The sequence below is a fragment of the Onychomys torridus genome, chromosome 16, assembly GCF_903995425.1.
Source record: "Onychomys torridus chromosome 16, mOncTor1.1, whole genome shotgun sequence".
Taxonomy (NCBI): domain Eukaryota; kingdom Metazoa; phylum Chordata; class Mammalia; order Rodentia; family Cricetidae; genus Onychomys; species Onychomys torridus.
The window spans coordinates 24501905-24559181 of NC_050458.1; the positions used below are offsets into that span (position 1 = coordinate 24501905).

At 42.2% G+C, this 57277-nt stretch overlaps 1 protein-coding gene across 1 annotated transcript; it reads left to right on the forward strand.

The window, feature by feature from the left end:
* Nucleotides 1-2382: 2382 nt before the first annotated feature.
* Nucleotides 2383-48870, forward strand: Fam91a1 (family with sequence similarity 91 member A1). The gene is made up of 24 exons (XM_036208201.1): nt 2383-3026; nt 10532-10616; nt 12633-12784; nt 14383-14440; nt 15599-15666; nt 16159-16272; nt 17598-17688; nt 18060-18122; nt 22082-22188; nt 22272-22310; nt 22731-22843; nt 23454-23569; nt 24794-24906; nt 25190-25276; nt 26965-27097; nt 31399-31547; nt 32596-32730; nt 32918-33031; nt 37536-37608; nt 38407-38556; nt 40480-40584; nt 41092-41215; nt 44944-45013; nt 47002-48870. The coding sequence occupies exons 1-24, from the start codon at nt 2955-2957 to the stop codon at nt 47185-47187; spliced, it is 2517 nt and encodes an 838-aa protein (XP_036064094.1). The 5' UTR covers nt 2383-2954; the 3' UTR covers nt 47188-48870.
* Nucleotides 48871-57277: the final 8407 nt, after the last annotated feature.

Here is a 57277-nt window from a genome sequence, read left to right on the forward strand (position 1 = left end):
CAGTGCTGTCCAGGGAACCCATTTAGTAGCTGGTTTTGTTTGTTTGTTGTTTTTTCATTCCTGATGCCTAGGGAGCTCGAGTCACGGAACCAAATGATAGTTAAATGACGCTGGTTGGTGGCGCTGGCTCCCGGCGGGAAGGTCAGTCACGACAGAACCCAGTGGTAGTTTCAGAGCTTTATTAGGAGGGAAAGGGGGGGCAGAAAGAGGAAAGCCTGGCCTGGTCAGGTAGGGAAATGGGGAGCGGAAGAGAGAGAGAGCACAGAGAGAGAGTGGGGGTCTGCCTCCAGCTTTTTAAGGCGGGTACATAGCCGCCTGCGCCAGCTGATGATGTAAGACGTCAGACCCGAGCTGCGAGTGCACAGCATCCTAACATTGTTGTCTTGTTGCTGGCGTTTCCACACAGCAGTCGCTGGGCCTGATGGGCTAGTTTAGGAACGACCAGAATTGCTTTGTTTCCCAGGCACCTTGAGGGAAATGGAGGCAGTGCAGTCCCTCCGCCAGCTTCCTGTGTTTTCACAAACTGGACTGTTGCTACTCCTGAAGGAACTGCTGTTTGGCTTCTTCCTGTCCACACAGCTCTGACCTACTGTTGCTTCGAATTTCTGCTTTTGGGGGGCTACATACTGACAGCCTTTATTATAAGTCACTGTGGTAAGGCTGATCTGATTTATCGGGCATCCATTCACCATAACTAGCTTCTGCGGAGTCCAAGTCAGATTCAATATTATTTGAAAAACAAAAAAAGAAAAACTTAATAGGTTCACACCAGCTTTAACTGTCATCAGCAGTGGAAATAAAGGTTTGTAGGGATTTTAAAACAAAGATTTTTTTTTTCTTCCCCGAGACAGGGTTTCTCTGTGTAGTTTTGGTGCCTGTCCTGGATCTCGCTCTATAGACCAGGCTAGCCTCGAACTCACAGAGATCTGCCTGCCTCTGCCTCCCGAGTGCTGGGATTTAAGGCATGCGCCACTGCCGCCGCCGCCGCCGCCGCCGCCGCCGCCGCCGCCGCCGCCGCCGCCGCCGCCGCCGCCACCACCACCACCACCACCACCACCACCACCACCACCACCACCACCACCACCCGGCAATGTCTTTAATTTTCTTGTTACTTTTATTGTACTAGATAAAAAGATTTTGAAGAATGCTGTTTGGCCCATATGTAGAATCATGTAAAATGTGGAGGGGAATTTATGTTAGTGACTTGAAGTGAACTTTCCTAAGCTAGAGAAAGAGGCAGAATACTTCCATGAAGGCTGTCCCTGGGAAATTCAAAGGGTGGTTCTATCAAACAGCCTTGGGCTGGACCTGGAGAGATGGCTCAGCAGCTAAGATCACTTGCTGTTTTTGTGAAGGACTTGGGTTTAGTTTCCAGCACCCAGGTGGAGGCTCACAGCTGTCTGCAACCCAGTTCTGACAGAACTGATACCCTCTTCTGGCCCCCGAAGGCACACAGGTGGTGCACATACATACACGCAGACAAAACACTCTTATACATAAATAATAAATATTAACTCCCCGCCCGCTTGGGCTCTGTTATAATGAGCAATCTTGTGAACTAGTCATATAAGCCGGCCAAGCCTGGCTTCATCCTTCTAATACGGCTAACTGCTGTGACAATCTTTCACAGCATGGTGAGAGCTGACAATCTATTAGAGGCTAAGGAGTTGATACATAGTAGGTTGTACTTTTGTATACCGTTCCATTGTTGGAGTTCAGTAAATTTAAGCTTTGTCGAGGAGACCAATACACTGATGTAAGAGCGGTGTGTAGCACAACAGTTTCAATTAATTGGACATAATGAGTATGCCTCAGACTTGTCAGCTGCTGAGGTATGGATTAAGTGTCTTACATGTTCTCAGTTCGTATATGCAGTGTATAACGAAACATGACTTAAAAACATTGCTTTATCGGTAGCGAACTTCTGCCTTCCCGGGTTCTCCCATTGTGCAGTAAGCCTGTATTTAAGACCTCCTCCCTCCTTCAACAAACGGCATTCGGCATTAAAACAAACAAACAAACAAAAAACCATTGCTTTAAAATGAAAAACAAAAACAAGACACAGAAACACCGAACTCGCGTCTTGGTGTTGCCAGTAATCAATGCGCTTGCTCAGGAAGCACAGCACACTCGGGAAGAAACCATTCCCAAAGACTTCAGGAGAGCGGAAGGGGGTAACACCCGAGTTCCGTCTTTAAAAAGCGAACGAAGCTAGTTCAAGTTTCTGCTCCCCCCTCCCACCGCCACGTCTTAAGAATTTGGATCTTGGAAGGAGTCCAACGTTCTCCATCCCCAGGATACCAGCCATGCATGGAAGGGATGACGCCGCTAGCGGCTCCCGCCCAGTGGGTGGGTCGACGCCCCGTCACACTCGGTGACCCTGCCCTGCTCGGCGGGGCGGCCAGAGTCGTCCTTCCACTAGCCGCGCTTTTGCTCCGGCAACCGACCGCCGTGCCTTTAGCCGCCTGCCCAGAGCCACCGGGAACTCACATTTGGGGAAACTGAGTCACACAGCGTCAGCGGTGCAGATCGCTGCGGCTTTGCAGGGCGAGCGCCCCGGATCAGGAGCAGCAGGCGAGGACTCCCGGGGTCTCCGGGCCCCGCCTTCCTCCCGCCGCTCAACCGCGTGCAGTGGGCGGGGCGGGCCCAGCGGGAGGAGCTTCACCCCCTACACTCGCTGGCGGGCGGAAGTGACGTCAGCGCAGAGCCATTTCCGGCAGGCCGAAACTAGGAAGAAACTTGGTGCGGCGGAGGGACGGGTCGTAGTCGCTGCCACCTTGCCCCGTGGCCGGCGCCGGGCGGAGCTGTGGAGGCCTGGCCATGGGGCGGCGCCGGGCTGGCGCGGCCTAGGCGTGCGGCCTCCCGCGGGCTCCGCTGACGGGCCGGGCGCGTGCGGGCGGGAAGCGGCTGGCGGCGTGGCAGCCGCGGCCACGGCTGGCCTGGGCTCCGGCATCATGAACATCGACGTCGAGTTCCACATCCGACACAACTACCCCTGGAGCAAGTTGCCTGCTAACGTGAGACAGGTACGGCTCCGCCCCGCCCCGCCCCGCCGTCGCTTGCCCTGAGCACAGTCCGAGCTCCGTCGCCGAGAAGGATGGAGTGATGTTCCCCCCAGACTCTCCCGATTACCTCGGCCCGCAGGCGCTATAAGCCAGGGGCCTGCACTCCGGAGAGCTAAAGTAAAGCCCCCGGGCTCTAAAATGGAAGGGTGGTGGGAGAACATTGCATACAATACGGGGCGGGGGGCAGTTCAAACTCCTCTGGAGTGTATGTGGGAGGAAGGTGGCCCATTTACAGTTGGATGTGTGACTGAAAGCATTTCAATTGGACCGTGGAAGATGAGGAACGAAGACCCTCCTCTCCCAGGGCGAGGGAAGAACACGTCTCCACAGAGCAGTGAACAGTCACCAAAGTTTGCAGATGTGTGTGTGTGTGTGTGTGTGTGTGTGTGTGTGTGTGTGTGTGTCTTGATGCATCTGGAAGTGTTTGTTGAATGTGTGAGGGTGGTAACTGGTAAGGCCGACAGGGTAGTCAGGATCTGATTTGGAAGGGTATGTGTGCTTTGTGTGGTCGGACTTTGTCCTATAGACAGACCGGCTTTATAAGGATGTGTCAAGAGGATCATGACCTGAGAGTTTTAAAAATCTGATGCTTATGATGAATGGCAGATGTACTCAGTTGTTTAACAGGTATTTATCGGGCACCTACTGGATGTTATACCTGGTTTGGGGTACAGATAGTTTGCATCAGTCAGACAAAGAGCATGCCTCCACGGAGTGTGTATTTTAGCAAAACCAGACAGTAAAAGGACAGTAAACGACAGGTGGCTGGAAGTCTTAAAAAGGTAGAGGTATGTGTACTACATGTAAGGCACTTTCCTGGGCCGCTGTTTCTCTTTCAGTTCATTGATTTCTGTTTTCTCTTGGTGATGGGCAGCAAGTGTAATTTTGCAAAGTATGGAATAGTGGTGGTAATGGTTTTATGATTATTTTGGTGAGTCCCAGTTCTAGGGAATGAGCTAATGGGTTCTGGTGAGCCATCACATGGCAAAGAACATACTTTTCTTTTTTCTTTCTTTTTCTTTTTCTTTTTTTTTAGATTAATAAATTTATTTATTTTTCTATTATCAGCTTGATACAGTATAAATTCTTATCTTAATAGTGTAATGTTTCATTGAGGGTTGCTCAGTAATTGAGTAAAACCAAATCTTATTATAAGCTACAGTCATCCTAGGGTCCTCCATGCCATATATATAGCCTTATGGTTCTGTGGGTTGCAGTCTGATTGTTCTTTACTTTATATCTAGAATCCACTTATGAGAGAGTATATACCATGTTTGTCCTTCTGGGTTTGGGTTACCTCACTCAGGATGATTTTTTTCTAGTTCCATCCATTTGCCTGAAAATTTCATGCTGTCATTGTTTTTCTCTGCTGAGTAGTACTCCATTGTGTAGATGTACCACATTTTCTTAATCCATTCTTCAGTTGACGGGCATCTAGGTTGTTTCCAGGTTCTGGCTATTACAAATAATGCTGCTATGAACATAGTTGAGCATGTATGTTTGTGGTATGATTGAGCATTTCTTGGGTATATGCCCAAGAGTGGTATGGCTGGGTCTTGAGGTAGTTCGATTCCCAATTTTCTGAGGAACCGCCATACTGACTTCCACAGTGGTTGTACAAGTTTGCATTCCCACCAACAGTGGAGGAGTGTTCCCTTTGCTCCGCATCCTCTCCAACATTGACTGTCATTAGTGTTTTTGATCATGGCCGTTCTGACGGGTGTAAGGTGGTATCTCAGAGTCGTTTTGATTTGCATTTCTCTGATGATTAAGGATGTTGAGCATTTCTTTAAATGTCTTTCAGCCATTTGTGATTCTTGTTTTGTGAATTCTCTGTTTAGCTCTTTAGCCCATTTTTTTAAATTGGATTGTTCAGTATTTTGATGTCTAGTTTCTTGAGTTCTTTATATACTTTGGAGATCAGTCCTCTGTCAGATGTGAGGTTGGTGAAGGACTTTTCCCATTCTGTAGGCTGTCTTTTTGTCTTATTGACCATGTCTTTTGCCCTACAAAAGCTCAGTTTCAAGAGGTGCCATTTATTAATTGTTGTGCTCAGTGTCTGTGCTGCTGGTATTATATTTAGGAAGTGATCTCCTGTGCCAATGTGTTCAAGAGTATTTCCTACTTTCTCTTCTCTTAAGTTTAGTGTAACTGGATTTGTGTTGAGGTCTTTGATCCACTTGGACTTGAGTTTTGTGCATGGTGACAGATATGGATCTATATGTAATCTTTTACATATTGACATCCAGTTATGCCAGCACCATTTGTTGAAGATACTCTTTTTTCCATTGTATAGTTTTGGCTTCTTTGTCAAAAATCAGGTGTTCATATGTGCGTGGATTAATGTCAGGGTCTTCAATTCGATTCCATTGGTCCATATGTCTGTTTTTATACCAGTACCAGGCTGTTTTTATTACTATAGCTCTATAGTATAGCTTGAGGTCAGGAATGGTGATGCCTCCAGAGGTTGCTTTATCATACAGGATTCTTTTAGCTATCCTGGGTCTTTTGTTTTTCCATATGAAGTTGAGTGTTTTTCTTTCCAAGTCTGTGAAGAATTGTTTTGGGATTCTGATGGGGATTGCATTGAATCTGTAGATTGCTTTTGGTTAAGATTGCCATTTTTACTATGTTAATCCTACCTATCCATGAGCATGGTATATCCTTCTATTTTCTGATATCTTCTTCAATTTCTTTCTTTAGAGATTTAAAGTTCTTATCAAAAAGGTCCTTTACTTGTTTAGTTAGTGTTATCCCAAGGTATTTTATATTATTTGTGGCTATTATAAAGGGTGATGTTTCTCTGATTTCTTTCTCAGTCCTTTTATCATTTGTGTATAGGAGGGCTACTGATTTTTTTTTTTTTTTTTTGAGTTGATCTTGTATCCTGCCACTTTACTGAAGGAGTTTATCAGCTGTAGGAGTTCCCTGGTAGAATTTTTGGGGTCACTTATGTATACTATCATATCATCTGCAAATAGTGAAAGTTTGACTTCTTCCTTTCCAATGTGTATCCCTTTGATCTCCTTTTGTTGTCTTATTGCTCTAGCTAGAACTTCTAGTACTATATTGAATAAATATGGGGAGTGTGGACAAAGGACATACTTTTAAGATACCAGAGCCCTAGATAATGGCAAGGTTTCAGGGACAAAGGTCTCTAGGATGCCAAAGAGTCAGGTTCTGAAACTTGAAAAGAGAAGTCTAAACCTTTAGGAACAAGTTCCTCTTAAGTTGAATGAGAGTTTGGCAGATAGTTTTCTTCTTTAGACAAATGTGTTCTGAGACATATCTGAAGACAGCTAGCATAAATAGTCCTTTATTTCCCTTTTAAACAGTTAGAGTATATCCATTAAATAATTGATTATAATTAGTATTGGCAAAAGCATCCTCCAACTTAATTGTGATTAGTAAATGTTGTTATATATAGGTCAGAGCTAAACCTTCAATCCAGATATAACCAGATGAGCTTTTGTGTGAAGTCACCGAAAGCACCCCTTGTTTTTATTTGGGCTGAGTGTGGCCTTGGTTTGTACGTTTGTCCTGTAGGCCTTCTCCAGCCTCACCGTGGTTTCCTGGAGTCAAGGGCCACTTCAGATCACATCAGCTTTCTGTCTGGTTTCTTACAGGCCTTTCCCATCCTCTCTTCACACTACACTGGACTGAGGCGTCTAAGGCGATCCCAATCCTTTCACTGTCCGTTTTTTATCAGTTTCTTTTTGACACTCAGGCATTTCTTGGGAGCTTTCCTAGCCCCCTGATTCCGAAATAGTTACCCTCAGCCTTGTTCCCTAGCCCCCTGATTCCGAAATAGTTGCCCTCAGCCATGTTCCCTAGCCCCCTGATTATAAAATAGTTGCCCTCAGCCATGTTCTCATTGTACTGTTCCTTCTCATCCGTCACAGTGGTCACCCCACCATGGTGCATGTTCTGGTCAGATTCTTCGTTAGGCTTTGTACCAAGCATCTATGTACATAGTTGGTTGTTAGTAGCTGTTTGTCAGATGTAATGAGGTCAGTTTGAAATGCTTCTTAAATGGCTATAAAAATCTCAAATGTACTGAAAATGGAGATTTTTTATTTTGTTTGGAAAGAATGTATATATTGGTGTTATAAATGCTAAGTATGTTGATGTGATGATTTCCAGTAAGTTTTGGTGGGCTTAAAATTTGGAAATGACTCATTTCCCAGTTCTGAAAGCTAGAGGAAGGAGACTCAGATTAAAAAACAAAAAAAAAAACAAAAAAAAAAACCTTTCAAGACAGTTTTTTTGTTTTCCAATGTGGATGAGATGAGGAAAAAAAAAATTGGGTCACCCCAGACTTTAGAAGGTACATTAAAAAATTATAGATGAGCTGAGCATGTACAGAGAGCCTTGGGTTCTGTCACTAGTGCAGGAGAAAGAAATGTAAGTCAGGCCATTGTTTTCAGGATTTTTCTGTAGTTAGCTGTAAGTATCAGGTGGTTCATTGTTTGACACAACGTGTAGTTTGTAATAGGAAACTTAAAAAGGTCTTAGTAATGAAATCAAACCCGAGGCCAGTTATTGGGGTGAATGCTGGAAGATCAGAGACACAGAACAAGCCATGGCTATTTCACCTTGCTAGTTCCTCAGGTGATCCTGTTTCCTCAGGCTGGAAGCTTCTGAGTCCTCCTCCACATGAATCTCAGCTGAACTGTGTTGCTCCAAAGCTTAAACTAACTACATGCTTTTTCCTCCCCCAATTCCTGGTCCACACGCCTTATATACCTTTCTCTTTCTGCTCCCCACTCCCTGGGATTAAAGGTTGTGTTTCTGGGATTAAAGGTGTGGGTCACCATGCTTAGCTATTTCTAAAGTGGCCTTGAACTCAGAGATCCAGATAGCTCTGCCTCCCAAGTGCTGGGATTAAAGGTGTGTACCACCACCGCCCAACTTCTGCTATAGCTTACTCTTCCCATTTTCTAGCCACCAATTTTGGCTTCGTTCTAGTGGCTGTCTGTTCTCTGACCCCAGATATGTTTATTTCAGGGAACACACAATTTTGGGGGGAACACAATACCACCACAGTAGTTCCTTTATTTAAAGAGAATCCTATGATGGATCAGATTTTAAAATGTGGTTCTATCTATCTATCTGGTAGAGGAATGTCTGTCTGTCTGTCTATCTATCATCTATCCAGTAGAGGAGTGTCTTGTCTATCTATCATCTGTCTGGTAGAGGAGTGTTGTTTGTCATCTATCTATCTGGTAGAGGAGTGCTTGTCATCTGTCTGGTAGAGGAGTGTCTGTCTATCATCTGTCTGGTAGAGGAATGTTTGTCTGTCTGTCATCTATCTATCTGGTAGAGGAGTGTTTGTCATCTGTCTGGTAGAGGAGTGTCTGTCTGTCTGTCATCTATCTATCTGGTAGAGGAGTGTTTGTCTGTCATCTGTCTGGTAGAGGAGTGTCTGTCTGTCTGTCATCTATCTGTCTGGTAGAGGAGTACCCATTAGGATGTATTCATTGGGGTTGTAGGAAGCCTGTTTTAGGGTTCTCTGCTGCTCGTGTTCATTATCACATAGCTGCTTCATTTGCTGAGGTTCCTCTTTCATGAAGCCCAGCTCACCCGCCAGGCCCTCCTGTGTGCAGCCAAAGCTGTGGTAGTGAAGTGACTCTTTTCCCTGGTCTGCTGTCTAGGTCTGTAGTGGCAACAAGTATTTGAAAATGATGGGAGGTTTGGAGAAGGGTAGAGTCAAAGAGTTGCTCAACAGACATTTATGTATTTCTTGAGGGACGAATAAAACGTTCACCATGGTTAGGGATTTGTGTGCATACCATATATTGACTGATGGAGCTGATCAGATGCTGCACACATGGCGATGGAGTTAGCATTCTTCAGTGACACAGGTAAGTAATGATGGCTTAAAAGACCGAAACCTCAAGTTCGGAGCTTGCTGTGATTGTAGCGGGATGGCATGCTTGCGTACAGCATGTGTGGTGTTTCCTGAAAAGGAGACTCTGCAGACTTGGCCGCAGAGCTGCGGGAGCCTTGGCAGACGGCTGCCTTCTGAGCCTCTGAGTGAGCTTCGGTATGGCCGGAGGCTTGCGTTCTGCTACAGCACTTGGGATGTTACAGGTGGGAACAGCTGGATTTCCTCCAGCTGTGATAGACTAATCTAATGCAGGAAGAAAGACGTTCAAGTTTTCACATCATGTCACTGCAGCCTGACCAGTTGCAGGACAGTTTAAAGTTAGGTGTTTCATTTATATGATTGCAAAACATAAGTATATGGACATTTACTCTTAAGAACCTATAAAAAAATAGAACCAACTGAATCCTCGAATCATTTTGTCATTAAAGATGTCTAGTCTAGCTTTATAGTGTGCCAGGAAAAAAGCAAAACAAAACAAAACTATACCTAGTAATTAGAAGCGAGAGAGCATTGAGATACTAAGTTAACTTTATGGTCACAGATGAATGTAATGTTGACTATTATTAAGCATATTTATTCTTTGCTTTCATAGTTCCAACTTTGAACCTAAAACACTATGTGCACAGCTAGCAGGTATTTTGTTTATTATGGACAATTCTGTATTTCTGTCTGTGGGATGTGCATTACTGATTCAATGACCACTGACTGAAAATATTGCAAAAAAAGGTTTATCCCGAAGTGTACAGACTTTTTTCTTTAACCATTATTTTATAGATAATAGAGTCTGTCAACTTGTTAGAAGATGTTAGAAGTAATCTCAAAACAATTGAAAATATACAGGAAAATGTAGGGTGTGTGCAGACTATATGCACATGTGATGCTATTTTATGTAAGGCACTGGAACATGTCTGGGTTTTGGCATTCTGAGGGTTGTGGCACCAAGGCTGCGAGGTGCCAGTGAGCAGCTGTCTGTGAGAATGGCAGAATTTGTCCAGATGTTTTCTAAAGCAGGACTAAGGGAATGGTGTTTTATAGAAATAAGTTTTAGCACATTTGAAATGTACATTCTGTGGAAATCTTCACCTCCGGCAATCACAGCTCATTTCAAAATGACTGGATTGTCACTCTGCTTCCGTAGTTGCGTATTCCTAAATTCACATAGGTGTCGGTGTGAGAAGCCCTACCATCCACTCACCCATCCATCCATCTGTCCATCCCACTTAAGTCGGGGATATCCTGGAAGGATATATTTGTTAACAGCCTTGCTAACAAGTAAGGCCTTGTTCTCATACTGCTTTCTTATTTTATGTAACTCTTTTGAGTAATTTAAGTAAATCGTTCTGGAAAGGAACACTACAAAGAACATGTGGGATTTTGTTTTAATGTCATAGTAGTACAGTTAACATAATAAAACTTAAAAAAAATACTCCATATTCAGTTCTAGGCGTTAGAGATGCCAGGGTCAAATTAGGGGTCATTTTTTTTTTTTTTTTTTTGTTAGTTTTTAGTTTTATGGCAGACATAGTACTGTTGTTCATCTGCAAACTGTTTAATAGCCATGTGTAATTTCTTTTAGAGTCTTGGAAACTCACAGCGGGAGTATGAGAAACAGGTTGTCTTGTACAGTATCCGCAACCAGTTGCGCTACAGAAATAACCTAGGTAAGTGGAGACGTTCTTACGCTGGTGGAGGTGATGCTGCCACCCCGCCGCTGTTTTCATTTTCCAGATCTCTCCCATGTTTTCAGTGTGCTCTCCATGGACGGACTGGGGGAACATTTGTACTGAGTCAGTCCACAGAATAACAACAGTTCAGGTTGTGCAGTTTTCTAATTGTCAGGAGAATTCCCTTTTGGAGTGCTGTTTATAGGTCTGTTTTCCCTATAACACCTTAATCCAGGGTCATCTTCGTCTGAGTGAGAGAGTGTGCTGAAGTACTCAAGTTCTGTTTGGTCGCCAGCTCTTTCCTGACTTCTGTAACCTTAATGGAAACTATAAGAACTGGATCAAGTCTTAAGTCCAGTTAGTTCTGTAGGGTTTTTTGTTTGTTTTGTTTTTTTTTCCATTTAAAGTGCTTATTTATTTTTTGTCAAATTAGTTTGGTTATTTTCTGTCTTGATAGTGTTACTTCTATTTAAAGCGTAATATTCTGTAGAGTTTCTATACAGACAAATTCTATTGAAGTCAGAAGGCTTTCTACATTTGAAAAACAGAACACTGGGACATGGGAAATAGTTCAGTTTGTTAAAATGCTAACTACATGGGGACCTGAGTTTGGTGTAGAGGTGGTGGCATGCTTCTATTTTTGCCTTGAGCAGGCAGAGATAGGCAGATCCTGGTGGCTCCCTGGGTAGCTTGCCTAGCCTAAGTGGTGAGCCCTAGGTCCCAGTGAGAAATCCTGTCAGTAGGGTGTGGTAATATTTTATTTGTGTTTTAATAAAGTAAACAAAGAAGTCAGGCAACGGTAGCACATGCCTTTAATCCTATCACTTGGCAGACAGAAATCTGTCTGGATCTCTGTGAGTTCAAGGCCACACTGGAAACAGAGCCAGGTGTGGTCGTGGCACATGCCTTAAATACACTAGTTAACCGTGGAGGTCTGGAGGTCTGTACAGACAGACAAGAAGTGACAGAGCTGTGTAGCAAGAGGAAGTGATGTAGCTGGACAGAGAGCAAATCAGATGGCAGAACAGCAAGGCATATGTGTGTGGTAGATAGTAAGTAACTGACATTTGGAAGCTGCCAAGTTGGTGAGGTAAGGTTGGCTGTGGCTTTCCCTATTTCCCTGATCTCTCTCAGTTGTTCACCCCTATATCTGGCTCCATGTTTTTTATTTAACAAATCCATTTAGAAATTTGTCTACAATGGGGGGGGGGGGTAGAGGATAGATTAGCTTTGTGGGTAAAGACAGTTGTTGCCAAACTTCACCATCTGAATTCGATCCCTAGGACCTGCATGGTGGGAAGAGAGAACTAGCTCCCTCAAGTTACCCTTTGACTGCATTTGTGTGCACACACATACTTAAGTTGAAAAAAATGAACACAGTCAACACTGCTGAGGAATGATACATGGGGTTGACCTCTGGCCTATGTGTGCAGTGCACACACACATACCCACACACACCCGTACATGCATGAGTGGACAGACAAACAAGGGGGCTTGGTGGCATGGGCCTGTAATTTCAGCTGCTTTGGAGGCTGACATGGGAGAATTGCAAGGTCGAGGCTGCCTGGCCTCTAGCGTGAATTTGAAGCTAGTTTTGTACAGCTCAGTAGTGGTGGATATATGTATGCCCTGGTTTCAATCTCTCACACTCAGAACTAAAACAAAAAGCAAAATGCCTTTTAAAAATGGGCTTCATTGAAAACTAGTGTGTGATCTGGCTAGCCTGTGAAGTGACGTGCTCAGGGGTGTGAGACTTACAGCTGTGTCTGTTGGTTCTGTGTGTTTATTTGGTAAGAATTCTTTTCTCCTTATATGTCTTATTACGTTTTAACTTACATACATGATGAAGACTGTCTAACTTTTTGTGTGATAAAATTGTTATTTTGTTACAACAGTTTATTTGTTCTTATCTAATTTGTATACTGTTTCAAAAGTTAAAAAGTATGTGTTTCATAAGTATATAGTGAAGCAGTAAGAAATCTGGGAAAAGTGGAAATTTTCCTTTTCTTGCAGTTAAACATGTCAAGAAAGATGAACGCAAATACTATGAGGAGCTGCTGAAATACAGTCGTGATCACCTCATGCTGTACCCTTACCACTTATCTGACATTATGGTGAAGGGCCTGAGGATAACACCATTTTCATACTATACGGGGATCATGGAGGTTAGTTTCTAGTGGGAGTGACAGTTAACAGTGGGGTGTTTTGGGACTCTGAGTCAGGAACAGCTTACAGTGGACCACCAGCTTCCCTGCTCTCAGCTGTCATGGATGTTGTCTGTCCACTTGGCTGTGTGTCAGGGATGACTGGTCACAAGGCGGCTGAAGCACACATGTGCACATGGTTGCCATAAGTGATGCTTTTGTATTGGGAAGGTGGCGGCTTGTGTTCTGTGTTTTGAAGGTGTTGTTTGCCCTTCAAATCAGTTATTTATACCAGCAGTTGGTACAGCTATTGCTTGAAATCTATAAGACTGAAAACATGGGTTGCAGACTTGGACAGTAAGATCAGAGAAACTTAGTGTATTTAACTGTTCACCTTGTATAAAAAAATAATGGTACAGATCCAGCATTTTATATATATATATATATATAAAATACATGTCAGGAAGGAGAGTTGTGTCCACTGTCCTGTCTGTTAGTCTCTGTAATTACTAACTTTTAGCTGGTTTGTACTTGGTTCTTGTTGAATAACTTTATAGTAATTCCCTATTTTTTTTAAAGTGATATTTCTATAAAGATTGCCATATATAGCCAGTATTTATTCACTGTTCATATTTGAGTCCTGCTGTTTTGGGCTCTCTAGACACTGGAAGAGCAGAGCAAAGCAGATACTCAGAGAGGCCAAGCACACCCACAGTAGTGGGGAGGCTAGTGCCCTGGTGTGATGTGCCTGGTGCCCTTGACTCTAAGCTCCCTGCATTAGCTCTGGAAGCCACTCTTCTATGGCACTTGTAGAGTCTTGTGTATCTCAGGTTCTCCCTTAGGGGTTCTGAGAGTCCCAGTAGCATGATGAAGAAGCATGGTGGGGTAACGAAGTGGCGACTGATCAGTTCCTTCCTCTTGTCTCTCTGATTATTTTTCTGGTATCCACCAGGTTTGGGAGTAGAACAGAAAGAATTTTTGTACATTTACCAGCTTTCACTTCAATTACATCCCATGCTCACTGTTCTCTGGATTTTTTTTCTTAAATGATTGTCAAGTCTGGGTTGAAAATGGGTCTTATCCAACAATCAATAGTTGGATATTTCTGGAGAAGATTGGAGTTGAAAAAGCCAGATACTAATTTACTCTGATACGAATTGAGATAGGAGCAAAGACTTGGAGGTAATTATAGTCGTGTTCAAAGTGTGTGTTTTGGATACATGTTGATAGAGTTGTTACGTCATTGGCCTTCTCTTGGGGTAGGAATGTAGGCTCAGATATGAAATGTGGAAAAACTAGAACCCCAAGCTCTAATAGAAACTGCAGGGCAACTGTCAGAGACTCAGAGAGTGTTCTAAGAAACCCAGACCCAAAAGCCCACCCTTTATTTACTGTGTTGAGGCCCGGACTTAGTACCACAGTGGTGCATGCATGTTTTAGGGTGTTAGCTGTGACCTACTGTTTCCTATAGTAATAATTGTTGTTCTATTCGGCTGTAGCAAAATATGTGTGTGTCTCTGTGTGTGTGTATGCATATATCTATATCTATATCTATCTCTCTCTATATATATATTTAAGGAAAGTTCCATTTCATATTTTATATTTTTTCTTTTTCAAAGGACATCATGAATAGTGAGAAAAGTTATGATTCATTGCCTAATTTTACTGCTGCTGACTGTGAGTATCCAGTTACTAAGGAGTGTGTCCTTGTGTATGCGTGTTGTTTATTAGGAAATAGTAAAAGTTGAGAGCAACATTATTAATGAGAATTTTATTTCATAATACAAATCAGATGTGAGGTTTAGCCCAATATCAATGGGAAGAGTATTCTGGAGTCAGAAAGTTAGGACTAACCTTTATTCTAAGTCTTGCTGTTGTATAGGCTGTGTGTCTGCTGATGGAAGGACAGCCTGCACACTTATCTTACAGTAGCGTGTGGAGTTCCACAAACAGGGATCTGCTAGCTTTCACTATGCCTATTTTGTGAAATTTATAGTTAACATGTGATGTAGTTCTGCACGTAAGAAGCTTCTGCTGAAAAGCATAATTTTACTTCTTAAAACCTGGAGGACTTCTGCTTTTTCAACATGTCCTCATTAGCACTGTCCAAAGTGCCTCTTGAGACTGATGGAAGTGGATGCAGAGATCCACAGTCAGGCCCCAGGTGGAGCTCCAGGAGTCCAATTGGCAAGAGAGAGGAGGGATTATATGAGCAAGAGATATTAAGACCATGTTTGGAAAAAGCACAGGGACAAATAGCCAAACTAGTGGAAACACATGAACTGTGAACCAATAGCTGAGGAGCCCCCATGGAACTAGATCAGGCCTTCTGGATAAGTGAGACAGTTGGTTAGCTTGAACTATTTAGGAAGCCCCCAGGCAGTGGGACCAGGACCTGTCCTTGGTGCATGAGCTGGCTTTTTGGAACCTAGGACTTATGGTGAGACATTTGCTCAGCCTTGGTGTAGGGAGGAGGGGATTAGACCTGCCTCAGCTGAATCCACCAGGCTGGGCTGAATCCCCAGGGGAGACCTTGCCTTGGAGGAGGTGGGAATGGGGGGTGGGTTAGGGGGGAAGGCTCGGGGGTGGGAGGAGGGAGGACAGGGGAATCTGTGGCTGATACGTAAAATTAATTATAAAATTTTTTAAAAAGTGGCCACTTAAATTCATCGCTCCCAAAGTTGAGATTTCATCTATTTTGTGTGATGAATTATTTTTGATATTGATAGACCATGTCAGTCAGTTACTAAAAGACTATAAACTGGGAATTTTTTCTAATGTCGCTGAGTGTATACTCACATTTCAAGTTGTATTAAAGGAAAGACTTACTTTCAGGTCTGCGGCTTCTTGGCATAGGAAGAAACCAGTACATTGACCTGATGAATCAGTGTAGATCTTCAAAGGTAAAGTCGTCTCTTGCTTTACAGCCTCCTTGTCAGAACTGGACTACAACCAGAGTTTGGTTTCAAGTGGTAGAAATAACAGACTCTACCTTGAACCAGTTCACATGTATATTATATTATAGGGGCAGTGAGCAGGCATTCAGTGTTCACCAGGTTATAGCTTAAGTGATTAATAAGTTACAACGGGTAGTTAATGTTGCCTTGCTTGTCTTTTTATTTGGCCATTTTAGCCCCAGAATTCACTTACTGGGTGAAATAAATTCACATTTTCAAATGTATTTATAACGTTGGGGTTTCATTTCATTTGTTTCTAATTGAGGTCTAGGTTTAAGTAATTTATTTTAAAGTAAGAGTGATGCTACGGTATCTAGACTACTTTGCATTCTAAACATGAAAACTTGAAAAGATGAGCCTGTTGTAATGTCTTATATGGTGAGGGAAGAAAGTGGTAATTTGGATTGGTTGCAAATCCTTAAACGTATACTATTGCAGAAATTCTTCAGAAGGAAAACTGCCCGTGATCTTCTACCAATAAAGCCAGTGGAGATTGCCATTGAGGCATGGTGGGTGGTGCAGGCTGGATACATCACAGAAGATGACATCAAGGTAGAGATCCTTATAGCCTAAAACCAGAAGAAAAAGAAAAGGTTAAAGCCAGAATATTTATTTTTTAACCTATTTTATAATTTTTAATGACATTACATAATGTTTTAAAAAGTAATATTTTATTTTCCTGTGGAAAATCAAGCTAATTCAAATGATCTTACTAGGTTAGATGATTTGGTTCATGTACAGTAACTTGGGATCTTAATTAATGGTCTCTTTAATTACTTGTCTTGTGTAAAGGGACGTGATGTTACACCTAGTGGCCATAATACTATGGCTAGCTTCTGAACACTCACTTTGTGCACGTGTGCTATACACTAATGTAACTGTGTTCTTATCTCCTTTAAGGCTCCTGACAACCCCAGGAGAAAGAATTGTTTGTACCCAGTTCACAGATGAGGAAAGTGAACACAAGGCAGTTAACTAAATGACTCAAGTTATAATGACAGGAGGGTCCGATTGGCAGATACTCAGGCAGTTTCTTTGGAATCTCTAGTGCAGTCACTGTTGAATTACACTGAATAGGGTAGGTGCCTTGTTGGGGTAATAGTATCAAGATCAAGAGCACTGACACCCCACAAGTTGATCCAAGCTGTACATATTTTGAAATGGATGCAGCCGGGTGGTGGCCCACGCCTGTAATCCCAGCACTCGGGAGGCAGAGGCAGGTGGATCTCTGAGTTCGAGACCAGCCTGGTCTACAGAGCTAGTCCAGGACAGACTCCAAAGCTACAGAGAGAAACCCTGTCTCGAAAAAAACCAAGAAAAAAAAAAAGGAAAGGAAAGGAAAGGATGCCGATCAAAGAAGAGTAGAACCGGGAGCATCTGTGTGCGTTGAAGGACTGGGGACCTTTACACTTTTGTTTATTGACTTGTGCTTGTCGGTGTACGTCTGGAGGAGGGTGCTTTAAAGTTGGAAGCTTCAGCTGTTTTGCTTCACTGAAGCCCTTCCTAACATAGCTGTCAGAACTTCACCAGTGCTGTTCATGGGGAGTTTTCCTAGTGCACTAAGTGGTAAGGATTTGGATTCATGTATCTGATTCCATTTTAAAGAAAAAGAATAAACATTGGTGTCTGTCAGTGAGCATTTCCACTAACCAGCAGATGTTAGTACTTAGGGTGATTTTGTTATCTAAACTGTTGGCACCTTAGTTTGGCAATTTAAGTGATGGTTCTTTGCGTGGTTTTATTGATTCAATTCTAAGGTGATAAATGGCAGTGATATTGTTCATTCCATACATGTAATCAGTCATGGGTTCCGATGTGAATACATCTTAGGAGACTTACAAATTAGTTAATTATTGAAAATGTTTTCTTTTTCTTAGATATGCACTTTTCCTGAGAAAGGCGCTATTGATAAGATCATCGACTCAGGCCCTCAGCTCTCTGGGTCACTCGATTACAATGTAGTACACAGTAAGTGCTTAGTAGGCATGGTCTCTGTCAACTCAGAAACTTGTTTTAAACAGTTGAGAAGGAATACCAGTTACTGTACCAGCCCAAATCGAGTCTATTACCTAAGTCATGTTACTTGAAATGTGATCTCAGGCTTTTATTTTCTGGTGTGGATGGAATTACAGGCCTATACAAATGAATGGTAAGGGATTTGGAGTTCAGAAAATGTGTAAGAAATCAAGATTTAGAAAATCTACTTAGTTTTTTCTTACACTATTTTCTTCATGTAGCATTCAGTTTAAGACATCACAGAAAGCCAGCAGTCAGGCTTGTAGGAAAAAAATGGTATTGTATAGTGTCCCATCTAAAATAAGGTGCTTTTGTTTTTGTAGGTTTGTATAACAAAGGCTTTATTTACCTGGATGTACCCATATCAGATGACAGTTGTATAGCTGGTAAGTCTGGGCTGACATTTAAAACTCTATTTTGAATGACTACTTGAAGTTAAATGGTATATATGCACCTAATACATTTAACACAGATCATTCTATAATCTTAGATATTCCTGTTTAATTTTTACATTTAACCCATTGTGGTTTTATTAACATTTCTTATTTCGTTTCTTGTGTATATATTAAAATATAGAACTATATTAAAATAGTAGAACTTCAAGATAAATTTCCTACAATCCCAAATGAGATCACTGTTAAGTTTTACGTTTTGTAGAAGTACTGAACTTATAGTTAGATGTTTGTAATAAGTAGTTTTCTGATATCATTCAGCTATTGTCATTGTTTATGATTTTTAAAAAATCATACTGAAACAATGTTTGAGAAAGAATCTGAAGAGTTAGATTCTGGAGAATGACTTGATATTGAGAAATAGATGGTAGTTGGGCTGATTCCAGAACTATCTCCTCGTCAGTGTTGTCTTGACAGGTCATCAGGCTATGGCACGTCTTGATCTTTGAGTTGGCATGTTATGAGATTCATCCCCGATCCAGTAATGCCTTGTGGACCATATGCTTAGGTGAATTGTAGTTAGAGTTTTCCTGCCTGGCCCAGTCAGGACAAATCTCTCTTACCCGCCAGTCCCACAGTCGCTCAGACCCAACCAAGAAAGCACACAGAAACTTACATTGTTTAGAAACTGTATGGCCATGGCAGGCTGCTTGTTATCTACTTCTTCTATCTTAAATTAACCCATTTCTGTTAGTCTATACTTTGCCACATGGCTTGTGGCTTACCAGTGTCTTTACATGTTGCTTTTCATGGCGGCAGCTGGCGGTGTCTCCCCCCAGCCTTCTACATCCCAGAATTCTCTTCTCTCTTGTCCCGCCTATACTTCCTGCCTGACCACTAGCCAATCAGAACTTTATTTACACAGAGCGATATCCACAGCAGTGAATTCTGTTTAAACTTGGAAAGACAGTTAAAAAGGAAGTGAAACACTAACTTAGTTAATCTAGGTTTGAAGTTGATGATATAGCAAGTGTAATAATAGGTTTAGACTTGAAGCCTGTTAACAAGGAAATGAGTCTTGGAGACAGAAGCGGTGGTAGTAGTTTCCTGACTGTTGGGAATGTGCAAGATTAATTTTGTGCCTATTCTTATCTGTAAGCTGATTTGACTTGAGAGTCACTCAGGGGTTAGACTAGTGGATTGTTGATTTCAGTCTGTTTTAACTGCTGACGATCTGAACACTGACTTACATTAGTGTCTTTTTGTTTTGAGGTTCTAACGTAGCCCAGATTAGCCTTGAACTTGTATGTAGGCTGGCTTTGAGTTACTCATCCTCCTGCATGCAACAACATGGACTTTGCAGTAGTTCTTTGGTTTGTTGGAGAGAAGAGGGAGGGTGAATGGGTGGCTCTTTGGTATAGTCACCCAGTCTGATGTTTCACTGAGTAGTTGGCAGTTAGCTGGTGCAGACAGATGATTGCCTTCATAGCTGCTTGTTAGCACCTCACCTTTCTTGTCTGCTCCTTTACTTGAAAGAACCCACAAGGGTGAAGTTGGCAGCACAGAGGCCATCAAATTCAGCATGAAACCCTTGCAGGCTATTTCAGAGGAGGCATTCCACATGGTCCACAAAGATGTGGGTGCTGTGGATGGTAGGCCAGTCATGTATGCAGGAATGAAAGCTTTAGAGGGGTGATTGTGGAGGACTCCAATGTTAACACAGTTATTCTGTCTTTAAAGACATACTGTTTTATTCCCAGGGAATTCCATACAACGTACTTGATCATATTCACCTCTCAACTCTTCCCAGATCTCCTCCCCCTCCCCGACTTCTTGTCTGTCCGTCTTCCTTCCTTCCTTCCTTCCTTCCTTCCTTCCTTCCTTCCTTCCTTCCTTCCTTTCTTCCTTTCTTCCTTCTTCCTTTCTTTCAAGAAGATACTGTCTTAACAGCAGATGTCCTGGTTCTTTGGCTCTTACAGTCTCTTTTTCTACATGTATATTTTAATGCTTTAGTGCCTGTATTTGTCTGTGATTTTTTAATAAAATACTTAAAGAATATATTGAAGAATTGTACTCTCTCTCTCTCTCTCTAAAAGTTAGTAATAACTTGTCAAATCTGTAGTCTGTCTGGAACATATTTTCATACTTGATATGAAATAATGCTTCCATTCTCTTAAACACACACACACACACACACACACACACACACACACACACACACACACAAAACCCTGGATTCTGACCCATAGTTTAAGAAGCTAGAAATGTTATCATTTATACTAGTTTCTACAGAGAAAATATTTTACTGTTTAAAATAACCTTGGACTTTTAAATTATAACCTGTTTTTATGTTCAAGCTATCTGTATATTATTTCTCCTGCAGTTGTACATAAATGTTTTTACATTCAAAAAAAGGACAAATACTATAGAATTGTATTACATGAAATATATAGAATAAACAGATTCATAGAGACAGAAAGATTAGACGTTATCTTCAGATGGAGAAGAAAGGAATATAGAACAATGATTTCCTAAGTACAGAATCTCTGTTTTGTGTGATGGGAAAACCCCACAAATGGACAGTAGTATCAGGATATAATATCATGAATGTAAAAAATCAATACAATTAATGTAATTAATGAATATAATAAATAATAATTATGGAATGAAAAATTCAGATATAATTAATGAGTACCACACAAATGTAATTAATATCATGAGTGTAATTAAAAAATAAATAAATAAAAAATAAAATTAAAAAAAGAAGCTGGACTTTAGTTCATACTTTGTTAATTTAATATACATTAGAAACTGATTTATATCTCTGTAAAGAGTTGGCTCATCCTGACATTTTAGATATAAGTTATATATTGAAATTCCTAACTGCTTCGTATCTTGGTATCTCCAAGGAAGGGATAATTATAAAATTGTACAACTTAGAGTGCTAAAAGACAAAATGGTATATGTAATGTACTTGGCAGGTGTTAGCACCCAGCAAGCATTCATTCAGTAAGTGCTTGAACACAGCAGTACTGTAGGATAAGAAGTAACTTGTCAAGTAGGGACTTGCTAAGATATTTCTAAGAAACCTTTAGTGTTTATTGTGGGGAATAATTTAGTGGCCTATGCACCCCACTTTCTCATGAGATTCTATTTTTTTACATTTTATTTTGTGTATGTAAGTACATGTGATGCATGTACATGCTGTGGTGTTCACGTGGAAGTCACAGCACAACCTTCAGGAGTCTAATTCTGTCCTTTGTCATGTGGGTGATTAAACTTAGGTTGTTGGGCTTGACATTGAGTGCCTTCACCCAGTGAGCCATCTTGCCAGCCGCTTCTCCAAGGCATTTTAAAGGGAAGCGTACACATGGAAGGGTGTGAATGAACAAAAGCATACTCCTTTACTGTTCACTAGGCTGAGCTTGCTGGTCAATCAGATAAAAGTGGCGGGTGTTAAGACAAGAGAGATACCTTGGTGTGACTGAACATTCTACCATGGTTGGCTGTCTGCTGTGCTAGGGAAAGTCTGGACCTCTGGCCACTGAGGAGGAGCAGATGTTAGTGACTTCTGACTGCGCTGTTTCCAAGGAGCGTAAACTCTTTCAGTGTTCCATCGCTCCCTTTCTTGGCCTGTGAGCTTCAAAAGCAGACACATCACAAACCTTCGAAGGCCCAGTTCTGCTCCCCTGTGTTTTCACCAAGTCTGTACTGTCTAGTATTCCCTTTGCCTCAGTAACTCAGAGTTCCATGAGAACCCTTTAGACAGCTCTGGTATAGATGGTGTGTGTGGCCTTGACTGGGAACTTTTGGAAGGTTGCTATGTAGTAGATGGAATGCATAAAAGCTGTATTCTGTCTCTGAATGATTTCTCTTTATGCATAGGCATTTGAGTTCTCCTTTGTTGTTTTATGAAAGCTAGTGCTGAAAAAAGTCTGTTTTGTTTATTTCAGTTCCTCCTCTGGAAGGTTTTGTAATGAATCGGGTACAAGGTGATTATTTTGAAACTCTACTCTATAAGATATTTGTCTCAATAGATGAGCACACTAATGTTGCAGAGGTAAGTGTGGCAAAAACATTTTTGATTGTTGATATGCTGATAGTGTTGAGAATGAAATTGTAATTTTCAATTTTGTTTTCTAGCTCGCAAATGTCCTTGAGATAGACTTATCACTGGTGAAGGTATATTATTTTTGACCTTTTATTTGTAGTGTGAGTATTGGGTGGATTTTGCTATTTGATTTTTATCTTGATACATCACTGATCCTTATTGGCTGCTTGAGGAAACTGCGTGGTAAAGGGACAGTTGCAGAGAGAAATGGGGAGATGAGAAGCTCTGAGTCTGTTTCCACCAGGTGAAATAGAGCGCTCACATTAGAGTGGGCAGCAGGAGGCAGCCTGCTCAGTGTCTGTTAAAGCTGCACCGCTAGCCTCTTTAGAAGAAGCTTTAGGGGATGGTGGTCCTGGCCAGATTGCTCTGTAGGTAAGATACAGAAAGGCTTGCACATCACCAGAGGTCTAGTCTGTTACAGTGGTTTTGTTTTTTTCTACAAATATTCTGATGTCTGTTTTAATGCTGATTTTCTTTAACATTCCTTTCAGAATGCTGTTTCAATGTATTGCCGATTGGGTTTTGCCCACAAGAAGGGACAAGTAATAAACTTGGATCAACTTCATTCATCATGGAAGAATGTTCCATCTGTGAACAGATTAAAGTAATTCATTTATTCTGTATGATACAGTTTCCTTTTGAAAAGAATTTTCACATGCAGAAAGTTTATTTATTTACCATGCCATTGAGGTGAATCCTGTAAATAGTGTCTCAGTCATCTTGGTGTGATGGCCCTTCTGTATAATGTGATGAAAACCAAGAGCAAAGTACATTTGATATTTTGTAAAATGTATAAGAACTTGGATTCCCTGAAGCCTGTGCTTGAGTTTAATTATAATGCTGTCTTCCTTCCTTCCTTTCTTTCATATATATATATATTTTGTTTTTTGAGACAAGGTTTCTCTGTGTTGTTTTGGTGCCTGCCCTGAATCTTGCTGTGTAGACCAGGCTGGCCTCGAACTCACAGAGATCCGCCTGTCTCTGCCTCCCAAGTGCTGGGATTAAAGGCGTGGGCCCCTGCCGCCTGGCGAGTTTTAATGATGATACTTTCTATATGTGTCCAAAGCCATGTGCAAACGCCTCTCAGTTTCACACTTGTATATTGACCTGTATTCTGTGGATTGTTTGTAGTTGTAAGTACCAACTTGAGTAGCTGTTGTCGTGTGAGATCATGTATGGCATTTGTAAAAAGTGAATGTATTCTTCATTAACAGGAGTACTTTAGACCCACAAAAGATGCTCTTATCCTGGGATGGCGGGGAAAGTAGGAGTCCTGTGCAAGAAGCTTCTTCGGCCACTGACACTGATACAAATAGTCAAGAAGACCCAGGTTAGCAGCAGCTCAGTTTAACTTGAAGTTTGTCTGTAGGTCTGCCAGCTGTCCAGACATGGCCCTATATCTCCTTTATAGCTCTGTGTTAGACTTCTTATTTAGTATGCAGTCTGAGACCCTACCAATATTGTGAAGTCTCGAGGGTATGATAAATAAGAATATGGCACTTGCTTTCTAGAAATTAAGTTGAGAGAGAAAGGGGAGAAGCGTAGCCCAAACAAACAAACAAACAAACAAACAAAAACCCAAGCAATTGTGGTATTTGGGGCTGCAAAAAAACACACAAAAAACCAAAACTTCTTTACATTCAGGAAGAGGCTGTGTGTTAGAGTGGCTGTGAGTTCGCTGGCCAATGAGGGAAGGCCACTTCAGCCCAAGAGAAAATGCAGGCTAAGCCCAGAAGGAGACACACAGTGTTTAAAGTTGAGGGTAGTAGGAACCTGGGGTGGCCTTTCTCCTGTTCTGCCTGTTACCCGAGACACACACTGAGGCACATAGGCCTGTTGATAGTGCTTACTGATCTTGGCGATCATCAAGAATTTTTATTTCTGGTTTTCAAGGAAATGAACTGTGCTAGTTTGCCTCTCTGCTGCTGTGATAAAATACCCTGATCAAAAGCAATTTGAGGAGGAAAGGGGTTTCTTTCTGCTTTCCATCAAGAAGGGAAGGCCAGGCAGAAACTCAGGCAGGAACCTGCAGGCAGGAATTGAGAAACCTTGGAGGAACGCTGCTTACCTGTTAGTGCCCAGGCTCATGTCCAGCTAGCTTTCTTATACTTCCCAGGGCCAGCTACTCAGGGTGGTACCACATCAATCATCAATCGGGAAAATGACCCTAGACTTGTCTAATGGAGACGTTTTCTCAGTTGAGGTTTCTCCTTCCCCAAAGATCCTGCCTTGTGTCAAGTTGACTAACTAGGACATCAACACAAATTTAAATGACTTTTAAAGTTTAAAAAAAAATCGCCCTCATCTGATATTAGTACATACTTGCAATCATAGTTCTGGGAAGCTGGATGCAGGAGGACTGGAATTCAAGGCCAATTTGTGCTACGTAGTGAGATCCTGACTCAAGGAAACTTAACTAGCTTAAGACTGCAATATTGCTTATGTTTAATTAAGTTTGTTTGACAAAGCTGAAGCAAAAGCTTATTTCAGATGTAAGCAAAAAAAAAAAAAAAGGCTTTCATTGACTTGATTTCGTATTCTAACTTTTTTTCAGCTGATACAGCCAGTATAAGCAGTTTGGGTCTGTCCGCTGGGTATACAAAGCGTATTGCATTCTTATTTGACTCCACTCTTACTGCATTTTTAATGATGGGAAATCTTTCACCAGTAAGTCAAATGCTTGTTTCAATATAATGATGTTTAACGTAAAGATGAGATATAAAGTCATTCAGTGCTTTATAATAAGTTCAGAGCTAGTCCTGAAGGCAGCCAACTCTGTTTTACATTCCTTCAGGCAGTAGGAGAGTTTCCAGTGAGAACTGCTGTTGTAGTTGGAAGAACCAGTTGCTCATGTTGTCCATCTTTCAGTTTAAAGATATTATAAAGCATAAGCTGTGTCATTAGCATAAAACAGGAAAACCAGAGCTGTACTACTGTGCTTCTTTCTCAGAACTTGAAGAGTCACGCAGTCACCATGTTTGAAGTAGGCAAACTCTCGGATGAGTCTCTGGACAGCTTCCTTATAGAACTGGAGAAGGTCAGTGCACCAGGGCAGCACATCTGGAGCTTTCCTGTTGCGTGCAGGGGCAGCTCTGCAGATCTGCCCCTTGCCATGGGTCTGGAATATTCTTCCTGTCACTGCCCCATCTTATCCTGAGGTGCTCACTGGACTTCCGCACAGTGAAGGAATGAATGAGCTCTGGGATTTGTAAGGAGGAATGACTAACTCGTAATATGAGTTGATGTGTTGAGAAATGAGTATAGACATCTTAATATGTGTAATATCTTTAATTTTTTTCTAACCTTTTATTCTTTTAATTTGGTATGACTGAGGTAAGATCTGAGGCACTTTTTTTTTAAAGAATTTTTTTTAAGATTTATTTATTATATATACAGCAAGTATGACTGCAGGCCCGAAGAGGGCACCAGATCTCACTACAGATGGTTGTGAGCCGCCATGTGGTTGCTGGGAATTGAACTCAGGACCCCTAGAAGAGCAGTCAGTGCTCTTAACCTCTGAGCCACCTCTCCAGCCCCTGAGGCACTCTTACTTAAGTTTTGTTCCTGTGGTTTTCAGTCTGGTACATGTCCCTGCGAAACTTATTTATGTCTGCTGTTACTGTCTCTGTTAGCGACTTGACATCAGCTGTACTCGCTTGTTACTAACCCCTTTCGCTGGGAGCAAGCCCAGTCTCACGTGCTCTTTGTTGGTGCTGCTTTTCACTGGATGTTTGATTCCGTCCTATGTTCTTTGCATGCTGTGTTAGCAGATCTGTTCCTTGGCTAATAGTTTTGGTAGGATTTTGTGATTTAGTTGTGATTTTGTATATTAAATGTTCTATTTAGAGAATTTGTAGTGATTTTATAATTTCTTTATGTCATAGTTTTTTTTTACTATCCTATAGGATTTTTGCATTTATTACTGCAAAAAATATGAAATAATACCAATTGGTTTCATGTTTTCAATCTTTATTCCTTATTCTTCCAGCTGTGTTGCTAGTTATTGTTTTATTGTCTCACTGTATTTTACATTCTGATCTCTTGATTACTTTTGTTTGTTTTTTGGATGAAGCAGAACTGGCTTTAGAACTTTTCCTCTTTGAATCATACAGGGGACAAAGAGTTTATAAAATGTGCTATTTAGCAGCTGATTCAGTTGTTACAATTGTTATACATGACGTCCTCTCCATCATCTTCACAGATGTACTACATTAGGAACTATCTTAGTTAGGGTTCTATTGCTGGGAAGAGACACCATGACCATGGCTGCTCTTGTAAAGGAAACATGTCATTGATGGAGCTGGCTTATAGTTCAGTCCATTATCATCATGGCGGGGAGCAGCAAGAGGTGGTTCTGGATGAGAGTCCTACATCCTGCAGACAACAGGCAGTCGATTGAGACACTGGATGGTGTCCTGAGCATAGGAAACCTCAAAGTCCGTCCCCACACTTTCTCCAACAAGGCCACACCTCCTAATAGTGCCACTCCCTTTGAGTCATGGGGGCCAATTACATTCAAACTGCCACAAGAACTAATTCAAAATGGGTCAAGATGATTTGTTTCAGTATTTCCTGGGCAAGTTTGTGAATTACTTTTTTGTTGTTGTTTGGGGGTTTTCTTTTGTTTTGTTTTTGTAGTATCTTTATACACGTGTTGCATGGTTATTAGTAGATGGATGGCATGAGAGTGGTATTTTAAAAACGTTCTGTTTTCTCCTGGTTTAGGTTCAGAGCACTGGAGAAGGAGAAGCACAGAGGTACTTTGATCACGCGCTCACTCTGAGGAACACCATCCTCTTCCTGCGTCACAATAAAGATCTGGTTGCTCAGACTTCGCAGTCCGACCAGCCCACCTATGGTATGAAAAGCCACTTGATTGTGAAGCCCCCACTGTGTACATCTTCCCCAGACTTGAAGCAGACCACGCTCCTCATTTCATCAGTGTGTTTTCAGACATTTTGTACCTAGCAGATGGGATCTATAGCTAGAAGCTCGCTCTCTGAATGTCCTTGTCACGGTTGCTTACCTCCTTTGGCTTTCTTCTCTTTTCCTGTACTGCTGACAGTCATTATATTTAAATCTGCTTAGGACTTAGTGTGCGTTCAGGAAGCTGCTGGACTTTGCATTTCAGTAGATGGCCAACACGCACAGACTCAGCTCGGGGGCGTCCTTCCGAGTTCCTCATCTCACTGCTTGGTCTGGACAGCTGTCTTCTTTTGCTTTCTGTTTTTTCCCTTGCAGATCTTTTATGGTTCTCAGGGTTGCATGTGAATGGGATTTCTGTGTGTGTGAACATGTGTTTCTCAATGTCTGTATGTTTCTTGTGCCTTTCTTCTTTTTGTTTGTTTCGTCCTATTCCAGTTTGTTTTTACCTTATTTTATTATTGTTTTAAGATGCCTGTTTGCATACTAATAAGAGAGGAAAAAGAAAAGGTATAGATTTGGGTGGGTAGGGAGTTGGAGGGCCAACTGTAATCAGAACATATTACATGAAAAAGTATATTTGAAAAAAAGAACCCACCTTTCCAGTGTCATCAATATAGGTTAGACATAAAATCCATTATTTGTAATTTGGTAGCCTAGTACTCTTGAAAGATTTGGAAACTACATTTCTAGATGAGCAATCACAGTTATAAAAATCTTAGAAAACTCTCCAGTCGCTGTGACCTTTAGGTTTATAGTTCCCTGCCCTAAAGTACATTAAGTGTATTTCATAGTTAATACTGATAACGTTGACTTTTCCGGAAGGTTAGGAAACCTCACCCCTTTGTGTTTTGGAAAACGGCTTACTTCCCACACAACTTACATGAGATTTCTGTGTTCCACCCCTGTTCGTGTCTGATGAGGCCAGAGCAGATCCCCTGAGTTCTCTCTCTTTCCCCCAATTGTAAGTAATTGACTGAATTGCCTCCATCTGATCAGTCAGAACAAGATGTTTGTTGGTCAAACTGTAATAGGCTTCTTTGCCAATTCCAGGCTCTCAGAGTTCACACCGACTCACACCTTACAGTACAGCATTCTCTAGTCTATGTTGTGTAGCTCATCTCCTTACACCACTTCTTCCCTGGTTGGTCTCTGCCCTGTATATCCACTCTGTAAAGACCTTAGGTCACTGTTCCATTGGTCTCTCTTGCAGCTGTGCTCCATGCCCTGCAATCCTTTTCGGCAACATCTTCCCTAAATACTTAAGTTTTCCTGGACCTTTCTCAGTAGTGTCTTTTGTAGAGTTTCTCACGGTACAGTGTCAGTCTCTTTGGCTTTTGTAATGGCATCTTTTCCTTCCTCTCCCTTTCCCAAGCCACCTGCTGACTTGTGTCATTTTACTTCAGGCTGCAGCCTCTGCTCCAGAGTGTCACTTGGTAGAGGGCATTTCTGCTGACCCTGCACTCTAGCCTTTGTATCTCTGCCTGGTGTAGACCAGGTACTGTCCCCCGTAACTGTACACTCTGTCCTTCCACTAGATCACAGACCTTAGGCTCTTTAGAATAGGATCTACTGAAAAGCAGCAAGAGTAGGAATAATCTTTCAGCACCGAATTTGGGAATAAGTTGTTTATCATGACCGTGGTATTCAGGGCTTATTAGAAATACAGCTGTTGTGTTAAAGCACCTGCTGCTATGTCTGTGTCCAGCCCACTGGCTGATGGCGAATGTCGATAGCCTTCACAGTGCTTTCTCCTCTTACAGACAGATCCAGGCTAGGGAATGCCAGGCCAAGTGATGCTCCTTTTCTAGAGGATTTGGAGTCTGGACCCATGTGCTGTTCATCTGCCTCTTGCTGATGATATTAATTTGCTCACCCAGTTAATGTGCCACCCAGTTTCTTCATGATGAGGCTATTTTTTTCTCAACTAAAAGGAAATCTATGGGGGATACTTGAAGACCTTGCAAGCATACTGCTTCTCTTCTGTCTCCCTGAGATTCAGTATCAGCAGTGACTCTTTCTCCACTAGAGTGGTTGAAAGTTAGTCATGTTCCCTACTCTAGCATCACCTCCATACTTAACAGTTCTCTCAGTGACTTGTTGTCATTACTGTCTCGGTTATTTCTGTCTTTAGTTCTCATTTTACCTTCAAACTGGTTTTTGTCTCCTTGTGGCATAACTCCATTCCCCCCTCCTCCCAATAATACCTACGGTGTAACAAAACAGTAGTCTGATCTTACTCTGTACCTACTAGGCAGTCTCCTAGGAACTGGCTTTTTTTTGGGGGGGGGGGTGTGACGGGCGTGTGAGTGCCCAGGGTCCTGGTGCTAGCTAAGCCTGGGGCGTCTTGGTCCTCTTAGTAGTCTGTACTCTCCTTTAGATGCATTCGTATTTGAGGGGCAAATGGCTCACTGATTCAGTCTTAAATATGTCCTTTAGAAAGCAATAGGATTTGTTTAAGTGTGTGTGTGCGTGAGTATATGAGTGTGTGTGTGTGAGAGAGAGACAGACAGACAGACAGACAGACAATGATTGTGGGCTTGAGTGTGTTGATCATACACATGGAGGCCAGGGATTAGCTTTTCAGGAGTCAGTTTTGTCTTCCCTTTGGGCTCTGGGGCTCAGACTCAGGTAGTCAGGCTTGCGCAACAGGTACTGTGTTGCTGGGTCCTCCCTCGGGAGAGGGGGTGAGAAAGTGCAGAGTCAATAGCACAGACCCCAGGAGTCAGGTAAAAGGCAAACAGCAGACTTGCTTTTTTTTTAGCAATGGGGAGATCCTTATATACCCTCCTCACAGCACCCAGGCTGTGTCCTGACCTGGTGGCATTGCGTGGTCTCCCCTCATTGGGTAGGCATGATCAGGACCTCTGACAGCCAGCGCCTGTTGCTAGGCCCTCAGGCAGACTCCAGATTGGCTCATCTAGGCCTTCTTTTCCTACAGTACTGTCCATTATCTGGATAGCTATCTCTCCAGCCCAGAGAGCAATAGTATGTTCTGTTTTCCAGAGGACTAACGGCAGTGGCTGTTTAAGATGCATATTGAGCCCCTGTTTTATGGACCAGCAATTTAGGGCACAAATTTCTAACTGAGGAATGCTTAACTTTGTGCTAGAATCAGATCTGGGCTGTAATTTTCTCGAGTGCAGTGGTTCTCAACCTTCCTAATTACAACCCTTTAATACAGATTCTCTTGGTGTGGTGACCCTCAACCATAAAATCATTTTCATTGCTACTTCACAACTGTAGTTTTGCTCCTGTTAATGAATGGCAATGTAATATCTGTGTTTTCTGATGGTCTTAGGCAGCCCCATGAAAGGGTCAGTCAGCCCCCAAAGAGGTTGAGACCCACAGATTGAGAACCACTGCTCTAGAGATTGCAGTCTGGGGGAGAGAAGGACACAGCTTTCCTTGACACTTTGGCTCTCGGATTATCCTGTAGAGTGCTTGGGATGGGCATGGAATGAACAGCATTGTTCCTCAAAGAGTCTAAAGCAGCTCCACTAGGAGACAGCTGTCTTTCTAGACCAAAAACTTCAGCTTTAAATCCTAGAAATGTCTTTGTGGTCTTGTTAGAAATATGGCACTCTGTAGTAGTTATTGTACCTTTAAATAATAGTAAGTCATGCTGGGCAGAGGTGGCACACGCCTTTAATCTCAGCACTTGGGAGGTAGAGGCAGGCACCAGCCTGGGCTACAGAGCGAGTTCTAGGAAAAGTGCAAAGCTACAGAGAGAAACCCTGCCTTGAAAACCCCCCAATAAATAAATAAATCGATAAATAAATAATAGTAAGTCTTGCTATAGCATGCTCGGGGCCTATGTAAGTCTGCACCAGGTCTTCTATGTGTATATTATGGCTTCCAGTTTAGTGTTTTTATGGGATTCCCGAGTGTGCAAATCAGAGTGGGTCTCTGATTCTTGTGCCTTCTCTTGGACTCTTTTTTTTTTTTGTTCTTTTTGTCTTGTTCAATTCCAGTGTGATAGTTTTTGGTTTATTATATTTTATTTTTGTATTTTATTATTATCTCTTAGAAGCCCATTAGAATGGGTCTGGATGGGAAGGGAGTTGGGGAGAAACTGGGAGAAGCAGAAGGAGTGGAAACTAATCATGTGAGGAAAGACTCTATTTTCAAAAAAGGAGAAAAGTAAATCTTAAGGCCACGGTCACCAGTTTATCTTCAATGTTTTTGTTTCACACGGTCAAGCCTTTTTTCCTTGTGTGCTTAATTACGACTTAGGATTTCCCCTGGATCTCTTGCGTTGCGAAAGTCTTCTTGGTTTGGACCCAGCAACCTGCAGTAGAGTTCTAAACAAAAATTACACACTGCTTGTCTCCATGGCACCTCTTACCAATGAAATCCGGCCAGTCAGCAGCTGTACCCCTCAGGTAATGACTCACTTGGGGGATACAGATGGGAATGTGGTTGTTTCATTAAGGAAACAGGTCAGTTTTCTCTTGCCAGATGCTGCTGTCACATTCAAGTTGTGAAGCGTAATTGGTATATTTAGCTTGTGCATCATTAAGTGACTCGTGACACATTAGATTAAAAATTATTCATGTGAGGTATTTTAAGAGAACATTTTGAATGCTCCAGAAAGAAAGCTTGGATGAATTTAATTAGGGAAATATCAGCTCTTTCAGGAAAGTGGAGTTGTGATGCTAAGCTAGCTGAGAAGAGATGGACTTTGTAAGCTGGAGCTTCATAGTCAGCTGTAGACCTCATCAGAATAACTGTGGTCTTGCTTTTGAAGAATAAATGAGATATACATGTCTTTATATACTCAGCAAGGAAGATGTACGTGTGACATTTTCAGAGAGTGGAGGTCATACAACTGTGCAGTGGTCTATCCTGCCTTGATTCTTGAATGTGCATTGCTTGGTGTTAGAGAAGAGAGGAAGGGGTTTGGGTACTAAATTTGTTTATGAACTATCTGCACATTGGGAAAATGGATAGAGGGGACATCATCCTTCTTTTGAAAAATAACATGATTGATGATGATGATGATGATGATAACAATAATATAATAATGACTATTGTAGTGTGGAGCTTATTTACCAGGCACTATTTTAAGCAACCATCCAACATCTTCATGTGGTAGCTACTTTCCTGTGTTTCTATAGATGGAGCAAATGAGGCACAGAGTAAGGAACTCTGCTATGGCTGGAGGGATGTAGGGATGGAGCCTAGACTCAGACCAAAGCAGTCCACTCCACAGTTGAGTCTCTTAATAATACAGTGATATGGTGTGTCCTCTTAATCCCAGTATGAAGAGAAAACTATTTTACTGGATTAATTAATCTTCATAAGGATAATAACAATTAAAATATGTATGAAGCATTTGCTACTTAGAAGATTATACTTGGTCTTTTGTGAAATTTGACTCTTTAGATAAGTATTATAGCTTTATTTATCTTACCTATTTTATGGTTCCAGCACATTGGACCAGCTATCCCAGAAGTGAGTTCTGTCTGGTTTAAATTGTATATTTACCACGTCACGGGGCAAGGACCACCATCTCTCTTGCTGTCCAAAGGTACAAGACTTCGGAAACTGCCAGATGTATTCCAGGTATGTGTGGGGTATGCTCCCCTTTTGTTCCATTCTGTTCAGGATCGAACCCAGGGCCTTCTGCATGCTGGGCAAGCACTGTGAGCTGTTTAAGGGAAAACAGAAAGTGCTTGGCAATGTTAGGTCACTTTATTAATTTTTCCCTTCTCTAGAGTGCCATTTCATGTGTTATTCATCTTTCCAATAGGGTTATGATCGGTTACTTATAACCTCTTGGGGCCATGATCCCGGGGTAGTTCCTACATCAAACGTGCTCACGATGCTGAATGATGCTTTAACACATTCTGCAGTGCTAATTCAGGTATGTTTTGTCTCGTTTGCAGCAAAGTAAATTTAGGTTTCTTATCACTTATATCACACCATCCACGTGCAACTGAATTGTAGTCAGGTGACAGTTACTTCAGAGTTGAGTTATAAGGACTCGGGTCTGCCGGACCATTTTTGTGGGAGTAGTAGAGCAAAGTGGATGGTGAATTTGGACCACACTTTAATTGAAGCCTCACTGTTAACTGTACAAGTCTTTTTTTTTTTTTTTTTTTTTAAATAACTTTATTGATCTGTACTTCACGTGGTATAAGTAAGCAGTTTAAATTGTATACAGTTCAGTGGTTTTTAGTTTCTTTACAGATTTGTGTAGCTGTCAACAACTCAGCTTTAGAATATTTTTGTCTGCTCAGGAACGAACCATATTCTGTTCCTCTGTTTTCCCTCTAACCCCCTTTCCCCATTCTTCCTAAACCTAAATAACATACTGTCTGTACATTTGCATAGCTTAGTGTGGACATCTGATGTCTGTGGCTCATAATGTGCTGGATTTTGGATATGTCATGGATCGGGCAATTGAAATAGTCTGAAATTCAAACAACAGGCTGCAGGAGAGAGATGACGGAAGTGTCAGCCTCAGCAGATAGGTGGCAGCTGAATTCTTAAGAAAAAGAGGTTAACCGGGGAACTGTGATAAGAGCTGACAAACAGTCGGATGTGCTGGACATGGACCTAGTGAGAGTGTCCAGTTCACGTCATGGTTTCACTGCTGATTGGTAGCTGTCTCAGACAAGGTAAATGACCTCTCTGAGTTCCAGTGTCTCTAGCTGTCTGCTGGAGATAATAGGAACCCCCTCTTTCTCAGGGTGTTGAAGAAATTGGCTGAGATGAGACTTGTCCTAAAGTGCTTTGCACTGAGTCTGACACAGGCAGGTGTGAGGTGTCGTGTGTGGTGGTGGTAGGTGAGGCAGCTGCGGGCACTGCTTCCTCTTGTGACTCTTGTGCGTTACCACCCATTTCTATAAAGTGAGGGTGATTGCCAAGTCCATTCTACACATAATAGTTAATAAGTCAGGGCAAATCATAGGGATTTTGTTGTTGTTTTGGTATCATAAATATGAATAGGAAAAGATGGGTTTATTAGTTCCTTTCCTCTTTGCTGCAGTGAAGTACCTGGCCAAAGCAACCTGAAAAGGTTTGTTGTGGCTCACAGTGTGAAGGGAAGTCCGTGATGCAGGGGGAGATGGGACAGCAGAGTAGGAGGCTGACACCACATAAGTGAGACGTGAGTGCTTATTCGCATGGGATGTGCCTTCCCACCTCTGACCCTCGGCTCTGTGCTTCCTCATTGACGTGCCCCTACGTCCTGTCATGCTGGTTAGAAACTGCCACTGCAGGATAGCCAGGAGATGACACCTGCTGGGAAAGTGTCTGTTCACAGAGTTGCTCTTGCTAGAAAGAACACCTTTATGGAGAAGTTTCCCTTGTTGAATTTGAAAAATACTACAATTAAAACTATAATTTTATTTACAACTTTCTAGTTTTGGATGAAATCATAAATATCTGTGGAATAGATGAGACATCTGTCAGAAATACATTATGAACTGTTTAATGAGTGTGATTTCATACTTAGTGTGATTGCATATTGAGTGTGATTTCATATTTAGTGTGATTGCATATTGAATGTGATTTCATACTTAGTGTGATTGCATATTGAGTGTGATTTCATATTTAGTGTTATTTCATACTTAGTGTGATTGCATATTGAGTGTGATTTCTTGGCTCTATCGACCATATCCCCTTCCTCTCTGTAGACTTTCCTGCCCTCTCCGTTTCCTTCACTCTCTTCCTTTGTGTGTCATTTTGAGGCAGGGTCTCACATAGCCCAGGCTGGTCTTGAACTTGATGTGAGCCTCTTTTCTGTGCCTCCCAAATGCTGGGCTTCCAGGTGTATGCACCTATTCTAGTTTACTTTTCTGGTACTGTGATAAAACACACTGACCAGAAGCAGCTTGGGGCAGGCGGGGTTTACTTGGGTTCCACTTAGGTCACGGTCTGAGGAGAATCAGAGCAAGAACAAAAGCAGGAGCCATAGAGGAACTCTGAGCACTGACTTGCTCACTGTCTTATGCTCAGTAAGCTCTTTACCCAGCCCAGCCACCCACAGTGGGCTGGACCTGCCTACATCAATTAGCGGTCAAGAGAATGCCCCAGTCTGCTAGAGACCATCCCTCACTTGAGGTTTCCCTTTATGTTGTGTCATTGATAATAAAAATTAACCAACACATCGCCACACCCAACTACATCAGTATTTCTTGAGTTTAAGTAACAGGTTTCCTTTAAGGGTAAAAAATGTATGTATCTTCAATATTTACTTCAGTTCTTAATTATAATAATGCTGGATATATGTGAACATAAAATTAAATTATTCATGTTATTGTCTTATACCACTGTAAACTCTGGGAACTAAAGACAAAATTTTCAAACAAATTTAAATGACGATTAATTGAATGTGATAGATGAGTATTTTGTAATGTGAGGGAATGAGCTTTTTAAATAATATTTTTATTCTTTGAGAATCTCATAAAATATTTTTGAGCATATTCATCTCCTCTTGCACCTCCTCCTAGATCCACCCCACCTCCCTACTCACCCAACTTCATATTCATTCTCCCTCATCCTCTCTCCCTCTTCCTCTCTTCCTCTCCACCCCACTAAGTTCACCCTGTGTTACCCACCTACTCCCACCTATGGGGCCTGCTCTGGAGTGTGGTCAGGAATCCAGTGTCACACCATTAAGCCCCTCCCTCCCCCCCCCCCCCCCCCCCCCCCCCCTCCCCTCCCCTCTTCTTCTTCTTCTTCTTCTTCTTCTTCTTCTTTCTCTCTCTCTCTCTCTCTCTCTCTCTCTCTCTCTCTCTCTCTCTCTCTCTCTCTCTCTCTCTCTCTCGGCAGCTATGAAATGCCAATAGCCCTTCCCGGGGGTGGGACTTCATGCCATTTACCTCCTTGAGTTTGATTAGGTCTCTTGTGTGCTGTCACCTCTGCTGTGACATCTGTGTGCAGCTGCCCTGCTGTGTAAGGAAAGCACTGTTTGCTCGAAGTCATCCAACCCCTTTTCACGTAGATCGCTGAACCTTGAAGGGAGGGGTGTAATACGTATGTCCCATTATGGCTGAGCAATCTAAAGTCTTTATTCTCTCACATTGGCCAGTCGAGACTCTCCATGTTGATTGCCATCTACTGCAAGAAGTTGTTTCTCTGATGAGGGTTGAGAGATGCATTAAGTTATTAGGACTTGTTTCAGTACTAATAATTGTTTAGCAGAGTAATAGTTCACTCCTAGGGTCTATGACCTTCCTGGCCTCTTGGCCACGTTAACACTGCCAATGATTCCATTTCATGAAGCAGGCCTTAAATCCAGTGAGAAAATGGTTGGTTACTCCCCAACATTTGTGACACTATTGCACCAGTGGGCACATGTTGCCCGGCAGCTCGTTACTGTAGCTCACAGGATTCACATCTGGGTGAGGATGTTTTCTGCACTTTGAAAGGTAGCCAGTAGAGCTGAAGCTTCTCGGTCTGTACCCATTTGCTTTCTCGATGTTCTATGATTCAAGTAAGTGATGTCTTCAGCAGTAGGATCTCACTGTCAGTTTCTGGAGGGTAACCAAGATCATTGGCAGTAGCTTGTTATCTTTGGGGGTCTTTGGGATGCCACTAGTGAACAACTCAGAAAGAAGTAACTCATCTTGGTTTTGGAGATGGGGGGGACAAACAGTACCCCAACAGAGGAAATGAGTTTCAAATATTTTAAGTCAGTAGTGTATTCACGCAGTTCAGAGAGCAAGCTGTTAAGAGATGCACAGGGGATGTCACTTTCTTTTTCATCTTCTACCTAGTTGCCAATCCTTGTCTCTCAACTAAGATGATCTGGTTTAGCTTCTTCAGCTCTATCCTATCTGTAGAGGCAAGCTAGATGACCCTGGGATTCTTTTTTTGTTGACTAATGATGCACTTGAGATTATGGAGAGTTCTTTCCTTTTTGCAGCTGAACTGAAAATCCATACCATAATTTATTAACCAGTCCTCTGTTGTGAAGCATTTTGGTTGATTCTGGTATATGGAATTATTAGCAAGTATCTTTGAAAGCATATCTTTCCCTTGCAGAAGTTTGAGTTTTGTATCCCAGTTAGAGATTTTGCCTTCCCTTTTCTCTCAGAACTACAGCTGGGCTATGAGCATGTGTACTTCAATCCTTACTTGGCTCAGGCTTGTCTGCTTTGCCTGTTATAATAGTCAGCCAGCCTCCTTTATTTTTCTTTTTATATGTTCAGTTTGAAAAATATTGTCCAAGAAGTTAATAAACAGATAAGATTCCTTGCTGGGGGAAAAAAAAAAAACTACAGGATTATCAAAGGAATTTTGATGGAATATTATTGTAGAATATGCCATGAGGTAGTGCAATTTTCTTTATTGTCTTCAGTTATTGGAAATGTTGATTTCTCATATTCCTTTCCATGTGCATTTCTTTCTGTTTGTAGGGACATGGTTTGCATGGAGTAGGAGAAGTTGTCCATATACCGTTCCCATTTGATGAAGCAGAGCTACAAGGAGGTACCTTTTTAATTCTATCCATTTGACTTTAGCGTTCTTCCTATCAGTCATTGGTGGAAAATGACAGGAAGTGAGTTCTTAAAAATCTTCAATTCTGTGTTTTCACCCTTTGCTGTTAAAAGAGCTGGCAGAAAGTAGTTTTTAGTTATGTGAGTTACTGCCAATGAACTGTTAGACAGCCAGTTAGAACCGCTGAAAGAGTACCGGTGTGCCTTAGAGATGAAGAGAGTAAGCATGCGTTTTTCTAGATGGAAGAGTTCTGTATGTGGAGCCTTTTAGTCCTTTCCTTTTATTGTTGGTTTATTTGAAGATTGGGAAAGAAGACAAGCCACCAGGAACAATTATGCTTAGAGAGTATAACCTACATTCTTTTCCAGAGTACTCAAGACAAAAGTTTGTGATATGTGCACTTGGTTCTCGTGTGTGTGTGTGTGTGTGTGCGTGCGTGCGTGCGTGCGTGTGTGTGTGTGTGTGTGTGTGTGTGTGTGCACACGTGCAGATGACATTGTCCTCTAGTCCTCCATTTCTTCTAAATTCTAAGGACAAAAAATGTTTGTTTTCAAGATGCTAGACACTGACATCAGGATCTTTCACTTTACAAAATGTCAAGAACTGATTAGTGGGAGCTTGTGTGAATTATTTATTTAAAAAGTGTGTGTGGGGGCAATCCTCTTCTATTTCTTCATTGAAATCAGCTTGATTTAATGTATGAAAGTAGTTTAAAATAGATGTGCATTAGTTGTTGGTGCTGTGTCTAGGATAACACTTCGTTAACGTGTTGTTGCTGGTTTGGTCTAGAGTTTAGCCGCGCCAGCATGGGTGTCCATAGGGCACTGCAGCTCTTGAGGAACAAGGTGGACTTGCAGCATTTCTGTGGCTATGTCACCATGCTGAACGCTTCGAGCCAGCTTGCAAGTCGGAAGCTCAGTGACGCTTCTGATGAGAGAGGTTAGTCACCCTTTGGGTTCTCTGATTCAAACCGCAAACCTCTGTGGAAATGTTTTCATGAAGAAATAAGAATATGACCTTGGGTGGGATACAGAACTGCTGCTGGCTCAGCCTTTTACCATTGCATCTGTGTTCATAGGCTTTGAATCAGATTAACTTTAGGAGTGATGACTTCAAAACCCACACTGTTTTGTAAAACCATTTCCAAAATACACTTACTAATTTGCACATTCCATGAATTAAACCTTAGAAATGACTATTAAGAGTCATTTCTTTCCCCTCTTCTTTCTTTTTAAAAACTCATTATTGTTATTTTATGTGCACATGTACATGTGCACTCTAGCTGGGTGCCTGGGAAGCCAGAAGAGGATGTTGGTTCCTGTGGAATTAGAGTTAGAGGCAATTGTGAGTCTGTGTAGGTGCTTGGACTCGAATCCAAGTCAGATCCTGATAGCTGGCATTTTTCTTGTGAATATGTACCCGGGTTCACTAAACCTCTCTCTCCAGCCCTCCTCTTTTTTACTTCTCGGATTCGTTTGGATCTTGATACCTTAAAGAAAGCACAGGTTACAAGCATTTCCTGTGCAGCCTGCCTTCCTCCTTCCATCTCTGGGCTGTCCTGTGTGTCCCCAGCAGACTAGCTCTTGCTCAGCAGTTGTTTCTGCTCTGACATGGGAGCTTTGTGTGCCATGGTGCCAGCTCTGATCCCCTGACTCTGAAAGTGACTGTCACTGGTCGACTGTGTTTCATGATGCTTTCAGTTTGAGATTCCCAGAAAGCACACTTAGTAGTCAGCCAGTGGACCAGGTTAGCTCCCTTGGAGTGTCAGTGTACTGCAGGTCAGTTTTTTAAGTCCAAAGAGTAAAGCCTCAGTAGGAAAGAGAAGTGAATGTGTCTGCACTGCATAGTTAAAAGGCCGGGAGGGACAGAGGCCTTCGTGGAGCCCACGTGGGAGACAGAAAAGGATCCATGGGGAATGCATCTTAGAGAAGGCCAAGTTGGAACGGAGCTTTGAAAAGTAAGAAGTTGGTCAAAAGGTGGTTGCTTTCTTTTTTTTTTTGTTTTTGTTTTGGAAAGGGAATTAGAAAGCAGAAAAAAGCGGGTGGTGGAGGTGGCACACGCTTTTAATCCCAGCACTCAGGAGGCAGAGCCAGGCAGATCTCTGTGAGTTCGAGGCCAGCCTGGTCTACAGAGTGAGATACAGAACAGGTACCAAATCTACATAGAGAAACACTGTCTCAAAAAACCAAAAAGGAAAGACAATAGTATGGCTCATTTTAGCCAAAACAAAGGAGTTGTTGGTGAATAGGTGAGTCCAGAAGGTGGCTAGGGGATCTCATGTTGCTGAAAGATAGAGGGATTCAGAAAAAAATTTTGAAGACTACTCAGACTGCAATGCGTATTTCCATGGACGTGGGGATGGTTTTAGGATGGATGGAAGTGGACATCCGAACTTGGGTTCTGCTTTGTGACCTTGGATGTTTTTAGATCATGATTGATTTTGACCTTGGGAGATTTTACACATGTGATAAGATAGAATAGAATCCTTTTCACATTCACCAACTTATCTCTAGAGATATGTCAGATGTCTACTGCTTAAGCCAAAGACACCTGTTGTCCTGTTTCCCATGTTTTAAATCATTTGAGGCGAAGGGAGAGAGAGTAAGTGACATATCTGGGAGGTATAACATTTGGCCACAGCTTTCTTTAGATTGTGTGGCTGACTGTAAAGAGCGGTTGTAGCTTGGACTGCCCTTAACAGAGTTCTTTTTCTTCTTTTAATTTTACTGTTTTTATTGTTTGATAATTAATTTTTAATTTTTCTGTCATTGTTTCCTGAAGTCCCCTTTGTGCTAAGACTTAGTGATGATTTCTGCTGAGTACTAGAATCCTCATAGTGTTTTATATCCTTTAAATTATCAGGTGAGGCTGATTTGGCTTCTGCTTCAGATGTCAATGGGAGTACAGAGTCATTTGAAATGGTCATTGAGGAAGCAGCTACAGATTTGGCAATAAAACAAAACTCTGGTAAGATGTTAAAAATCTTTTTGCATCTTTTTTAGGTTCCTTTCTGGGACTTAGCTCTTTTGTTGAGTGGTTTGCATGTTGTTTTATTATTTACAGTGGAGTGTTGTGTTATATGGTTCTTCTAAAAAACATGTTCATGCACTTAGTTAGAATGACTGAAATAATATAAAGTATAGCTGAGAATAATGACTTCAGTTTCACGATTTGTATGATAAGTGCTCTGTTCATTTTATCATCTTGCAAATGTCCTCCTCTGCTCTTTTTGAGCAAATGATTACCTGGAACATTTAATGAAAAGCTGTATATCTTTTCCCCAGACATATGTACATAGTCAGAAGACACGCTCTTCCACTTTGAGATTGATGACCCTGTTTAAGTCCATCCCTGCTTGAGCTCACTAGTGGTTGCCATGAGGGTGGGAGGGCGCTAGGGCCTCAGTTTGGAAGACCTTGCTGCTCATACAGAATATGTAAGTATATAGTTTCAAGCTGTCTGTGTTCTTGTTAGGGGCCACAGCAGAAGCAGATTGGGTTCCTCTTGAGCTGTGTTTTGGAATTCCTTTGTTCAGTTCTGAATTAAACCGGAAAGTTTGTCAGAAAATAGCTACACATGGCCTTTGCAGAAAAGAGAGGTAAGGGCTGGTGTACTTCATCTCCTTTTTAAAGTTGTCATTGATGTTGCTCTAGCTTTCTTCTTTGTTAATTCACACATTGTCTTAGTTAGGATTTCTGTTGCTGTGAAGAGACACAAAGTGTGGTTTGGAAGAGAGATACCCACAGAGTCCCTCTTTTAAACTTAGGAAAATAAAATTGGCCAGCAGATAAACTTAAATCATTTGACTTAATGAAGTTTAGATAGAAACCATTCTCTGAAATAGCTTGTAAGAATAAAAGTATAAATATTAGTTTAGGGCTGAAACCGTCCATTACTTATTCTCTGCACCCTCTACAGCCATGAATCTTGGCATGCACCATTGTTCCCTGGAAAGAGAAGCTTCTGTGATTATAAGGCTGGAGTCGGTGCATGTCTGTGGGTATAAGCATAACTATTAAGAGCATCCTGACACTGTCAGTTTGCTAAACAATATTCACTCTTCTCTAAGGCCTCTGCTTTCTTCTGCCATGAATTTTGACCAGATTTATAACAACAGGGATGCTCTATGCTCTACAAGTTCAAGGAATGTTGAAGAAGAGGGGCTGAATATAAAATATCATCTCCTGGGCAAGATGATAGCAGATCATTGTGGATGCCTGCACTGTTTCTGTAGAAGGATGGGCTCATCAGCAGTCAAGCATAGATGGAGGAGGAGCAGAGGGGTCCCACCTTCACTGTTGGACTGTTTGCTGCTGATAGATCAGGGAGAGGGAAGCATTGCCTTCAGTTGTGTGCTAGTTAGTGGCCCCTCCAGGCACCAGTGGATAGTTACAATTCAGTGCTTACACAGATGGCTTTAGTTAAACTTAATGGGTCACCAAAGTTATGAAATTGGGAAAGGAACAGGTAGGGATGAGAGGATTGGTAAGGATGGGAAGGAGATAAGCGAGGTATGGGTAGAGAGTAATCAGAATGCACACACACACACACATATATATATATACATACATTTCTAATAACAACCATTTTTTTGAAAGTGTAAGAACTATGAAACTTCACAGATTGTCCCTGTAATTTGTACTAATTTACATATCTGGAAAGTTATGTATGGGTAGGTTGTGTTAAATGTGACAGATATTTTTATTAGCTTGTTTTATTTAATATTTGTATGTATTAACAATTTAAGTAGATCTTTTGGAAAAAATAACTTCAATTTTGGTTATATAAACCCTGCTCCTTGGTACCAACTTATATCTTAGTCACTGTTCTGTTTGCTGTGAAAAGACACCATGACCATAGCAGCTCTTATAAAAACATTTAATTGGGGGCTTGCTTACAGTTTCAGAGGTTTAGTTCATTATCCTCATGTTGGGGAGCATGGTCACAGCCATAGTGCTAGAGAAGTAGTTGGGAGCTACATCCTGATCTGCAGGCAAAGAGAGAGTGTGAGTGCACCTCGCATGGGCGTTTGAACCTCAGAGCCCACCCCTAGACACATACTTTGTCTAACAAGACCACAACTCATGGTCCTTCTAGTCGTTTCAAATTGCTTACCACTCTAATGGTGGCATGAAGCTGGGAGAATAGGACCTAAGAATGGGGTGGACAAAACCCTCATGCAATAGCCAACTTTATTCAGAGCATCAGACAGTTTATATACTCTGGGGGTTAAGAAGAATCACACAAGCAAAGTTCTCACAAGTTCAAGCTGTATATGGTCACAAGGACAAACTGCACATGGCAAAAACATGTTTTTCCATAGAGGCATATAAACAAAAGCACTAGCCAGCTATGATAAACATTCTACAGTAAACTCATTCCTATCAGCCACATTGGGGAGGGCCACGAAAGCACATTCCAAGAACAATTCTGTGTTTTTGAAGAATCTGAGGTCACAAGACGTTTGTTCGTTTTCTTAGAATTTTGTCACAAGCACTCCCAATTCTGCTTTCATGACTCCTTGGATTGAGACTTCATTCTTGGACCTTGTTCTGACACAAATAATGCCACTCCCTGGTGACTAAGCATTCAAATATATCAACCTATGGGGCCATTGTCACTCACAGCACCACATTCCACTCCTTGGCCTCATATGATTTGTAGCCAAATCCTATTACAAAAATACATTCAGTCCATCTTCAGAATTATCATAGTCTCAACATTGTTTAAAAGTTAGAAGTCTCTAAAACTCATGGAAATTTTTTAGCCATAACGCTGTAAAATCCAAAAGCAGATCACATACTTCCAACATACAATGGCACAGAATATTCATTACCATTTCAAAAGGGGTGGAAAGGGTAGTAGTGAGAAAATACTGGACCAAAGCAAGACTGAAAACCACCATGGCAAACTCAATTTTAGATTGCCATGTCTGATGTCAAAGCACTCTTTGGATCTCCAAGTTCTTTGGGTTTTGTTCACTACAACACCTTTCTCTTGAGCTGGTTTCACACCTGGTCTGTAGCTCTCTTGGCAGGTATATCCCACAAAACTCGAAAGCCAGAGCTATGGCCAAAGTGTCAAGTTCTGCTGCTTGATGGGCTGGAACTTGGCCTCCTTGTTCAAGTACATTTGCATAAGCTTTCTGTTTTGATGGTTTCCTTCACTGACTAAACTTCTTATTAATTCCTTTTCACAAGTTGACAACTTAGCTGGGTGGAGTCTTGTCCTGAGGTCACCACTCCCTTTATTCCATTTAGCATCAGGCTTTTCTGTACACTTTTTATCTCCTTGAGCACTGGACTTAGCTCCAGTACACTTCCTGGTGCTCCTTTTCTCCTCACACTGTACATTTTGTATTTCTCTTTGTCAGTTTGCTCCCTTTCCTTACACATCTACATAAGAGTTGTTACTAATAACCACATGGCAGTCAAGACTAGGCTGTCTGGACATCTCTGTCAGTGCTGTTAATCCAGAACTTCAGTTTAGCCTCAGGAAAAATTTTAAGACAAGCACAAAAAGCAGCTCTGCATTCTTTTTGTCAAAATATCACAAGAATGGTCTCTAGGCAGCTTCCCCCTCTGAAACTTTTGGGGCCAGGAAGTCTTAATTTACATTGTGCCTAGCACTATGCTCCCACTAGTATGGCCCAGTAAGTCCTGCTTTTCTAACCCAAAGTTCGGAGTCCACAGTCCACCAACACACAGCCTGGTCAGACTCATCCCAGCAATGCCCTCCTCCCTGTGTCAGCTGGTCTTGTCACTCGTGGCCATGGCAACCCTAGTAACGGAAACCTTTCACTGGGGTTGGCTTCCGGTTTCAGACCATGGAGCATGGTAGCAAGCCATGGTGCTGGCAAAGTATTAAGAGCTACAGACAGACAGACAGACAGGCTGGGGTGAGGGGTGGGCATGCCTGGGTCTGGCATGGGCTTTTGAAACCTCGTGACATACTTCTACAAGGCCATGCCTCTTAATCCTTAATCCTTTCAAATAATGCTACTCCCTGGTGACTAAATGTTCAAATATATGAGCCTGTGGAGGCCATTCTTATTCAAACCACCACATAAACTTATATTTTAACTTAGATCTAAAGTATGATATTTTATTTAAAAATGGCCTCCTTTTTATATACCATTAGCCCCATTGTTAAAACAGTAACATTTTTTGGTAAAATTTTTGATGCAATTACTTAAAGGTTTTTGTTTTATTACATTGTATATTCCTATATTAATTATTTAATATGATAAAATTTAACTTGTAAATGCTTACTGTCACCATTATATTTAGTTAAAAATATTTTTTTCTCTCCCCATTTTTTTTTCAGCCTTCAAAGCCTCTTACATTCCAGTAGAAAACTCTCTCTACAAGTCCTTAACTTTGTTCATTCATTCCAGGTAACATAACCCAAAACATGCAAATGGTGTTTGTATAGAGCTTTATAATATGTGAAAGGCTTTTGTTTTATTTGTTTGATTTTGAGTCTCCCCAGTAGCAAGCTGTGTGTGTGATCAGCATGATTCAGGATGCTAAATGACTTGCACACCTCACTGATCTGGCCTTCCTAGACAAGGCCTGGCTGGGTTCTGTGCCGGGTTCATTCAGCCCAATAGGCTTGACCATGTGTTGCATGTCACGGATCCTGCATGCTAGTGCGGAGGCCAGACTGTGGTGCTTACCCCTGCAGTACCGCCTCACTGTTATGAGGGGTGCTGGAGAAGTAAAGGTCAGTGGTGTGGATAAAAGGATGTTCTAGGCTTTATAGATTCATAAATAAACTTTGAAAATAGAAGATTCAGAATATCTGATTCAACATTATAAAGTCAATATTGTAGAGTTTATTCATTCATTCAGTAAATACTTGAGTCTACCCTCTGCCAGACCCTTCACCAAGTGTCACAGAAACTGATATGGAAGACATTAGTGGAGCATGTGATATTGTGTAGACTCAAACATTAATGTTTGTAAGTAATTACAGATTTCAGTAAGTGCTTTGAGGGAGCTGTAATCTGAGAGAGTCTGAAGGAAGCCCCAGTTCACAAGATAATATATAAACTGAAGCTGATAGGACACAAGAGAATGGTACAGACAGACAAGAGGTGCAGAGGTCCTCCTGTCAGGAAAGTGCTGGGCACCCAGGAACAAAAGGCAGCCAAGATGATAGAAACATCCTAAAAAAAAGCAGATGAGGTTGAAGAGGGAGGACCTTCCTGATCATGGGGACAAACTTGTATTTTTACTGAATGAATACCAAGAGACGTGGCTGAAGACTAGTGAAGGAAAGAGACTGTTTCTGGTGGAGTGCTTTAAACTGAGTGGTAGTATTGGAGAGGCACAGGCTAGAGGCAGGGTCTGTCAGATGCCCCTGTCATTGCCCGAGGAAGACATGCTGTAACTGAGTACTCTTTTCACTGAAGGATACCTGAAATGTGCGTGGACTCCTAGGAAAGGGTTCTTTATTGTACGTGTACTGTCATAACAGTACAAAAGTATAATATAAAGATTAATAAACGGGTGGTGAAGTTCTGAAATGCTCAGTACTTTCCACCACTTTGGAACCCACTAGCCCTGGCAATGTTGAATGCTCAGTCATTGAGATGTGTTCTGAAGATAGATATGTACAACTTGATGATTAAATGAAAGAGAGATAATGAGGGTGTAGTAGGAAGAAGTCAAGACTGATTCTCATACTTCTTGTTTAGCCAGAGGAGTGGAATGGGGCAGGCTGGGGAAGAAGTAGGGACTGCACATGGTAAGTGTGTAGTGCAGGGCAGACACTTGAGAACCACAGTCAGACACTTGGATGCTTGGGAACATGGGTCTGAACCTGTTCATCTGAGAAGCCCGGGAACGCGCGCTTGCTCAGGTGTGGAGTGGGGTGAGAACAGCCTTTTTATTGGTCTTCTCCTTTCAGGTACCCTGTTGAGCTAGTCCAGTTCTGAGAACTCACCTTTTATCCCATCATCCCATAGACTAATTCTGATTGCTTTCAAGGCATTTCTTAAAAGTGCTTGTCATTTGTGCACATATTAATGTCTGCTCTTGTTTTTGGTAGTTCTCTCTGCCTTCCACAGCACTTTACATGCTGTGATGATATAGTGTAGCCTAATAAAACTTGCTTGAAGATCAGAGAACAGAACAAGCCCCTGGATTAAACATAGATGCTAGGATTAAAGATGTGTGCCACCACTGTCTGGCATCTGTGTTTAATCTAGAGGCTGGCTCTGTCCTTTGATCTTCAGGCACATTTTATTAGGGTGCACAGTATGTCACCACAACATGCTAGGAACATTTCTCAGGTAATCAGGTCCATATATTTTTCATCAGTTCTGTTTCTTCGCTGAAACTCAGTGTGAACTATTTCTCCTGTTCTTTGGTTTTTTAGGAAGGTGCTTCAACTCTGGATCTTCACACGGAGCCTAGCTTTCCAAGTGTGCTTTCACAGTCGTCCTGCACCGATATGGGAGTTCCACTTCCTGCCAAAAACTTAATGTTTAAAGATGGCATCTTATCAGAGTGGAGTGGACGCTCACCTTCCTCCCTTCTCATTGCTAACCTCCATTTGCAATAATTTGATTACACCATGTATTGCTCACACGTTCTGCCTTTTTTCTTTCTTATGTTGGCTTTCCGGTGTCAGCCACCAAGAGTGTCCTGCTGCTGCGGGGCAGTTCCTGCTTCGCTGGTGGGAATGCATGCTCAGAACATGCTCCTGTTTGCTGAAGCCGTGGTGTTGCACATCCTGCTGCAGCGAAGTGCTTTCCAGCAGCCAGCACTGTATTTCTACCTTGAGACAATCTGCATTTCTTTTTATAAAACTAAGGGTACACTTTATAGGCTTTAGATGACTGTTATGTTTATAAGCAGTCACTATGAATATTGCAGTGGTAGTTTTATATGTTAGTTTCTCAGACATAAACCTGGTTTAATTTTCTATTTTGTTATCTACACTACGGGGATCACAGGAGGAGATGGAACGCTTTCTCGGGAAGGCTTCTTGGTTCTTGAGTTAGTCACGCTAGAAAGTGGCAAGCATCCAGCAGAGAGGGCTGTACCAGGGCATTAAGGGTTCCTGTGGCTATCTATAAATTATGTATACCAAGTGAACATGATTGAGGGTATGTCAGTCAACATAGTTATGTAAGCTTAACCTCGGTTTGTAAGGTCTTAACTGACTCTTTGTTGACATCTCATGAAAAGCTTTGGAAAACATTCTATTTTTAAATGATGTTTGTACGTGGACTTCTGTTGTCACTCAACTTGGGCTTTATATTTTCATAGAGTCTTTATGGGAAAATAGAGTTTATTTTCCACTTGTAGTTGAGTCTGTGGCGTGTCTCATTTTGTCTGTAGCTTTACCAATGAACCGTTAGGACAGTTGACTTTGATTTCAGAGCAAGGATTGTGATTGGGGATTGCACGTCAGGGCTGTCTTTGGCCTCGGCTCCATGGTAAGGCGATTCTGCATACACAGTACCTGGACCCGAAGCCTAGGCCCGCGGCTCTGGGGGACAGTGGGGAAGCACTGACTGGCTTCACGTGCTTCTTTGGGAGTTAGCTCTTTAGTACCTCAGAGTCTGAGTCTTTGGAGCCACATGCAGACTCTCAGGTCGCCTTCCAGGGGTTGTGCAGCGTCAGTTGAGCTCTCCTTGGAGGGCGAAGGCTGGCTATGTGAGACTAACCGAGTGAACTGGTCCAGCAGCGCGCCTGGAACACACGAAGCATCAGACCGCTTGAGAATGTTTGAGCTTGACAGTTTTGCTGATGGCCTTTGTTATTTATACAACTGATATTTGTATACTTAACAAACTTCTGGAAGTCTATGCCTTTCTTGAAACCGTTAAAGTGGCCATGCATTTAATACCATGGCCTACCCCTGTAGCACAGTTAGTGCTGTGTTTGGGGTAAATGCAGTAATGTTTAGTTTTCTACTTTGTCTTGTATAAGGTAGAACTGTGTGTATGTCACATTTGTCTTTAAAGGAAAAGTACATAGTAATATTAAAATGATTTCTATGACTGTGAATCACTCATTTATTTTTCCAATAACTGAGACTGTACATTCCTAGCTACTAGTTATATGTGTATGTAACTTTTAGTTTCAACTGAAAGTTTAAGTATTTCTTTTGATCAGGGCTCTTTAATCTCATTTTAATTTGCTTTGAGTTATTTGTAGGTATTTATCGTTGTATTAGCAGTCGAACGCCAACTCTAATGACATGTACACTAATAAAGAATTAAACAGTTGTAGTTTCGACAGTGAGTCCAGTTATTGCTGAGTTTATAGCTTAAAATTTGGGAGGGATTTGCTGCTATAATTCCTTTGCAAAACATTGAAGGAAGAGATGGAACCTGACTGCTATCATGAACTTCAGGGACAATACTAAAAAGACACATTTCATCTCTGGTTTCTTGTTTGAAGTGGGGAGAGTGAAATCATCAGCTCGCAGCTGATGCACCGTCTCACAAGGGGCCATTTGCAGTTTTAGAGAAGTTAAGATGATGTGTTTGTGCTTGTCTTTATGACTATGACCCGTTCCACTCATGGCTCGTGCCGAGGTGCCTCTGTTGAGTTGATTAAAAAACAAACAAACAAACAAACAAATACAGATTTTGTTCTTTGCCAAAGAAAATTGATAGAGGTTGTATCCAGTTCCTTTGCAAATGTTTGATTTCATTTGGCTTTGCACCACCCTCTCCTTCCCTCACCCTCACTGTAGTTTGACCATGGCAAGCAAACCTTTAGAAGCTACTAATATAACAAAGGGCATGCAGTTTAGTAGTGGGCCAGTTTCACCTCACCGGTGTATCTAAAGAAGTGCAACTTAAGTCATTTAAGAAGTTAGGGTCAACTGACTCTTAGAGCAGTGGTTCTCAACCTGTATGTAGATCATGACCCCTTGGTGGGGTCGAACGACCCCTTCACAGAGGTCACATACCAGATATCCTGCATATCAGATATTTACATTACAATTCATAACAGTAGCAAAATCACAGTTCTGAAGTAGCAGCGAAAATAATTGTATGGTTGGGGGTTACAACACAAGGAACTGTATTAAAGGGTCGCAGCATTAGGAAGGCTGAGAACCACTGCCTTAGAACCTTGTTTAAAATATGTAACCAGACGGTCTTGTATTTGTTTGAGGGAAGTGGTTTCTCTTATTGGGTGTTCTGTTTTCCCTGCCATTCACTTTTTATGTTCAGTGTTTCAAATACACTTTGTATTAAAGGATTTGAAAGTACCAAAACTGTAACTCAGTACAGTGGATTGTTTTCTGTTATGATGTTAATATAATACAGTGAAATTGTATAAAGTGTTGTCAATTTGATTATTGACACGAATAACATGTTTACAAATAAACTGTGGTGTTGATCAAGTTGCCATGAAAAGTGTCTGATTTTCTGAGACTTCTTAATATTAAATACACCTGGCTTTTCAGCCTGGCTTTCCTGTACTCTTTCAACTAACTTTTAACTTTTGTTCTAATATCAGATTTGCAGGAAAGTTGCCAGGCTAGGCCATGGATGTTCATGTCTCTGTGCTGGCTAGTTTTGTGTCAACTTGATACAAACAAGTCACTTGGGAAAGGGGAACCTCAATTGAGAAAACGCCTCTACCAGATTGGCTTGTGGGCAAGTCTGGATGCTTTTTCCTAATTAGTGATTGGTGTTGGTGGACCCAGCTCCCCGTGGGTGGTGCCACCCTGGCCTGGTGGTTCTGGCTGCTATGACAACACAGGCTGACACTGAGGGAAGTCAGAGAAGGAACTCTTAGAAGCCAGGAACCTAGAGGCAAACACTGATGCAGAGGCCATGGAGTGCTGCTTACTGGCTTGCTCCTTGAAGCTTGCTCAGCCTGCTTTGTTATACTGAAGAGCTGAGAAGAGTTGGGGGGGCTGAGTATGATTAAAACATAATTCTCAACTAATAAAAATGTTTAAAATTGAACAACAACAAAAAGGTTCACATAGAGCATAGGCGTCTTACTCCAGCCTCTGGTTCAGTTTCCTTCCAGTATCCCAGCTAGATGATGGAGTGGTTGGGTTTGCAGTAATACTTGCTTCTTAAGATGAGCTGCTGCTTACTGCCAGATCCCTCTGTTCTGCAAAACCATCTGCCAGTTGTGGGTAATCTGCTTCGTCTTCACGTCCCATGGTTTGGGTTACAAGCCTCTTAGTCTTATCGTGGATTATTTGTTTCTAATCTGTGGTTTTTGTGGCTCTCTGCCATGAGCAAAAATTCATTTTTTTTTCCAATCAGAACTCTTCCAGCCTTGGATTTTATTAAGGAGCATACATGAAATGGAGAGAATGCTCATTCCACCTTGACCATGGTCAGTGTTAGCCCTCTTGGGTCGTGTAGACAAAGCATACATATGTATATATGCACAAGCATGCACAACTCTCTCCCCTCTCCATAGGTTACAAGGTCAAACCTGGATACCAAACAATCTATTCCATAATTTAGACTATTAACCCTGAGTTACTGGAAGCAATAGTTCCCACAGCTAGAAAAGACACATGTACCCCACTAAACCACCACTGCTGACATAACGATAGAGTTGAAAGCTGATGAAAATGACATTAAAGCATGGAATAAGAGATAGTCACATTAGAAGGGATGGGAAAATTAAAAGTATCAGATATTTGTGTACCAGGAAAATAGAAAGATGAGTGAAACCAGCTTAGAAATAAGACTGAGGAATGACTTACCTGCAACTTGTTTTATTATTAATATAATGAGAAAAGAATTCTAATTGTTGTAGGCTTTTAATTGACACATAAATTGTAAAATGTATTAATGGAATAGCATTTAATGTTTTCATATTTGTGGACATTACCCAGTGCTTGTGTGTAACATCAGTCTTAAGCATCATGATTAAAAAAGAAAAGAAAAGAAAAGAAAACTTTTGGGGGAGAGGGTGGGTTTTTCCCCCCCACTCTGTGTAACAGCCCTGGCGGTCCCGGAACTAGCTCTGTAGTCCAGACTGGCCTCGAATTTAGAGAGCTCTGCCTGCCTCTGCCTTCCAAGTGCTGAGATTAAAGGAGTGCACCATCACTGCCCAGAGGTGTTTTTAAAAATATTTTAAAATTCTTTGGTAATTTTATAGGTACATACAATGTATTTTGTTCACATTTACTCCCTGCTCCTCCGTTTCACCCCTTAACACCCTACTGCCTCCCCCCCCACACACACACTAAGCTCAATTTGTGTTGCTCATAAACTCATGGGCACGAGGCCATCCATCGGCACATGACTGACATACAGGGACTGTACCCTAAAGAAAATGGACTGTCCTTCCCTTAGCAGCCAACCCTCAACCAGCATTAAGTCTCAGCTGGGGGTGGGGCTATGACACCGCTCCATGCTGGAACGTTAACTGGCTCCATCCTGTGTTGGTCTTAGGCAGACACTACAGCTGTTGTGAGTTTCTGAGTGCAGTGGTCCTGTTTGGTCCTGTCCTTCCTGACCTCTGGCTCTTAGAATCTTCCCACTCCCTGCGTGTGTGCGTGCGTGCGTGCGTGTGTGTGTGTGTGTGTGTGTGTGTGTGTGTGTGTTTGTGTGGTGAGTTCCCGTGTATCACCATCCACTCACAGAGAAGCTTTGATGAAGGCTGAGAGATACACCAATCTTTGGTACAGAGATACATATTTAGAGAGTAGCTTGATACTATATTCACTTAGCAAAATAATGGTTCATTTCTGGGGCATATGACTTGTCTAACCATGGGGTTTTTGGTCAGATTTAATTTCTTCCTGTGGAGTGGGCCTTAAATCCAATCACCAAGTGCATGTCTTTGTCAGGCTGGCCTTTATGGCTGGCTCACATGTTTCTGGTTGGGTAAGAATGCTGATGACTTTTCTCCCCCAGCAGCCTACTTAGCATTTCTGGTATGTGATGTTTTCAGCAATAGGATCTTGTCATCAAGTTCTGGTAGATAAGAGCAATGACAATAGTCTCTGCTGTTTGGGCAGCAGGGGTGTGGGGGGGCATGTTCTCGGGACACCCCTGACATGGTGCAAACTTTTAATGTTCTCTCTTCTAGTCTTTTTATTTAAATGTTTATTTTTCTATGTGTACATGTGTGCACCTGGGTATATTTATGTGTGCAGCAACCGTGGAGTCCAGAAGAAGGCATTGGATCCCTTGAATTGGAGTTACAGGCAGTTGTGAGCTATCCAATGTGAATGCTGCAAACTGAATTTGGGTCCTCTGGAAGAGCAGCAAATGCCCTTAATGGCTAAGTCATCTCTCCGACTCTTGTGGTAGTCTCTAAGGCTAGTTGGTAACTATTTCCAATTGTTGTCCTTCCTAGACCATGGTAGAATCACATGGTCTACCATCATGTGATTGGATGGGGTCCTATGACTCATCTGGCCAAGGGTGAATAGATTTAATGGTGTCCATGCTGGAGGGATCCCTCCACATCTCTCTCTCTCTTTTTTTCTAGTAGAGCAGCTAATATTTAAGATGGGATGCTCTATGAGCCTGGGTGCCTGAAATGAGTTGGCCCACCTTCCCCTGATCTGTAATGGACATGTATCTGCAGTGGGCCTCATATAGTGTCATGGAAGAGAATTCCCACACAGATCCGAGGATACTAGAGAAGCCAAGTCTTTCCCCCTTTTCCACACATGTCTTGTGAGGCCAGATATTCTTCATATCTACCACCCAAAGTAGTGCAGCCCAAGAGAAGGATTGCAGAGGTGGATGAGAATCCATTCATATCTACCACCCAAAATAGTGCAGCCCAAGAGGCGGGTTGCAGAGGTGGATGAGAATCCAGCTGACAACGGTTGAGAATGATGCTGTTCTTTGCAGCGAGTCTCCCTTGTTTGGGGAAAGGTAGGTAGTCTTATAAAACGTTCACATACAATGAGTTTGTTGTAATTTGAGCTGAACTAATAAGTAGACGTTCATCTTTTCTCACTTTTAACCTCCAGTGCGGTCAGTGTCAATGAATATAACCCATTCAAAAGCTCCTTGGGTTCCTCAACATTTTAAGAAACTTTCAGTGTGTGTGTGTGTGTGTGTGTGTGTGTGTGTGTGTGTGTGTGTGTGTGTGTACATACATGAAGGTGTAGAGGCCAGAAGACAACTTTTAAGGTTCAGTTCTCTCCACCATGTGAGTCCTGGGGATTTGATTAAGGTCATCAGGCTTGGCAGCAGGCGTCTTTACCATCCAGCCATCTTGCCAGCACACCATATTTAAAGCTCTCTGAGCTTAAGACCTGACAACCAGCCCTTCTAAGTGTTTCTGTGATTAGGGAGGTATATGTTTAAAAAGTGCCACCAGCCATGGCCTGTATAGCCATTTAAAGCATTTCTATTTTAGGAAATAGTTTTGAATTATAGTTCTTTCCCCTCTGATATTCAGTAGAGACAACTGGAAACTACAGGAGGAAAAAGAGGAGAAAATGTCAAGCAAGTTTTCCCACTTAGAGATAACACAGAGGGGTTTCCCCGTAGGGTTTCCCACTCACTCTCCAGCCACACACTTAGAAAATGTGGACGCACCTCAGCACTGTCATTTATATGAGCTTGGACTCATTTTCCATTCACAGAATTGAAGAATGCAATTTGAAAGACTTAAGACATGTCTTCATATATTTAATATGTGCTCTGAAAATGCACTTCAAACACCACTAGGAAATTTAATCATTTCCCTGTGCAGTTGGTGAGCCTCAGGCAAATAAATTGTCTCAAAAGATCTTGATAAAAAATTTTTAGTACCCAGGTGGTGGTGGTGCACACCTTTACCCAGCACTCGAGAGGCAGAGGCAGGCAGATCTCTGTGAGTTCGAGGCCAGCCTGGTTTATAGAGTGAGTTCCAGGAAAGGCTCCAAAGCTACACAGAGAAATCCTGTCTCAGAAAACAAAAACGAAACAAAATAAAACAACCCCAAAAACAAACACAACAAAACCAAACCTTTGGTCACATGATGCCCATATCAATGGAATAAAGCAAAAGTTACCTGTTTAGAAATTAAGTTCACAGGTGAGTAGCTCAAAGCAAACCACCAGATGAAATTGTGATTACCTGAAGCTTGAATATTTATTTCTGAGACAAGGTCTTGTTACAGTAGTCCAGGCTGGCCTTCTGCCTCAGACTCTAGAGTGTGAGAATGCAAGATCAGGCGCCGGGAGATGGCGCTGCCCACTGAGGGCTGGGCCTTTCTGTATCCGTTACTACAATCTAGACAGTCATCCGCAGGTACTCCCACAGACCCGCCTGACCCAGACAATCCTGCAGTGCGATTCTCAAGTGATTTTAGATTGGGACAGGTTGACAGTTGAAACCAGCCAGCAAACCTGTGGTTTTTCTCTTAGCGTGTGAGCAAAGATCGGAGCCTCACAGCAGTGTAGGTGCGTTTTCACATCTCCTGTTGTTTTTGTTTGTTTCCCCACCAGAAACTATGAGTGCTCCTCATTTTCCAGACAGGCAGAGTTACCAAACAGCAATGTCTGTACATGCAGGCTGTGCTCTCTGTCCTTTGCACACCACTGCAGTAAAACCCGATAGCAGCAGGGCGTGGCAACCCAGGGAAGCTTTTGTTTTTACTTCATCTCTCGATCTTTGATAGCTAGGTTGTGAACGTTTCCCGGCACTAGGGTCCGTGTGCTGCTGCGAGCTTGGGAGGCTTGGGGAGTTCTCCAAACTGTGCCCTGTGAGGCAGTCTCTTCTCTGCCCGTGGGTGGCAGTGTTTCGCTGTTCTATCCTCGTTTCTAGGCGAAAATAGCTTATGCTTTCTTTTTAAAAGGGTAAGAAAGATTCGGTCATACTTCTCTCTCATCCCCCACCCCTACTCTGTTGTGTTCACTTGGAAAACCACATTGAGAACAACAGGATTCATACCCTAGGCTGGTTCTGAACACATTTCCAGGAGTCAAAGTTCCAGTATGGAAGACAGTAAAGCCTTCTCAGAAGCCTGCTTGAGTGTGTGCGTGCGTGCATGTGTGTGTGTGTGTGTGTGTGTGTGTGTGTGTGTGTGTGTGTACATGCCTGCATGTCTGAGCAAGCCACAGAGCATATGTGAGATGTGTGGATAACTTGTATTTGATGTCTCATATAGCTTTAACTATTTGCTTATTTGGTTATTTATGTGGTTACAATTAAGGTGTTCTTATTTTCCCCTAAATAGAACTACCCTGTAATGATTTCAGGAGGTTATTGCATTTTGCTTGGGAAATGTAATCATGCAAAATGAATGTATTCAAAACAGTCATCATTTGAGCAGCATATCAATGATCCTCACATCAGTCTAAGGACACTGTTTTCATGTCATTGAGTTGTGCAGATTTTGCATGTGAGTGTGGAGTGAAGGACCAGGGAATAGAGCTTTCTTTCTTTTCCTATCTCTTTGGTTGCCAAAGGGTTAATTGACATAGAGAAAGAGGGTGAGGGAGAGGAGAGGAAAGAAACTGAGATGGGTACAGGGATAGAAAGAGAGATGAAGAGAGAAGGAAGAGGGAGAGGGAGGGAGGGAGGAGGGGGGAGAGGGAGGGAGACAGCAAGCATTCTTGAGCAATCACAACCCTGTTGGTGGTTCCATCAGGCCAGCCCATCAACATCCCATTTCTCCTTTTCTTTGTTTTTAAATAGACTATTCTTTATTATTCAGTCATTGACAATTTCATACATGAAAATATTGCATCTTGACTATGTGCACCCCAACTCCTCCCTGCCACTCCCCCTAGGCATCCCAACACTGTTACTCTTTCTGATGCATGGTCCACTGTTCTTCCCACCTCCTTGAGGTCAGATTTGGACACATGATTTGCTTTGTCCCATGGGATGTCGATACCAGTGAGGACCTCATTTTTCTGGGGCACAGTTTGCTCACTCCCTTACCTCTGGCACTCTCCTAGATGTCACACCTATCAGCCTGTGACCCCTGTGACCACTGTGGGCTGCAGCATGTACCAAGCAGTGATGGATTGATGGAAGGTGCCATGGACCCTTTGTCTTAGCTGCTGACTCTGGTGATGTTTGTTTCCAGTGTGTTCCACGGACTATCCTGACTGACTCATCATGTGACCTTGGGCAAAGAACTTTAATATGGCACTTGGGCTTTTCTCCTTTTACCAAATGGGTACCTTGATCCCTGTACTTTTCAGGATGGCATAGTGTGTCTGGCATGGAGCAAGGGCACTATGAATGTTAGTTGTTGCCACTTGGTGTGTGAAGAGACACCAATACCATTGCAACTCTTAGAAAGGAAAACATTTCACTGGGGCTGGCTTCCAGTTCAGAGGTTTAGTCCATTATTGTGGTGGGAAGCATGGTGGCATGCAGGCAGACCTGGTGCTGAAGAATTCACCAAGAATTCTACATCTGGATCATCCGAAGACAGCAGGAAGAAAGTGAGACACTGGGCCTGGCTTGAGCCTTTGACTCCCCAAAGCCCACCCCCAGTGACACACTTTCTCCAACAAGGCCACACCCACCCAACAAGGCCACACCTTCTGCTCACTGTCCATCTCTTTCTTGGATAGCTATTTGGTGAGGTGGATATGCCAGGAGTATGGTACTGAATTGCACAAACCCAAGGCCCAGTTGGTGAGCCTTGACCTCAGACCACCTGTGCATGTGAATGATCAAGTCGCCCATTTCACCTTCCACTACAGAAGCTGTCTGCCCCTGTTGATATGGAGACTTAC

Bases quoted from the DNA above. Each gene is read 5' to 3' on its own strand.
- Fam91a1 (XM_036208201.1), top strand. From the start codon at position 2,955: ATGAACATCGACGTCGAGTTCCACATCCGACACAACTACCCCTGGAGC. The intron at 3,027-10,531 runs GTACGGCTCCGC...AATTTCTTTTAG, and splicing joins TGCCTGCTAACGTGAGACAG to AGTCTTGGAAACTCACAGCG. The intron at 27,098-31,398 runs GTATGAAAAGCC...ATTACGACTTAG, and splicing joins GTCCGACCAGCCCACCTATG to GATTTCCCCTGGATCTCTTG.